This window comes from Rhinoderma darwinii, chromosome 2, assembly GCF_050947455.1.
Source record: "Rhinoderma darwinii isolate aRhiDar2 chromosome 2, aRhiDar2.hap1, whole genome shotgun sequence".
Taxonomy (NCBI): Eukaryota; Metazoa; Chordata; class Amphibia; order Anura; family Rhinodermatidae; genus Rhinoderma; species Rhinoderma darwinii.
The window spans coordinates 223542522-223614610 of record NC_134688.1 but is presented as its reverse complement, the minus strand read 5'-3'; positions in this window follow the sequence as shown (position 1 = coordinate 223614610).

The window sequence follows — 72089 nt, the reverse complement described above, 5'->3', positions numbered from 1 at the left end:
TGCTCCTTCATCCAGGCCGGCCTCCTGAGATGACGTTTCATCCCAAGTGACTGCTGCAGTCAATCCCAGCACTGCAGCAGTGAAATGGGATTAAACGTAATCCCAGAAGGCCAATCTGCAGGACGTCAGAGGGTAAGTATGTGTTTGTTTTTGTTTTTTTGATGTGTAGTTTTCCACAGTGGACATTCCGGTCAAAGAACTGCACCACTATTTGGTGCGTTTTTTTGGCCAGAATTCCCTGCGGCCGCCAGGGTTGATATGTGTATTCTTTTATGCAGCGTATCCGCCCTGTGTGAATAGAGCCTTAAAGAGACTTCCATCTAGATTGTGCAGCTTTTTTTTTCACAAACTCATATAGTGTTTTTAGTGCTTTTATCATGTACTAAACAACACATCTATAAAGTAAAAAGATAACGCGTTCTGTTTGCAGCCGTCATAAGTGGGCCCTTAAATGCAGACTTTTTTTCAGTTAGTATTGAGTTCAATAGGAGCTATATAAATCCACATGCAGTGATCGTCTGGTCACGGTGATAGAATTTAATCGCTTAACAATATAGTGGAATTTATTTGTTTGATACGCTAATTTAGAAAAAAAGAAAGTTGGAGTAAGATGAAACACATTTATTAAAAGGCTGAATGTGAACCACTATTGTGCTGCAATGACTGCGGCTGTGCGCCATCCACTCCCCCTTTACATCGGACAAATGGATAAAATAAAAAATTAATATATTCCCCTCCCCTCTCCTCTTCTCCCCTCTATGTCCCCTCAGGCTCCCTCAGCATGCTCGCTGAGTAGATATAGACACTTATACATATATATATATATATATATATATATATATATATATACACACACACACACATATATTTATATATATATATATATTTATATATTTATTTATATTGGGGGGATTAGTACCTAATAACAGGAAAAAAAAGATTCCGGAAAGCTTTTTCCACTGACACAGTATTTTGGACCTATTTATATAAGTACAACTATTGTATGGACAAACCGCAGATAATACAGTAACCATCCTAAACCGCCACGATTATTAGTTGTTTTAACGCACCCTAGATCACCAGATATATTATGTTTTAACCCCTCCACTGCTCTAGACCACTAGGGATATTACCAGGTATACTATTGCTAACCCCTAAGCCACCCTACTTAAAAATGTTTGATGTATAAAGTTAGTAAAGTAAGAATAGTTAGGTCGCATTTCTGCCATCGCGAGCACCAACAAATTCGGACCCCCCCCCCTCACCTTTACCAACCCTGCATTTGCCCTTGGTAAGGGCTTAATAAACTAAGTTATGTGCATGTACACAGATGGGGCTGTAGCATCTTAGTCCTGCAATGTGTAAAAATATGTCCTAGTCTGATACATAATAAAATGAGTAATAATTTAGCATTATCTATTTGAATCCACTGATATTTTGATCTAAGTATCTGAACCTATATAATGTACACAGGTAGATGTCTTGATGTTATATGGTTAAATCGTTTTAATAGCTTTTGAAAGCTCAGTGAAACACTGAAGTCAATAGTGGTTACAGCTTACATTATGGTTTCTTTATTACAACAAAATATGGAACATAGCCATTCACAACATTCATAAAACATTTTATGAGTTTTGTCAAATTTACTGTTCTGGAAAGAACATAAGCAGCATTTAGTTGGTGATAAAATTACATGAAGGAATTTTAAGGGACATGTGTAGACTGGATATGGTTCAGTCATGAAGGAGAACACAATACTAAAATGGAAAATCTCACAAAGTCTTGACAGTAAAATGCAATGAACACACTATTGACTAAATTACCTTGCCTTTATTTGTAGCAGAATTCTTCCATGTATATACAGCACTTACCTTGTCAATGGGACCAAATTAGATCCTGAACAATGACTTCTGTATATATGACATGATTAAATCATAGGTCCACTTATAGTGTAGTAGAACTTAGTTTGTACATGGTGATTTAAGTAGGCTTATCTACATTTCCGTGTAGGACTATATAACATATTGTGTTACCACACTAGTACATGAACAAACTCAGCTTTTCTACATCTATGGATATGATCTACACCAAGGTTTATTGTAACTGTATAAATAAATTATATCGTGTATTAACACTAAATAAGAGCATGTGTTATATCCCACAAATCACACAAAAATGGTAATATTAGCGTATGGACCCACAATACGATAAGAACCATTCACGCGGGTGGCAAATGTATGTATTTTAGACAAAATAGCAACTAATACCTCATGTTTATCATAGATATTTATCGTTTATCATGTTTATCTTTGCAGGATACAGCCAGTCCTGGTAATGTTGGGGAGAATAGTAACTACTTTGTGTGGTACACTTAGATGGTGCTTGGCAGCCAGCCTGATCTAATAGTATAGGCTAACTAATAGGCTGTAAGCTAGCATGGTGCACTACATTTAACCACTTGATGTCACACTTATCGAAGCCATATCAGTGTGCAATGATAATACTAAGCAGCCACCCACCTCATGAATAGTAGGTATAAGAGTAGATGTTCATCAGTATATTGCACCTGGGCAATGTCCCACTTTGTATCATTGTGCTTGTCTGCATCCTGTTGGGAATTGGTGTTTGTACCTGCCCTTGTATCAGTAAGTATGGACCAGAATCCCAGAATTATTTACAAGCTTTAAAGGGGTTTTTCACACTTAATACTATAATAGCATATCTCTAGGTAAAGCCATCAACATTTGATCTGTGGGGGTTCCACCATTGTGAACACCGCTCCACTAATTTTTTTGGTTTCAGATGCCACATTGTCAGCTATAGACTAAAATGAGATGGCCATGGAGCCTCCAAAAACAATGCACAGAATGGACAGGAGCCAAAAGTAGTACAGTGCTTATTGCCAGTGCCTCTTTATTCTTTCAATCGGTGGGGTTCATAGCTGTTGGACCCTCAACAATCAGACATTGATGGCTTATCCTAATGACAAGCCATCAATGTCTTAAGTGGGGAAATCCCTTTAACAGCTTGTTCAATTTCTTTCCTGAGCTTTCTATAATGATTATTGAATTATACTCTTTCCTCCAGACATTGTACAATAATTTGACATGAAAATAAAATTGCCAATAATGCAGCATACTGTAGGTAAGCATACTGTGCATGTCTGAAAGGTAAAAAAAACAAAAAACATTGAGAATGAGTATTCTGTTTCCTATATATGTATAAATGTTATTATCACCATGAAATGCTGTCCTTGGTCTAAACGGAAACACACATGAACTGTGTATGAGTATTTCTGCAGTTTTGTATATGACACTTAATCCATTTGATTTAAAGGTGTTTGCTTTTCGTGCTTTTGCCAAGGCTCAGAATCCTGTAAATTATAGAACAGTGTTTTGGACATATTAAAAAACCCTGGCGCTACTTTACATGTACCGTATTTTATTACAACCTCATGGGAGCTATTTACAATTTGTTAGATTAAAGCAATATTGTATCCTACATTTAATTTCATTGCACCTGTTCCTGTCCTCTCCCAATTAATGGGCCATTAAAAAAATCACACTTCCCTACAAATGCAGTTACAGTACTTTATTTCCCTTTCTTTGTTTATAGACCACAATGTAGACTATATTCCCTTCCTCATGAAAAGTAAATTTTCTTTGCAATTACCAATTAACTGGCTCAAATTTTTTTTAGATTTAATATAAAAAAAAGTTTCGGACTTGTGCATAATATGAAAGAAAATCGCATCTGACCTTTCTGAAAGATTGAAAAGAATGAACCAGTTAGCCAGGTATCTGTTGTAAACATAGTGCCGAAATAAGTTCCTACCTTCATATGTGGTGGTCTTGTCGTGTGGTCACCCCTTTTCTGTTCTACTATTTTGCATATCACAAACCACATGTGTAAAACTAACCTACCACTGCAGACGAAAGTGCTTTTTCTTCATCTACTCCTTCACAACAGCAAATCTGTCTCCCTAAAGTTAGCTAAACATCTCTTATCTGCTGCGAGAATCTTGCTTTATAGAAACATGCATCTTTCATGAATTCTTTAATTTCTGAGTGGCTAGCAAAAGTAGATAATATATATTGTATCAAGGAAATTGCTCACTATGAGACCAGGAACCATAAAATGTAAAAATACTACATAAAAGCTACAGAAGATTCCTCTCAAGCGACGGGTATATATAGATATATGGAGGTATGTTGTTATTCATTTGGGTCATACACCATCCTCCCCACCTCGTTTTTCTTTCTTTGTTCTTATTTGTACATACATGGTTAATTTATGCTACGGGTACCAAATACCATTGAGACTACCCATGTTTGGTATTTCCATACGGTGAGACTGAAGCAATTATGGTACCAGTTCCCAAGGCTAAATCGTTAGCCTATTACTAATTTGTTGCTTATTTAATACGTAGAGAACAATTTCTGTGATTTTCTTTGTATCTCCACTCACACTTGTAAGAGTTGATGTACTGAACATTGTTTTGTGTTTTATTTTCAAAATGAATAGAAAGAGATTTGAAAAGAAAGAAAATCGTATGTATGGAGACCCATTATCTAATTCTAAGAATGAGAAGTCCTCAATATAGTGAAAGGATTATATACTCCCAACATGTTGGGGGATCTCTGAGATCATGGAGTCCATTTTTTCACATGGTAGTCTGAGATCTTGGAGATGCTAGATTTTGAAATCCATCATGATCAAAAACCAAGTTACACAGTTCATGCTCTATGTAAAACTGATCTATACGATTGTAAATGATTTCTAGTAATGATTTGACTATATAAATGCAACACAGTTCTACTTTTACATTAAACCTGTTTTTAAAGAAACTAGCCCAAATTTACTAAGACTTGTGTTTGTAACGCCAGTCAAAGGGTGTGACCACACATAGTGTAAACACTGCGGATTTTCTGCAATGGATTTCATTGCTGTAAATCCGCAGCATAATACAGTAGCAGCAGAGGGGATGAAATTTGAACAAATCTCATTTACACTCTGCATAAAAAATCAGCTGAAAAACAGCTCATAAATTGACCTGCAGTGCAGTTTTTTAATGTGCAGCATGTCAATTGCATTTGCATAATCGCTGATTTTCTGTTGCGGGTTTACCCCATTGAATAAAATGTGGAGGTAAAACCCGCAACGTATAGCAAATGTTGCAATTTTTTTGGCAGGAAAAGCTGCGATTCCGTCGCAAAAATCGCAACTCAGAAAAAAACAGAAAGCTTATACTTTGCCCGGTCTATGTAGTCATGGCAACACAGCCCTCTGTTGTCCGTTAAGCCCGGCCTCCAGGGATGACGTTTCATACCATGTGACTGCTGCAGCCAATCAGGGGCTGCAGCTGTTGCATAGCATAAAAGGACGCATTGCCATGACTATGGAGACCAGGGTAAGTATAAGCTTTTTTTTTTAACAGCTGTTTTCCACAGTGAACATTCTGCCCAAAATGCAATTTGGTGCGGTTTTTCGGCCGGAATTCCCTGTGGGTTCTAGGGCAGATACGCTGTATGTGAACATAGCCTAGGAGAAAACATTGTTGAACTGATTGGCACCAAATGTATTAAAAGGTACAGCTCTCTTAATAAATTTGGCGCATTTTGGACTTTCCAAAAGTCAGGAAGTAAAATTGGTGCCCCATTTTTTGGCTTTCCTAATAGATCTGTCTAAAACATTGAGACCACGCCCAGTCCCTGAGAAGCAAACCCACTGTTCTCGTCATGTGCCAAGAAAAGTCACATAGTTTACACCAAAAACTGGAGCAAACTGATTAATAAATGTGGGCCAGTCTCCTCCCACCCTTCAGGCCCCATGATGTCCTGTGGACAGTAAATACAGTACATATGCGTGTGTGTATATATACATATACGTGTATATATATATATATATATATATATATAGTCAAGCCTACATTTCAGGAACTCACCGGTTGATGACCACCAATCTTCTATCCTTGTGTATTCTACTATTGTCACTGAATATCTTACAGGCTGTTTTCTGTACATAATTTAAAGGCATTGCCAACCAATCATCTCTGCACCTTCCTGCAGTGTTCTGGAGTGTACACATGCCTGTGGCATGCATACTACTGCATAGGGCACAATCTGCAGCTTCCTCTCTGTATTTCCCTGCCTTACATCTGCATCTGTTGATCTCCAGAATTCTGCTTATGGTTTGATATTTAGCTATAGTTTGCTAACTTTGTTTTATATTATCATTATTTCTTAGCGTGTGTGTCTGTATACACTGTGTGTGTATATGTATACAGTGTGTGGAGGGTATTTCAAGAGAACCTGGAAATCTGACTGTCAGAGGGAGAACATTTTAAAAGAAAAGCAGTTTATATTTAAAGGGGTTATCTATGATGTAAATGAATGGTCTATTTTTAGGATGGGCCATCATCAATATCTGATGGGTGGGGTCCGACTTTCAGTTCAGCTATTTGAGAGAGCTGCAACGCTCCATTTCAAGCTGCGGTGCTCCAACCCCTTTATTTCTTCTATGGCTCCGCACAGCTCTGAGGAACTATCAATTTTACGTCACCGGATAACCCCTTTAAAAAAATGTGCTAAGAGCGGGAGAGTAGATAAAAAAAAATAACAAAATTACTCACCTCTTCAACCCTGTGCCACTGATTACTTTAGTTACAATATATATATATATATATATATATATATATATATATATGTATATATATATATATACACAACCGTTCAAAAGTTTGGGTCACTTAGAAATTTCCTTATTTTTGCAAGAAAAGCACAGTTTTTTTCAATGAAGATAACATTAAATTAATCAGAAATACACTCTAAACATTGTTAATGTGCTAAATGACTATTCTAGCTGCAAACGTCTGTTTTTTAATTCAATATCTACATAGGTGTATAGAGGCCCATTTCCAGCAACCATCACTCCAGTGTTCTAATGGTACATTGTGTTTGCTAACTGTGTTAGAAGGCTAATGGATGATTAGAAAACACTTGAAAACCCTTGTGCAATTATGTTAGCACCGCTGTAAACAGTTTTGCTGTTTAGAGGAGCTATAAAACTGACCTTCCTTTGAGCTAGTTGAGAATCTGGAGCATTACATTTGTGGGTTCGATTAAACTCTCAAAATGGCTAGAAAAATAGAGCTTTCATGTGAAACTCGACAGTCTATTCTTGTTCTTAGAAATTAAGGCTATTCCATGCCAGAAATTGCCAAGAAACTGAAGATTTCCTACAACAGTGTGTACTACTCCCTTCAGAGGACAGCACACACAGGCTCTAACCAGAGTAGAAAGAGAAGTGGGAGGCCCCGCTGCACAACTGAGCAACAAGACAAGTACATTAGAGTCTCTAGTTTGAGAAATAGACGCCTCACAGGTCCTCAACTGGCAGCTTCATTAAATAGTACCTGCAAAACGCCAGTGTCAACGTCTACAGTGAACAGGCGACTCCGGGATGCTGGCCTTCAGGGCAGAGTGGCAAAGAAAAAGCCATATCTGACACTGGCTAATAAAAGGAAAAGATTAATATGGGCAAAAGCACACAGACATTGGACAGAGGAAGATTGGAAAAAAGTGTTATGGACAGACGAATCGAAGTTTGAGGTGTTTAGATCACACAGAAGAACATTTGTGAGACGCAGAACAACTGAAAAGATGCTGGAAGAGTGCCTGACGCCATCTGTCAAGCATGGTGGAGATAATGTGATGGTCTGGGGTTGCTTTGGTGCTGGTAAAGTGGGAGATTTGTACAAGGTAAAAGGGATTTTGAATAAGGAAGGCTATTACTCCATTTTGCAACGCCATGCCATGCCCTGTGGACAGCGCTTGATTGGAGCCAATTTCATCCTACAACAGGACAATGACCCAAATCAATCACACCTCCAAATTATGCAAGAACTATTTATTACAGATAGAATACCAGCTGCCTGCTTGTTCCCTAGAGTGGCCAGCGCAGTCACCAGATCTCAACCCCATAGAGCTGTTGTGGGAGCAGCTTGACCGTATGGTACGCAATAAGTGCCCATCAAGCCAATACAACTTGTGGGAGGGGCTTCTGGAAGCATGGGGTGAAATTTCTCCCGATTACCTCAGCAAATTAACAGCTAGAATGCCAAAGGTCTGCAATGCTGTAATTGCTGCAAATGGAGCATTCTTTGATGAAAGCAAACTTTGAAGGAGAAAATTATTATTTGAAATAAAAATAATTATTTCTAACCTTGTCAATGTCTTGACTATATTTTCTAGTTATTTTGCAACTCATTTGATAAATATAAGTGTGAGTTCTCATGGACAACACAAAATTGTCTGGGTGACCCCAAACTTTTGAACGGTAGTGTATATATATATATATATATATATATATATATATATATATATATATATATATATATATACCGTGAATGAAATAAGTATTTGATGCCTTGCTGATTTTGTAAGTTTGCCCACTGTCAAAGACATGAACAGTCTAGAATTTTTAGGCTAGGTTAATTTTACCAGTGGGAGATAGATTATATATATATAAAAAAAAAAAGAAAATCACATAGTCAAAATTATATATATTTATTTGCATTGTGCACAGAGAAATAAGTATTTGATCCCCTACCAACCATTAAGAGTTCAGCCTCCTCCAGACCAGTTACACGCTCCAAATCAACTTGGTGCCTGCATTAAAGACAGCTGTCTTAAATGGTCACCTGTATAAAAGACTCCTGTCCACAGACTCAATTAATCAGTCTGACTCTAACCTCTACAACATGGGCAAGACCAAAGAGCTTTCTAAGGATGTCAGGGACAAGATCATAGACCTGCAAAAGGCTGGAATGGGCTACAAAACCATAAGTAAGACGCAGGGTGAGAAGGAGAAAACTGTTGGTGCAATAGTAAGAAAATGGAAGACATACAAAATGACTGTGCCCGCAAGGTCCCCCTGCTCAAGAAGGCACATGTACAGGCCCGTCTGAAGTTTTCAAATGAACATCTGGATGATTCTGAGAGTGATTGGGAGAAGGTGCTGTGGTCAGATGAGACTAAAATTGAGCTCTTTGGCATTAACTCAACTCGCCATGTTTGGATGAAGAGAAATGCTGCCTATGACCCAAAGAACACTGTCCCCACTGTCAAGCATGGAGGTGGAAACATTATGTTTTGGGGGTGTTTCTCTGCTAAGGGCACAGGACTACTTCACCGCATCAATGGGAGAATGGATGGAGCCATGTACCGTCAAATCCTGAGTGACAACCTCCTTCCCTCCACCAGGACATTAAAAATGGCTCGTGGCTGGGTCTTCCAGCACGACAATGACCCGAAACATACAGCCAAGACAACAAAGGAGTGGCTCAAAAAGAAGCACATTAAGGTCATGGAGTGGCCTAGCCAGTCTCCAGACCTTAATCCCATCGAAAACTTATGGAGGGAGCTGAAGATCCGAGTTGCCAAGTGACAGCGTCGAAATCTTAATGATTTACAGATGATCTGCAAAGAGGAGTGGGCCAAAATTCCATCTAACATGTGTGCAAACCTCATCATCAACTACAAAAAAACGTCTGACTGCTGTGCTTGCCAACAAGGGTTTTGCCACCAAGTATTAAGTCGTTTGCCAAAGGGATCAAATACTTATTTCTCTGTGCACAATGCAAATAAGTATATATAATTTTGACAATGTGATTTTCAGTTTTTTTTTAAATATAATCTATCGCTCACTTGTAAAATTAACCTAGCCTAAAAATTCTAGACTGTTCATGTCTTTGATAGTGGGCAAACTTACAAAATCAGCAAGGGATCAAATACTTATTTCCTTCACTGTATATAAAATATATATATATATATATATGCTTGTTGGGGGGGAGGGATTGGGGGAGCCAATTCTTACTTGTGCTAGGACACCCTTTGATTTCTAAGTATGCCCTTGCTTGTGATAGATGTAGATATAGACACATATCTGTGCAAGGCATCATGGGACATGCAGATGCCAGAGCCTGCAGACAGTTATTTCTAAAATCGAGATGGTGGACGGAAGCTAGAATATTCTCTCCTAAAAAACAAGAAGTTGCAAGGGAGAAAATACACTGTTATAATGTGGGCTAAGTTAGACAATCTGGGTATGATTTAATGTCTGAAATTTTCAATAGTACAGTTAATGTCTGGCACCGACATCCAGCTAAACATTATTGTCATTAAAAATTGTTCTCTGTACTGTAAATTGGTTTTGAGTTCTGTTATTCTACATTATTAGACAACTCTTAAACATTAATTTTTGGACTACTCAATCATTAATTTTTTGGCCACTCTTTACTTATTTTTTTTAGTTATTTATTCATTGTATATAAAGCCAATTAATCTCAGCAAACTGTTTTGAACAATAAAAAAAACCTCTCCGTTTACGGAAATTCAAGACTGGTATGTCTGTTTAAAAGCTTGCTTTTCTTCCATCTTACAAGTTCTATCCGTTCCTTCACAATCAACAGTAAATGCACTAAAATGAGTAAGTCATACTGCTCTCCTTAATTGACTCGTTTCACCTCCATTCAACCTACACCCTTTCAAAAGACAAGGAAAAGGTAACTCCGTGAAGGCACATAATGAACAAATCCCACAGTATAATACTGCAGCGTCAAAAGGCCATCTGGAACTTCTTGGTTTCCATTGCCTGAGTGCACAGGATCTGTTTTACCTTGTTCTCAAGTTCTCGGCTGCTTTGTCCGGCTGTTCTTACCCTTTAAAATTTAATCTGTTGCACCGTTTATTTTCGCCTTCTATTTCTTACAGTTGCTATAATTAGACGATACTTTTATCTTAGTACAACCTTAAGGAATGTTAAGCTTATCTGTAGTTTTTTCACTCACTTGAAGTCTTCATATTGCCTCTCATTATTTTTACATGCAGACAATTGATTTTCCGCCAACCAATGCAAGTATTCAGTCTTAGTTTCTGATTGAAGCTCTACCGTACATATGTTTAGAATTACTGCTCAGAGCTATATTTGTATATACTTTCAGCAAGTGGATTTTGTCTGCGGATTTGATCCTGTGCATTTAAATCCCATAGAGATTATTTGAAAGTAGAGATGAGCGCTTCCTTTGTGTCTGTAATTTACTCTATTCAGGTATTGTAGCAGCTAACACTGGAGACAGACATCCTTAATTAATGAACAGAAGACGTACGGTAGTCTTTTTCTCAGAAATAGATATGGTGATAATAATGTACTGTAAAGGGCTTCATTTAACACTAGCCATTAGCAGTAACGTGATAGAATTATTGCAACAAGGCTCAGTTATCTACACTGAGGCTCATTCATTCTGCAGTCAGGTGTATAGTTGAAAATCTCAAAATCAAAGACCATTATTTCTGATATAGAAATATGTCCACCTTACTTTTTCTTGAATTGCGTTAAGTTATACAATTTGTCATGATACCGATTCATTCCAACGTTGCGCCATCCAGTAACAAAAAGTAAATGTTGAACGTATACGTTTTTTAACACGGGAGTCAATGGGCAACGGAGGGTGCCATCAGAGGCATTCATCATAGCCATCCAGTAAAAAAACTTATACGTTTAACATGGGAGTCTATGGACAAAGGATGGATGCCGGATGGCTCTGATGGATGCCATCTGTCACTCATAGACTCCCATATTAAAAAACATACGTTTAACGTATATGTTTTGTTGACTGGATGGCTGTGACGTATTCTATTTTTTAACTTGGAAGTCTATAGGCGACACATAGGTGAGGCATGGCATCCCATGGAGGTATCTGTTGATTTTACATATTTGCTAAAATCTTGCGCTATACAGTACATCTCAGGTTATGTCAGATTTAGAGTAAAAGTTAGTGAGGACACATCTGTACCATTAGAGTTATTAATTAGAATCCACAAATACCCATCACAATTAGGTTAATTTCAAATGGAAAAACCTGGAACCTCGTGGTCTAAGGAACTGAATTTAGATCACGAGAGAAACCTATGGCGATTTAAGTTCGGTTTAATAGAACTGCAGTTCAGGGTGTCGCTTTAGTAATACGAACACTAAAATGCACCCATTCTATAAATGTGTGAAACCAGCCCAACGCATTAAAGATGAATGATGCACTAATCCTAATCATCCAAATCATTAAAATAAGTTGTTCCCAAAAATATGAGGTGCTCCAAAGTAATGATTGTTATTTGTCATAGAACTGTATGAAAATACCATGATTGTAAACCATGCAATTGAGAGAAAGATCTAAAGATAAATACAGTAGATATATACAGAAAAAAAAGAATGAAGGAACGAAAGAAAGAACGAACAAACGAACAAACAAACGAACGAACGAACGAACGAACGAACGAACGAACGAACGAACGAACGAACGAACAAAAGAACTAACAAATAACTGTATTAAGACTGATGTTTCCTATGCCAGTCCTAATATAAAGAGCACTGGACAAAAATTAGCCTAATTTATTAAGAGGTGCACATCCTTAATAAGTTAGGTGCATCTCTGGCTGTCCATGCGCCAGAAAACAAAATATATGCCAGCTATTAGCTGAAGTAGATGTTTTGCTATAATTTCTGCCAGCTTCTGGCGAAAATGATAGTGAATTTTTCAGGCTTCCCTCTTCCACCAAGCCCCTCCCACTTTTTGAAAATTTCCGGAGGCAGCATAAAAATGCAAAAATTTTGCGCAAATATGAAGTTTTCTTATAAAATTATGACTTTTTATGCCAGAAGACAAGTAAAAAAAATACATAAATCACAAGACACGGCTGGCTGTGCTTATTTGCTAGCCGAGTTTTGTGACTTTCTGTGTTAGGCTCAGTTCACATAGAGTTTTTTTGGCGCTGATTTTGACGTGGAAACCACGTCGGAATCAGCGCCAAAAAACGTCTGAAAATGCCCCCCATTGATTTCAATAGGAGGCAGAGGCATTTTTTTTTCCAGGTGGCTTTTAGCCGCTCGCATCATGTCCTTTCTTGCCACGGTGGAAATCAATGGGAGGCAGAAAAAACCTGCGGTTCTCGTTTCCGAGCATTTTTCATTGCACTTTTTTCAGTCCTCAATGGCCGCAGGCGGAAAACAAAGCAGAAACCACGGCAATAAAGCGCCGGCAGGTCAAAATCTGAAGTAGTTTTGAGGCAGATTTTTTGTGCCTGCAAAAAACTCTGTGTGAACTAGGCCTTAGCTTTTTAAGGTTGGACTCCAACAGGGGTTGGCTTCTTTTTGGCAGACCTGCTTAGTCCACATTTCCCATAGAAGTCCTGTGGTCTATCTCCATTGAACGTACACCACTAGTTAAGAGCAAAATCACTTGATAATGTGGATACAAATCTTTTCTTTATCAATGAATTACTTCACTATTCAGCACTGTTATTATTCTAGTAGAAATGGCCATGAACCTCACAGTGCTTGAGCTTTAAAGTGTAAATTTGTATTGAGGAAAGGACAAGTAGGACAAGAGTTTTGGTTCCTTTGAAGAAATGTGAAAAATAAGAAAACTTTATTAGAGATTTTTAAAAATAAATAATTTTTAATATTTAAAAAAATTTAATATATTCCAATGTTGGTCTATTATGTTGTGTTGTGGATGACCCCTGTCAAACATCAAGGGCAAAATAAGCCTTAGAGTTAATTATCTATCGTATATTCCTGTAATACACTATTATAATCAGACTTGCTTGTAGTATATTACTTTATAACAAGCTTAATTGTTGCTCTATTATGAGCTAGGTCTATTATATCAAAGTTAAGTAACCATAGGGCAGTGATTTTTCAGTATGCTGTATTCACATATTCTCAATGTATCAATGCTTTGTATTTGTATACTTTGAGTGTATCAATGTTGTGCTGTATTCACATGCATTGATTGTATCAATGTTGGCTGTGAGTAGGTGTCTTGTCGTTCTCACCATGTGAAGGATGACAGGCAAAACCGCAATAGATATATTGCTGGGAAATTTGAATTCACCGTTGGTTACACTTATTGTGATGTGCCAGTTGATCAGCCTGGCAATCTAGATCGAGATGATATAGGTCAATCACCAGCGCTATATTTTTCTGCCAGTGGTGAAGTGCACTATATGAGGTACACTTGTAGTTGGATGCTAATAGTAGGTTAGACACCAGTCAAGTGTCATGTGCATCGCTAACCATCGCTAACACCTGCTTCTAGGATAAACAGTTTTAGTATAGTGCCCTGCGTTAATATGCCTTGAATTTACTATGTCAGCGGCTAGAGCGTAAGCACCGCTGGATTCGGAGAACGCAGGGCAGAATTGTCTAAAGTATTAGAACTGAGCAATTCTCTGTGTGCCGTTATGATGATACAGTGGACGCTAGCAGTGATTTCATCTGTCAGCGTTCGGCGAGATTGCCGGGTGAGCTGTCTCATGTGCCGCTGTGAGAGCTATGTGGACGCTGTCAGTGAATTAACTCGGCAGCGTTCGCCAGAAATCCTCGATCTCCCACTGGGACAGGCAAGAGAAAATAGCTGGGCTCAAAGTTAGATTGACTATTGGATTGTATTACAGATTTTGATAGATGCTAGACCTTATACATTGGTATCGTACATTCGTATGGCTAGACACCCTGTGGGAGATCGAGGATTTCTGGCGAACGCTGCCGAGTTAATTCACTGACAGCGTCCACATAGCTCTCACAGCGGCACATGAGACAGCTCACCCGGCAATCTCGCCGAACGCTGACAGATGAAATCACTGCTAGCGTCCACTGTATCATCATAACGGCACACAGAGAATTGCTCAGTTCTAATACTTTAGACAATTCTGCCCTGCGTTCTCCGAATCCAGCGGTGCTTACGCTCTAGCCGCTGACATAGTAAATTCAAGGCATATTAACGCAGGGCACTATACTAAAACTGTTTATCCTAGAAGCAGGTGTTAGCGATGGTTAGCGATGCACATGACACTTGACTGGTGTCTAACCTACTATTAGCATCCAACTACAAGTGTACCTCATATAGTGCACTTCACCACTGGCAGAAAAATATAGCGCTGGTGATTGACCTATATCATCTCGATCTAGATTGCCAGGCTGATCAACTGGCACATCACAATAAGTGTAACCAACGGTGAATTCAAATTTCCCAGCAATATATCTATTGCGGTTTTGCCTGTCATCCTTCACATGGTGAGAACGACAAGACACCTACTCACAGCCAACATTGATACAATCAATGCATGTGAATACAGCACAACATTGATACACTCAAAGTATACAAATACAAAGCATTGATACATTGAGAATATGTGAATACAGCATACTGAAAAATCACTGCCCTATGGTTACTTAACTTTGATATAATAGACCTAGCTCATAATAGAGCAACAATTAAGCTTGTTATAAAGTAATATACTACAAGCAAGTCTGATTATAATAGTGTATTACAGGAATATACGATAGATAATTAACTCTAAGGCTTATTTTGCCCTTGGTGTTTGACAGGGGTCATCCACACCACAACATAATAGACCAACATTGGAATATATTAAATTTTTTTAAATATTAAAAATTATTTATTTTTAAAAATCTCTAATAAAGTTTTCTTATTTTTCACATTTCTTCAAAGGAACCAAAACTCTTGTCCTACTTGTCCTTTCCTCAATACAAATTTATATAACACTGGTGGTATACACCATTTTGGTTCCAACACTCACTGGTATAACATAAAAAGTGAGAGTATTTGCAAAACCTTCTAATATTGAGCTTTAAAGTGTATCCTTCTCAATGAATGAATGAGTAAAAATGAATCCTCTTACTGGTTACCAAGGTATTATAAGTTATGAGCCCCTACTCTGTTTTGGAAGCAATGTATTGCCAATCATGCTTATTTCTCTTCTATTGTCATACAGATCCTCGGTTTCCTCTAGTATACCATTATATACGCTCCCGACTATAAAGCTAACTATGCTGCCTAGTGTATATCTACACAGTAGTCAAGGTGTAGAATGTCTTTATTTTCTTACTGTGGTACCATAAACCCCTTCTTTTTCCATATCATTTTTTTTTAGACCGTGCTTAAATCCATCGGAGCAGGATCTCTAATACTCTGCACATCCATTCTTTAATATATTTAAAATGAACGTTAATTTCTAACAACTTTATGAGGTGGCTGGGGAAATTAATACTAAGGACTTTACAATAACTTAATGTTCCATCACAAGAGATAAACAGACTTATATAATAAAGTTATAATATTGCTTAGTAGCCTGCATAAATTAATATTTTATCATTTGATACTAAAGGACATGTTGCATATTTGTGCAGTAGTAAATTCTGAATATTAGGAGTACATAACACACAACCTCTGATGGCTTCCATTACTTTGTGATTAAATCTAATGAATGTGATGAAAAATGTTATGACAGGGCTACATAAACCATCTAGGGTGTTAATATCTTATTGGAACATGTCCTAATAATTGTACAATCTACAGATACAGGATACTTTATTGATGTAAACTGGACAATACTTTTTCCATTCGGCAAAGAACTCAATTCTTAGCTTGTCACAATCATTTCTGTCAATCTTGAAATCATGAGAAAATATTAGGGAAATAAATTATTCTATGATTTGGAAGCTCCAATCTGGACAAAACTATCCCTGTATCCTGGAGTGTAAATGACAGACTTGAACATATTTCATTATTAGATAAAATTGCTCAAATACAAACCCTCTTTAATGTAAAACCTTTTTATTTTACATGTTGTTTATAGGCTACTACTGTGTGTATAAACGTATTTCTGCTAAAAGAAAAAAACTATAACAGGTATTTTAAATAGCAGTTTAATGCTTGAGTTACATTTTTGGAAACCTGTTTTTATCTAATTTGAATACCAATTTATATAACCAATGGTTCACATGAATATTAGAGGGAAAATGGAGAGAACAATACAAGGAGGCATTCCACTGAGGTAATATTGACTTTAGGTAAGTGTTTTGTCAGCAATGTATAGGTAGCAGGTAACCACTCACCTATTACAGTTGTGCTGACATAGGCATAATGCTACTTCAGAGAAGAATGTATTGCCGACTGCCACCCACTGCTTCCCCACTGGAAACAGATTCCACCAGAGTGAAAATAATATTAGAGGAAAGTAAAAGTTGCCATATAGGAACCGGGTGCCTGTCACATTAATCACATGAGAGTTCTTGCTTGAGTCAAACTGGTTTTATTGGTACATAGACAACGCATTTCAGGACCAAAGAGGTACCTTCATCAGGTCTGCATGACCTATTGAAGGGACCCATTCGGTCCTGAAGGGTGTTTTCTATGTACCAATAAAACAAATTTGAGTCCAGCAAGAACTCTCATTTGATTAATGTGACAGGCACCCAGTTCCTATATGGCAACTTTTACTTTCCTCTACAATTATCTTCGCTCTGGTGAAATCTGTTTCCATTGGGGAAGCAGTGGGTGGCAGTCGGCAAAATATTCTTCTCTGAAGTAGCATTATGCCTATGTCAGCACAACTGTAATAGGTGAGTGGTTACCTGCTACCTATACATTGCTGACAAAACACTTAAATACCTAAAGACAATATTACCTCAGTGAAACTTGTTCCTTCCTCTACACATATGAAAAATCATATCTATTATGCCTAGCTGATCAGACCAGCAGCCACAGATTATACCTCCCTAGATCTGTTGGACTTTATAGACCTACAAGTCTTGCTGTGTTAAGCCAATAAAACACATTATATAACTGTCTCTTCTAACTCCCTCATAAACATGCCCACTTATATCATATCACTATATGTGTCCTTCTTAAATTACATTTTTATTATATATTATTGATGCGGTCCAAATTTGCTTCTTCTGGAACTAGCACTTGCTCTCATTATATTAAGCCATTCCCCAGGGCCAGCCTCACTTTGGATATTGCCCAGTGGGGTACCTTGGCTTTCCCCCCTCCCTTTCCCGTATGGTGTTTTGTGATGCAGTGTACAAATAACCATATCAAACAGTTAGAATTATAAGTACCATGCAGTAGCATATGTTAGCCAAATAAGACTTCTTAACAGGGTTGGCTAAATAACAATCCTATACAATTCCACAACCACTATGCACTGCAAAATTAACATACTGTACACTACGTAAGCAGCAGTGCTGCACAATTCCTAAATAAATACCACCGTATCATACTCAAATAATACCAACATACAATGATCTCATAACAGCTTGACGTGAAATATAATAACAGTTCTATACAATTAATAATAAGATTTCTAATGGTTACAAATGCCCCTGAGGTGTCCCTGTAGCGCCCCCTTCAGCCAGGTTGGATGATGCGCCCTCGGTGACTGCACAAGTTGCATACCCCTAGGGCCAGCCATGCCCTAAAGTAATACAAATCCCAGTATGCTGATGTACCCCAACACTGCTGCTGTGTGGAAGTCCTAATCTCCTCCATAGTGCAAAGTGAGTCTGCAGCCAAAATATTATGAACTCCCATTTCTATTAAACCTTTTTATTTACTTTGGCTGCTGGAGCAAGTGGAGCCCCAACACCCAAGCAGATGCCTTTGCCGGCTTTTCCCCTGGCTCCATTGCATTGCATGTTAACACCATCCCAGTAGGATGGCCTCAACTTTAATCTTTCCCTACTGTAAAACAATTCAAGCAACCTCAAAACCATCGCAAAAAAAAACATTTTATTTATTGTTTATATAAATTGCACCATTTTTGTCCCCATGCGTTGTCTGTTATATCAGCACACCTGACTATCACTACTGTGTTTGTTAAAGTAGACTGTACAGTTTATTATCTTTCTTCTCCTTGTTAGCAATTACTATATTTTAAGCGGTTTGAGGCTTCTAACGGTGTTCTTCAATTAAATTACTGGACTTGAAGACTCCTGAAGAAAAATTTGCCTCAGACAATCAATATACCTTCACATTTATTGTAGTGTGCGAATCTAGATATGTGAATAAAAATTGTTCACCGTTAATGCAGCATTTCCTGTTCTTCAACATGTGTTTAAAAAAGGTCCTGATCTGTCTGCCACATCTCTGGTGAATATATTTTATTTGGGGGGAAGTGAGGGAGGAGGGGAATCAAATTCTCTTTTATTGACTGCCAAGAAAAAACTACTGGGTAACCAGGTGACAGAAAAAGCAGGCACATGAAAGCTAATAATGCTAACAATGAGCCAAGTAAATTGCTGCGAAGAGCTTAGGCTCTCTTCACTGTAACATAATAGTTCAGTTTTGAGCAATATGAAGAATCCATTAGGATTTGTTTTGTAATAGATCCTAACCGATCCTGATGGATCTTATTGATTTATAATGGTCTCAGGTTCCCATTTTTGCGTTACTGAATAGAATAGTGCAGAAGATTACGTTATTCTGGCCATCAAAGAGCCATAGAAACCTGATGAAAAAATTACTAATGGAGGCGTTAGTAAAGCCTTACTGAAGGGATGGGAGCTTTAATTTACTAGACTGGGTTCAATTAGTACCCATTAGTACATTTAGTGCCCATAAAAAATCTCATACATTTCCAGCACTCTCCCTTTGTCCATAAATTGAGATATTTGTGAAATTAGTCACAGAGGAGATGAGGAACATACGATCTAATTTTTGTGACGATCTATCAAGATCAGAAAGAACTGCTGTAAGAGAACTGAAACAAATGAAGAATGTCTTTAATCTTGTGGACAAACGGGATAACATTGTGGTGTTGTCTTTCTTTCTCCATGTATGAGAGAGAAGCTAGACGACAGTTGAGTGACATTAATATGTACATGACACTCCAACTAAATCCTACACAGATATTTAGCTTTAAGCTTGAGAAAATCTTGAAATGGGGTGTCAAGAAAGAGATTAATACAACTGAAGTTTACAAAGATCATAATGTAGAAAGAACTCTGGATCCTACACTATACTTGCTAATTAAAATTTTTAAGGATACACAATCCCCCTGGATCGCCCAATAATTTCAAGGATTGGAGGCTTCGTGAGCCAACATATCGTTTTATCGATGTCCCGGTTTGCCGCCAAGCCAGCCACCGTCCTGCTTCTACCTCTGGTTGGCATCCCCCTCTTACTCAATGCTCCAAGGTCAACTGGCCACCGCTCCCCTGCTGAGAGGTCTTCTGGGCACCGCTCCTCTGATCTTCCTCTGTGCCTGAGCAATTAGAATCTTTATTTTCTATACTGAGCTTTAGCGTATTTCTGTCCCATTACATGTTTTATAGACCTGACTAGTTCCTGACCATGTATTTTGTCTGATGCCTGCCCTGACCTCTGTGCATTTTCTGACTACAACTGTACGCTGCCTGTCCTGACCTCTGTCAGACTACCATTTACAGCCCTGACCGTTTGCCTGTTTGACAATTTGTATTCTTCCTGCAGACTTGGTCCAGCACCTCATTATCACCTACTCTGCTAATGTCAGCTGTTGGTAATGGAGGGTACCCCTGGGGTAGTTATCTGCGAATTCCCGATCCCTGTACCGGGGTTAAAGGGTGAATACCAGGAAATTCCTTAGACTCCTTAGTTTATCCCAAGCCAAGTCTGTAGCAACTTGCTACTAAAGATACTTGACAGTTTGCTCAGGCTATGGATCCCTCTGATGTGCATCTGAAGAAATTTATGAATTAGCCAATGTGCTCAAATGGCAGATAACCTGACAAGATGAAATCTTCCAGGCCTTACAAAGAACCTCAGCTCATTTGGATGCCTTATTGCGTACAGCTGATTCACAACCAGCTCCACCGCCACTCCAGCTGTTTCCATCTCAGTCGATTACTCCATATTTCCTGACCTTATTTTATTCCTAAGAACCATGATGAACCATGCAGCTACTTCTTTTCTCCGCATAAAACAAGGGGCCTCCACTGTGGGTCAGTACACCGTTCAGTTCTGCACCCTGGCATCCAAGCTTTAAGGGGGGTGGCCAGTTTCAGCAAATTACAGTTTTTGTTTTTTTTGTATAATTAAAAGTTATATAATTTTCCAATATACTTTCTATATTCATTCCTCACTATTTTCAAGATATCTGCTTGTTGTCATTCAGTAGGAACATGCATTGTTTTCTTCCTGTGGATAACAACTTGTCCATGGTTATGTGATGTATTGATGTGATGGAGCCAGTAGAAAACATCTATTCTTCTTGGCTGGTCTGTAAATTCAATCAACAGTTTCCTCACAAGCCCTAAGGAGAGAGGGGGTACTATCATGGTCTGCCACCATGCCAGCTGCCGTCTCATTCCTACCTCTAGTCGGCAACCTACACTGCCTCACTGCTCCCCTACTCTAAGGTCCGCTGGCCACCACTCCCCTGCTATGAGGTCTACTGGCTGTCACTCCTCTGGTATTTGGAGTCTGGATTTTGTAGGTTTTTGGGCGCAATTAGTATCCTACTCTCAATCCTAGTCTCATATTATATAGTTATTAAAAAATATATAGCTATCTTCTCTTATGTGTAGGTGATATTTGCCATTCTCCCTTACTTGTATATCACATTTTACCTCTATCCCTATTTTACCTGACTGTAAGGTTTTGCATTGTCATTATTAATAGGATTGTGGAGTCGTATAGTACATTATACAAGCCATCCCTCTGTTGAAGTAAGTGTTACAGAATTAATGGCCACAGCTGGACTTTTTACTGTTGCTTTATTCGAGAGCTGGAAGATTTGATTTCCTCAGACTCTTGAGTCTGGTAAAAATCCATCTGCATATCTGCCAGCAAAAATTACAGTATGACCTCAACCTGCACTTCCTGTTTTTCTGTCTTATAAGTCACCAAACCGAATATATTGTTAGTAAAGCAATAACAACCTACAGTAATTGCAGGTAATATCAGTTACAATATATTATTATGTCTATTAAACTTCTAAATGAAAGGCAATGACGGGAATTTTGAAACAAGTATCTTGGAAATTCATAAGTACAGAGTAAGTATGAACTAAACACTACATTTTAAATACAATAGGTTCTGCCTAATTCACATATTTATATAAAATAAGTATGTATTTATTAATTTGACCCAGTGGTGAAAGTGATGGAATGCATGAATTCAGAGCCCAATGAGACTGCATTAAAAGGTTTGTCTAGTTTAGAAAACCCATTTTATGTACCCCTTTAGGGAATATTAAGTTAATAGAGAGGGTCCTCTGGTCAGGATCCTCATCTTGGCCAAAGTGGAGAGTGGGTACAAAGAGCATCTCTATCTCGGGAATATCTGCCCAGTCCTGCATTACACAGACAACCCCTTAATCTGAATGGACACTGTGTAATGCTTTATTTAGCCCGTGGTGGCACTGCAGGGAAATAGAACACTTACTGTCAGGTTTCCCCACAGATTACAACTGATCGATGGGTGTCCCAGGAGGGGAAAACTTTGTGATCTGCCTATTGTCAATTTACCCTTCTTACAAGTAGGAATTGTCAAAAGCGGAGAACACCTGTAAAATAACTTGTTATTATCCTGTTATCTTTAGGACTACAAAGCAACATGTTGTCACCTAAAATTCGCAATAAACTTGCTTGTGACTTCAATGTTTCCTATGAGAAACCATGTTGGATTAATGCTGCAACACTGAATCACCCACAATTTGCAGTAAAACCACGGCACCTTTCCTATAGGGAAACACTAAAGTCAACTGCAGTAATGGCACAATTTTACAGAAAATTAAGAATGACTCCATGTTGTTGTGAAGTCCTAGCCTTACATACATGAACATCTACACTATATGTAGCAAATAGAGTCCAAAAGATTGGAAGATATTTGTGGAGTGTAAGAGTCCTTTTACACTAGCCAATTGTCAGGCAATTATCAGGCCATTTATCAGGCAAACGAGCATTCACAGAAACGATCAGCCGATGAACGAGCAAACGCTTTAAATGCTGAAAATATTATCGTTGTTGGCAGCACATCTCCCTGTGTAAACGGGAAGATGTGCTGCCAACATGATAGTAATGTATGGGGACGATAGCCGATATCATAGAAATGTAAGGGGGTGATTGAAGTAACGAGCACACATCCTGATACTAGCCCCTTGTGAGAGGACCAAACAAGCGCTGATCAACGAGCTGTCTCGTTGATCGGCGCTCGTTTACGCGACCCACAATGGACCGTGTAAGGGCATGTTCAGATGTGGCATAATTTTTCCGCTGAAAATGTTGTTGCAGATTCGGTGCGAATTTGCAGAAACATTTTCAGATTTGATAGGTAATTCAGACTTTGAGATATCACTGCGGACTTGCCACAGATTTCAGCCTTTGCATTGCAGTGAAAATACACTGCTTCTCCGCAACATAATGTGCATGCTGCGGTGGGAAAATACTGCACGGCAGCCTAAATTCTGCACTGTTATTTTCCGCAATGTCTGACCTAAGTTACCTAAAAATGTGTAGAAACCTATGAAAAAAACAGCTTCTGCAGATTTCCACTGTGGACTGTCCGCAGCGGAGTTCAACAGCAGTTCCGCCACGTATGAATGTGCCCTAAGAGTACCTTAACTGCCCAATCCCACATCAAAGGTCCATCAATCAAATAAACAAAAAACACAGGGATGCTTCCTGGTAATCCATTGCCAGGGTGAAAATGAGTCACAATCAAACAGTTGGTTTGTCTAGTAAGGCTACACAAGAACAGGACTGACCTGGCCTCAGTAATCGTTCCTTTTCATATGCAGACCCCTTTCTCAGGACACTGGCACTTTTTAAAATGACTCACTGGTCTGAAAATTGGATCAGGCTTAGGGTATGTGCACACGATGAGAGGCTTTTACACCTGAAAAGACAGACTGTTTTCAGGAGAAAACAGCTGCCTCATTTCAGACGTAATTGCTCCTCCTCGCATTTTGCGAGGCTTCTCTGACAGCCGTAAATTTTGAGCTGTGCTTCATTGAGTTCAATGAAGAACGGCTCAAATTACGTCTGAAAGAAGTGCCCTGCACTTCTTTTGACGAGGCTGTATTTTTACGCGTCGTCGTTTGACAGCTGTCAAATGACGACGCGTAAATGACAGGTCGTCTGCACAATACGTCAGCAAACCCATTCAAATGAATTGGCAGATGTTTGCCGACGTATTGTAGCCCTATTTTCAGACGTAAAACGAGGCATAATACGCCTCGTTTACGTCAGAAAATAGGTTGTGTGAACCCAGCCTTATACAGACTTGTACAGATTATACTTTCAAGGTAGAAACTATGATCGACCTTTATTCCACATATATGTGAAATGCAGAAAACCAATAAACTGTGGGACAATATTTTTGGTAGTTTCTCTTCTGCATCATGAAAATCTGTTTTTAATTCTTTTAATGAATGTTCATTTCCATTTTATCCTCCTGCTTTTCTTTCTCATACACTTGTTGCTGCTAGACTGTTTTTTTTTGTAGTCAGTGTAGTATAGAAAAAATCTTGAGCTGTTTAGCCAACAGTTGAATATGCTTGAAAAGTTACAACCTCTTTTTAGATTAAAAAATCAACTCAAAGTGTTTGTTACTTTCTTTAACTTTTCCACTTGGATGGCAAGATAAATTACATTATTAAAGGCATTGTGTTGCCAGAAAAACATGTTTTTTTTTTAAAAATTAAACATTTAGTGTGTGGGTGATTAAACATTGTTCACATTTTTTTTATTTTTTTCACGAGTCAGGAAATATTATAAATTAATTCTAATTTATAATACTACCCATTTTTGGTCACTAGATGGAGCTATTCCCAAAATTGCAGCATTGCAACATTGGGTTAAAAGCCCTCGCTCTAGTGAGCTCTCAGCATCCCCCCCTCCTTTATCCTGGCTAGTGACGGGATAAACGAGGGGTTTGAACGGTGCAACCTCCTACACTGTGTGTCGCCATTTTTTGAGCTAACACACAGTGTAGTAGGTTTACATACAGTAGTAAACACACACAAACACGAACATACATTGAAATCCCTTACCTGCTCCTGCCGCCGCGGCTCCCTCCGGCCCGTCCGCTCCGTTTGCTGCCGCTGGTCCAAGTGCACAAATCCGGAAGCCGCGACCGGAAGTAGTAATATTACTGTCCTGCCGCGACTTCCGGTCCACAGGAAAATGGCGCCGGACGGCGCCAATTTCGAATTGGACTGTGTGGGAGCGGCGCATGCGCAGTTCCCACACAGACGCCGTACACGGAAGTCAATGGGACGGGAGCCGTTCGCAGTCCCTATGGGACTGTGGCTGCCGTATTCCATGTCTGTATGTGTCGTTAATCGACACAGACAGAAATGGAACAAAAAATGGCAGCCCCCATAGGGAAGAAAAAGTGTAAAAATAAGAAAAAGTAAAACACAAACACACAAATGAATATAAACGTTTTTAATAAAGCACTAACATCTTTAACATATAAAAAAATAATTTGTGATGACACTGTTCCTTTAAGAATATAGTAAAACCAGCATGGTGAAGCATTGCCAAAAGTCAGTTAATATTTTGACTGCTGTTTTTCATGATTGGAATGACATTTAGATTAAAAAATATTTTATAACATATTTTGAAACATTTTTTTTTATTTTTTCTATGTCTTTTTCACTTAATTGTTTCATGTTGTTCTGTTTTTGGAATACTGGCTATTAGTTGCAATGATTTAAAAGATTGCAACAACTATTTTCGGGCCTTTACAACTTCAGTGGTTGCTATGTTTCCCTTCTCTTTTCCTTTTCCCTTACTATTTCCACCTACTGTATATAGAACACAAGCAGATAAATTCCTGTGCCCACAAGAGAAAACACTCCTAAGAATATTCCATATGAACATGTTGCCCAAGGAATGAATGGTACTAATAGTTCAGGAGTCATGCAGCAGAAAGATGATGTTGATCTGTCCTCCAGTAGGAAACTCCTGCCATTCTTCTTCTAAAGGGGTTCTGCCTTCAACATTTTGCTTTTATGTTGTTTTGGATAAATTTTCACACTTTTGACATACTCAAAAAACATGAAAGCAGACATTGTGAAAATGCAGCCCACACTTTACACTCATGGACTCCTTCATGCAATTTTGCATCCAAATGTTTTGTAAGGCTGGATTCACACAAGCATGTTCGGTCCGTAAAGGACGGAACGTATTTTGGCCGCAAGTCCCGGACCGAACACACTGCAGGGAGCCGGGCTGCTAGCATCATAGTTATGTACGACGCTAGGAGTCCCTGCCTCGCTGCGGGACAACTGTCCCTTACTATAATCATGTTTTCAGTATGTGACAGTAGTTCCGCAGAGAGGCAGGGACTCCTAACATAACTATGATGCTAGGAGTCAGTGGCATGACCTAACAGGTGCCTGTCAGTTTTACACTGAGAGGCAATAATACACTGCAATACCTAAGTATTGCAGTGTATTATAAAAGTGATCAAAACATCATACAGTAAAGTCCCCTAGTAGGACTAAAAAAAACTAAAAATAAGTAAAATAAAGTTTGAAATAAATAAATGTCCCAAGTAAAAAATGTTTCAAAACGCACGTTTTCGCCTTACAAAATACTTTATTATGATAAAAAGGAAAAAGTTATGCATATTTGGTATCACCACGTCCGTATCGAACCCAACTATAAAACGTAAAAAATAGAATAGAATACAATGCCGGAATTGTTGTTTTCTGTTCAATCTACCTTCAAAAAAATTTGATAAAAAGGGATCTACTCCAAAATGGTACCAATAAAAACTACAAGTCATCCCGCAAAAAAAAAAAGCCCTCATACAGCTGCATCGGTCAAAAAATAAAAAAGTTATGGCTCTTAAAATATGGCGAAACAAAAGCAAATAATTTTGAAAAAAATGTGTTTTTACTGTGTAAAAGTAGGAAAACATTTCCAGTACCCCACTAAAAAAATGTAATAAAAAGTTAATCAATAAATTATTTGTACCCCAAAATGGTGCTATTATAAAATACAACTTGTCCCGCAAAAAAAAAAAGTCCTTATACAGCTATGTCGACGGAAAAATAAAAAAAGTTATAGCTCCTTGAATGTGACAATGGAAAAACCTAAAACATTGCTCGGTCATTAAGGTTTAAAATACCTTCAGTATTAAAGGGTTAATAAAAAGGGGTATACGTGTGTTTTGTGTAACTTTGTTAATACTTTTTATTAAAAATTTGTTTCACTTTTTTAGATACAGCTGCTCTGTATTCTCTATACAGAGGCAGAGCAGCTGTATCTAGCGCTATTTATTGAATCGGTCAGGTCAGTGAGACTGATGGTTTCAGTGAATAGCGCTAGATACAGCTGCTCTGTATACAGTGCCGGTTTTAGACAAAGTGTGGCCCTGGGCAAAATTAAATGTGGGGTCCCAAATGTTGAATCAGGGCCTGTTCACATCTACGTCGGAGTTCCATTGATGGCTTCCGTCAGACCTTTCCGTCAGGGGAACCCATGAACGGAAACCATAGCTTTCCGTTTGCATTACAATTGATTTTAATTGTAATGTTTCCGTTGCAAATGGTTTCTGTTTATCTCCATTCCTTAAGGTTTATGTTTTTTTGGCGGAAACAATAGCACAGTTGGCTGCGCTATTGATTCCATCCAAAAAAGAGGAAACCTTATGGAATGGAGACAAACAGAAACCATTTGCAATAAAAGCATTACCATTGAAATCAATGGTAATGCAAACGGAAGCTATGGTTTCCATTTGCCTTTCCGTTGATGTGTTCCTCCAATGGAAAGATCTGATGGAAGCCATCAATGGAAACCAAACGCTGATGTGAACAAACCCCTACTGTATCAATAATGCAGTAAATTCAGAAGGAGGTGTGCAGAGAACTGCATCGCTGATTTCTAGCGCATCCAGGAGCGTTACAAGCCCCAAATCATATGTCTCCCCTCTCACACAAAAAATTATCTATATATATATATATATATATATATATATATATACAGTTATTATATCATACCACTGTACCAGATTAAATATTACCTGCACACTGTTACTGCAAACAACCCACTCTTAGAAGACCAATAATACCAATTATTACACAATATACTGTTACTGATTAATACTGCCACACCATGACCACATAGTGACTGAATAATACCCCATGCTGTTACTGAATAATACCACCACACCATAACCACATAGTGACTGAATAATACCCCCATACTGTTACAGAATAACATAACCACATGAATAACCACATAGTGACTGAATAATACCCCATAGTGTTACTGAATAATACCGCCACACCATAACTACATAGTTACTGAATAATACCCCATGCTGTTGCTGAATAATACCGCCACACCATAATCACATAGTGACTGAATAATACCCCCATACTGTTACTGAATAATGCAGCCATACCATAACCACATAGTGACCGAATAATACCCCCATGCTGTTACTGAATAATACCTCCACACCATAACCACAAAGTGACTGAATAATACCCTCATACAGTTATTGAATCATACCGCCACACCATAACCACATAGTGACTGAATAATACTCCCATACTGTTACTGAATAATATCGCCACAACATTACCACATAGTGACTGAATGCCCCATTCACTTACTGAATAAAACTGCTACACCATAACCACATAGTGACACATAGTAACTGAATAATACCCCCATACTGTTACTGAATAATTCCTCCACACCATAACCACATAGTGACTGAATAATACCCCCATACTGTTACTGAATAAATACCACTATACAAGGACGAAAATTACCACCATCTAGTGACCATGTAGTGCTAGATACCAGTTATACACAGGAGCTCTGCAGTTGATATATTACCTCCATACAGTGACCATATAATGGTAGATGCCAGTTATACAAAGGAGCTCTGCAGACAAGTGATTACAGAACATTTATAGTGACTCACAGGTGATGTTTTCTCTGGTTAGAGTCGTTCACTTTCTCTTTTTTTCTCCATCTGGAACAGACTACTGTGACGACTTATTCCAGCCGCGACTCATCTCTGCAGAATTTGACACACAGACATGTTGGTTTTTCGCTTTTCCAGCATCCTCCACACCTATATCCCATCCTCGAAACTCGTACCCCATATGGTAATAATGATCCCTCAGTGCTCGACACAATAAAAGTACCCCATCAGTAACTGTGCCCCCTTTAAGTACCCACAGCAGTAATGCCTCCTTATGCCCCCTGTAGATAGCACCACACACAGCCCCCTGTAGAAAGACCAACACACAGCCCCCCTATAGATAGTGCCACACACAACCCCCTGTAGATATTACCACAGTCCCCCCTTGTATATAGCCTACACAGCCCCCTAGTAGACAGTGCCATACAGCCCCCCTTAGTAGATAGTGCCTCATACAGCCCCCTAGTAGACAGTGCCACACAGCCACCCTTTAGTAGACAGAGTCACACAGCCCCCCTTGTATATAGTGCCACACAACCCCCTTGTATATAGTGCCATACAGCCCCCTCCCTTGTATATAGTACCACACAGCCCCCCTTGTATATAGAGCAACACAGCCCCCCTTTGTGTATAGTACCACAATGCCCTCCCCTTGTATATAGTGCCACACAGCCCCCCTCCCTTGTATGAAGTGCAACACAGCCACCCTTATATAAAGTGCCACACAGCCCCCACCTTGTATATAGTGCCACACAGCCCCCTTCTCTGTATATAATGCCACACAGTGCCCCTCCCTTGTATATAGTGCCACACAGCCCTCCTCCCTGGTATATAGTGCCACACAGCAACCCTCCCTTGTATGTAGTGCCACACAGCGCCCCTCCCTTGTATATAGTGCTACACAGCAATCCCCCCTGTATATTGCCACACAGCCCCCCACCTATATATATTGTACTTACCTAGCCCGTTTTCATGACGGGCGGTGCAGAGACCACCGTGAAACTGTGATGTCATCATGCCAGCCTGCACAGGGAGTCTTCCCAGTTTCTTTTAGGCTGCAGGCCTAACGTGGCCGGCAGCCTATAGTATTCATTTGTATCTGCATCCTGAAGATGAGGGCATGAGGGGGCCCGTGTCGCCCGGACCATAAATGCTATGGGCAGGGTGGCACGGACCCCCTTGGGCCCCATAGCAGCCGTGGGCATGGAGTCATAAGAGGATAGGGGCCATGGGCAATTGCCCAGTTTTGCCTCCCCCTTACGCCTGCCCTGTCTAAATAGAGAATACAGAGCAGCTGTATCTAAAAAAGTAATACCATTTTTTAATAAAAAGTATTTACAAAGTTACACAAAACACATGCATACACCTTTTTATATAAAAAAAATTGCCTTTTTATGTAAAAAAAAATTGCCTTTCAAAGGTTTACATAATCAGTAACTAAACGTCGTCGCAGGAGGTTACTACCCGCACGAGGACGTATAGTTACTGAGTCGTCTCCGACAGCTGACACTCCACTCTTGCCAGCCAGCGGTCCTTTGTCGCTGATTTTGGCAATTAACCCCTTAAATGCATTTTAGGGGTTTTTAGCACATGGGCAGACCCCAGTCTGAAATTGCGGGGTTTGCTGATGGCTAGAATGCCAAACGGAGGCCAAACAATGGCCACCATGTCTGCCATGGATGGAAGCCTATCAGGACCAGCCTCACACTGACACGAAGTCACTGTGTCGTTCCCGATTGCACAATGTCGGCGACAGTGTGCATCGGGAACCGGGAGGTCAGCTGTCCCCGACAGCTGATATTCTAGTGTTGCCGATCAGCGGCTCATTGCAGCTGATTAAGGCAATTAACCCCTTAAATGCGGCGATCACAATCTTTGGGGGCTTTGTAGCACTTCGGCAGTCCCCATGCAATCGAGGGCAGACAACGACCAGACATGGACCTCTGGCTGGTCCTCATAGGCTTGCTGTCAGAGTGACTGTGGTGTCACACTGACAGTTGGAATACATTACACTACCTAGGTGGTGTATTGTATTCTAGCAGTGATCAGTGTTGCAAGCAAAAGAAGAAAGTGTAAAAAGTAAAAAAAAGGAAAATGTTAAAAAAAGTACACATATTTGGTATCACCGCGTTTGTAACGACCCAAGCTATAAAACTATAATGAGTATAAAAGAAAGTATCCGGCACACAAATTTGAAAAAAAGTAATTTCTTTATTTTTCGTTTTTAATGCCAGTGGCAGAGTGCAACGTTTCGGTCAATATGACCTTCTTCAGGAACTGAGCTGTGCTGGGAATACTGCATAGACGAGCGCTTGTTGTGTTAATAGCGGCTTGCCGCTTTGTAATGGCCCCTAGCCGTGCAAAAACCACTTCCACCCAGTATCTGGTGCTATCTGAACCTATACACTATAAAACTATAATGTTATACAGTGAACACAGCAAAAAAAAAATCTGAAAAACGATGCCAGCATCGCTATTTTTTGGTCACCTCCCCTCACAAGATATAGGATAAAAAGTATTCAAAAAGTTGCATGTACCCCAAAATAGTACCAATAAAAACTAACACCCGTCCCACAAAAAACAAGCCCTTACACAGCTTTTTTTGACTGAAAAATAAAGACGCTATGGCTCCCAGAAATGGTGACACAAAAAATAAATAATTTTATAAAAATGTGACTTTATTGTGCAAACGCTGCAAAACTATATACATATGGTATCGCCGTAATCGTATTGACTTGCAGAATAAAGTAAAATGTAATTTATTGTGCACGGTGAACGCCGTAAGAAATAAATAATTTAAAACGCCAAAATCGCAGTTTTTTGGTCACCTTAGCTCTAAAAATTTTTTAATAAATAGTGATCAAGAAGTTGTATGTGCCATAAAATGGTACCAATAAAACGACAGCTCGTCCCGCCAAAAATAAGCCCTAACACCACTAAATCAACCCAAAAAATAAAAAAGGCTAATGCATCTCAGAATGTGATGATAGAAAACAATTTTTTTTAACAAATAATTTTTTCTTTGTAAAGATAGTAAAATATAAAAAAACGATATAAATTTGGTATCACCGTAATCGTATTGAGACGCAGAATAAAATAAACATTTTATTTTTACCACACGGTGAAAAACGTAAAAACAAAACCCCAAAAACAATGGAAAACAAAAAAGAATCACAGTTTTTTCCAATTTTAGTCCGCAAATATTTTTTTTCAGTTTCCCAGTACATTATATGACACTTTAAATGGTGTCAATAGAAACTACAACTCCTCCCACAAAAAACACCACTCTATTGACGGAAAATAAAAAAAGTTATGGCTCTTGGAAGGCGGGGAATGAAAAACTAAAATGAAAAAGTAAAAAGGGATCAGCCCTGAAAGGGTTAATTAATTTCTAATAAAAAAACATGTATGACCCCATGTCAAATGTTTGTGTGCTTTTTCTCTTTTATCCCTTGTGAAAATTAAAAAATTCAAAGTTTTAGTGGACAAAAATGTTGATATTAATTTTCACGGCCTAATTCCATTAAATTCTACAAAAAATCGGTGTGGTCAAAATGCTAACAATACCCCTAGAAAAATTCCTTGAGGGGTGTAATTTCCAAAATGGGGTCACTTTTGGGGGGTTTCCACTGTTTTTGTCCCTCCAGGGCGTTGCAAACACGACATGTGGCACCGAAAACCATTCCAGCAAAATCTGCGCTCCAAAATCCAAAAGGTGCTCATTCCCTTCTGGAGATAGGGAGATAAAAAATGGAATATCCGAGGGCGCAGCTGTACTGGAAATTGCTTTTATTTGTACAACAACAACAATGTGTTTCAAGGCCGTACCGGCCTCTTCGTCAGGTTAGGTACAAGTCCATTCCCTTCTGAGCACTGATTTGGGTCCAAACATCAGTTTATGAGCACATATGGGGTGTTGCCATAATCGGGAGAAATTGCTTTACAAATGTTGTGGTGCTTTTTCTCCTTTATTCCTTGTAAAAATGAAAAAATTCTATGTTTTAGCAGAAACAAAAGTACATTTTCATCCTCACAAAATAATTCCACTAAATTCTGCAAAAAAACTGTGGGGTCCAAATGCCAACTATAACCCTAGAAAAACGCCTTGAGAGGTTTAGTTTCCAAAATGGGCTCACGTTTACACAGCGCCACATGGTGCAAGATAAACCTGATAGGTGGGGTAATTCAAATATAGGTATGTGATTGTACTCACCTAGAGTAGTTGTACTGGCAGGTACAACTAGTGCAGTAAGCATGAATCAGTAAAAATGGTTGCAGCTTTCAAAATCCAACGACCGGCATCATGGGAGTGGTGCCGCAGAACAATGGCAAATTAAAAATTATTTCAAAATAGGATATAAATAGAAAGCGCTACACATAAAGGATAGATGTGCTGGAAAATAATAACATGAGCATTTATTTGCAAAAAACAGGCAACGCGTTTCAACGCAGAACCTGCGTCTTCATCAGGCCAAAATATATAATGGGTTAGTGGGAGGAGAAGAGCTCCACTTCTGCTCTTCTCCTCCCACTAACCCATATGTGTATAAAGCTGGCTGCTTTTGATATTCTATTATATATTTTGGCCTGATGAAGATGCAGGTTCTGCGTTGAAACGCGTAGCCTATTTTTTGCAAATAAATGCTCATGTTATTATTATCCTGGACTTGCAGCGTCAAAACAATTTCCCAGAACACAGCCTGATTTGCGACGTTCCAACACGCTGGAATTCCACCCTGCACATGTTGGACCGTCTGTACGAACAGCGGAAAGCCGTGAATGATTTCCTGATGCAGCAGACGGGCAGCTTTTGGAGCCAGTGTAATTTTGAGCTCAGGCACTGGCAGCTGGTTAGAGACGCATGTCGCGTTTTGAGGCCCTTTGAAGAGGCCACACGATTTGTGAGCCGTGACGCTAGCGGAATGAACGATGTTATGCCGCTGATATTCATTATGGAGCAAACGCTCACAGCGATGATTCAGCAAAGGATGGAGGAAGGATCACATCTGGCTATGGATGTTGAGGAGGAGGAGGAAGATGAGGATGAGGAAACAGGACCTGAAGAGGAGCTGGATTTGGAGATGGAATCACAGGAAGGGATAGGGGACGAGGCAGCCGCACAACATGACAGTGATGGTGATGACGAGTCTGACGATGACCTTGATGATGGACAACCATGGCAGTATGGGGCAGAGATGGAACTAACCGGGCCCTCTGAAACGCTGGCCAGGATGGCGAGCTATATGCTTCGTTACTTGTGCGCTGACTGTCGTATTGTTAGCATGAAGCAAAGAGATGAGTACTGGATAGCAACACTTTTAGACCCTCGGTATAAAGCCAGAATGGGGGAGTTTTTTGCGCCTTCCGAGAGGGAGGCAAAATTGGCTTATTATCGAGAGAAGCTATGCAGCCAGCTTGTCACGGCTTTCAAACGGCAAACACCTGCTGCAAGCATGTCTGACCGGGGGGCCACTCTCTGCTCCCCACTGTCTCATCGTTCCACCGCCTCTGGCAGAGCTACCTAGGTAGCGGCAGCGGCAGCAGCAACAGCCAATTCAGTTTGGAAAATATGATGACAACATTTATACATCCAATACCCCGACCTGACACACATCGTAGTCACCAAAGGGATGTTCACCATCACCAGGTGCAGCACCTAAACAACCAGGTTCACTCGTACCTGGACTGTGCCCTTTCTCCGTCAGAAATGCTGATCCCAGACCCCATGGACTTCTGGGTCAGCAGATTGGATCATTGGCAAAAACTGGCCCAGTTTGCCATGGGTGTACTGTCTTGTCCACCCTCCAGTGTAGCGTCAGAGAGGGTATTCAGCGCGGCAGGAGGCTTCGTCACCCCTAAGCGAACAAGATTGTCCGCCAACAGCTTGGAAAATTTCACGTTTCTGAAAATGAATCAAGCGTGGATCAGTGAGGATTCTAAAACCCCTGTGCCTGATGCCACTGATTAGATCTGACATTGCTGCTGCTGCCGCTGCCGCCTGCTACTGCCGCCTGCTACTACAGGATTCTGTCCTGTCCACTCTTTTTTTAATGTGCCGCTGTCGGTGCTGCTACTACTTCTACCACCAATCCACCTCCACTGCCGTCTGCTACAAGCAGGCCTGCCCCACCACAGGGCTTTGTCCTGTGACTGTCCAGTCTCTTTTAATGTGCTGCTACTACTACTACCACCCTTGCTGTCCGTTGGCTACCTCTACTACCAACAATACACCTCCACTGCCGTCTGCTACAAGCAGGCCTAAGGCTTGCCCCACCACAGGGCTTTGTCCTGTGACTGTCCAGTCTCTTTTAATGTGCTGCTACTACTACTACCACCATTGCTGTCCGTTGGCTACCTCTACTACCACCAATACACCTCCACTGCCGTCTGCTACAAGCAGGCCTGAGGCCTGCCCCACCACAGGGCTTTGTCCTGTGACTGTCCAGTCTCTTTTAATGTGCTGCTACTACTACTACCACCCTTGCTGTCCGTTGGCTACCTCTACTATCACCAATACACCTCCACTGCCGTCTGCTACAAGCAGGCCTGCCCCACCACAGGGCTTTGTCCTGTGACTGTCCAGTCTCTTTTAATGTGCTGCTACTACTACTACCACCACACTTGCTGTCCCTTGGCTACCTCTACTACCACCAATACACCTCCACTGCCATCTGCTACAAGCAGGCCTGAGGCCTGCCCCACCACAGGGATTTGTCCTGTGACTGTCCAGTCTCTTTTAATGTGCTGCTACTACTACTACCACCACACTTGCTGTCTGTTGGCTACCTGTACTACCACCAATACACCTCCACTGCCGTCTGCTACAAGCAGGCCTGAGGCTTGCCCCACCACAGGGCTTTGTCCTGTGACTGTCCAGTCTCTTTTAATGTGCTGCTACTACTACTACCACCCTTGCTGTCTGTTGGCTACCTCTACTACCACCAATACACCTCCACTGCCGTCTGCTACAAGCAGGCCTGCCCCACCACAGGGCTTTGTCCTGTGACTGTCCAGTCTCTTTTAATGTGCTGCTACTACTACTACTACTACCACCCTTGCTGTCCGTTGGCTACCTCTACTACCACCAATACACCTCCACTGCCGTCTGCTACAAGCAGGCCTGCCCCACCACAGGGCTTTGTCCTGTGACTGTCCAGTCTCTTTTAATGTGCTGCTACTACTACTACTACCACCCTTGCTGTCCGTTGGCTACCTCTACTACCACCAATACACCTCCACTGCCGTCTGCTACAAGCAGGCCTGCCCCACCACAGGGCTTTGTCCTGTGACTGTCCAGTCTCTTTTAATGTGCTGCTACTACTACTACCACCCTTGCTGTCCGTTGGCTACCTCTACTACCAACAATACACCTCCACTGCCGTCTGCTACAAGCAGGCCTGAGGCTTGCCCCACCACAGGGCTTTGTCCTGTGACTGTCAAGTCTCTTTTAATGTGCTGCTACTACTACTACCACCATTGCTGTCCGTTGGCTACCTCTACTACCACCAATACACCTCCACTGCCGTCTGCTACAAGCAGGCCTGAGTCCTGCCCCACCACAGGGCTTTGTCCTGTGACTGTCCAGTCTCTTTTAATGTGCTGCTACTACTACTACCACCCTTGCTGTCCGTTGGCTACCTCTACTATCACCAATACACCTCCACTGCCGTCTGCTACAAGCAGGCCTGCCCCACCACAGGGCTTTGTCCTGTGACTGTCCAGTCTCTTTTAATGTGCTGCTACTACTACTACCACCCTTGCTGTCCCTTGGCTACCTCTACTACCACCAATACACCTCCACTGCCATCTGCTACAAGCAGGCCTGAGGCCTGCCCCACCACAGGGATTTGTCCTGTGACTGTCCAGTCTCTTTTAATGTGCTGCTACTACTACTACCACCACCACACTTGCTGTCTGTTGGCTACCTGTACTACCACCAATACACCTCCACTGCCGTCTGCTACAAGCAGGCCTGAGGCTTGCCCCACCACAGGGCTTTGTCCTGTGACTGTCCAGTCTCTTTTAATGTGCTGCTACTACTACTACCACCCTTGCTGTCTGTTGGCTACCTCTACTACCACCAATACACCTCCACTGCCGTCTGCTACAAGCAGGCCTGCCCCACCACAGGGCTTTGTCCTGTGACTATCCAGTGTCTTTTAATGTGCTGCTACTACTACTACTACTACCACCCTTGCTGTCCGTTGGCTACCTCTACTACCACCAATACACCTCCACTGCCGTCTGCTACAAGCAGGCCTGGAGGGCTTGTCAAAAGCCATTGCTTGTTGCTTTTACATCAATGTATGGATGAACCCTGGCAGGCATCTGCCAATAAAAAGGGTACATTTTTGGAGGGCTTGTAAAAAGCCATTGCTTGTTGCTTTTACATCCATGTATGGATGAACCCCAGCAGGCATCTGCCAATAAAAAGGGTAAATTTTTGGAGGGCTTGTGAAAAGCCATTGCTTGTTGCTTTTACATCCATGTATGGATGAACCCCGGCAGGCATCTGCCAATAAAAAGGGTCAATTTTTTGAGGGCTTGTGAAAAGCTATTGCTTGTTGCTTTTACATCCATGTATGGATGAACCCCGGCAGGCATCTGCCACCATAAAGGGTAAATTTTTTGAGGGCTTGTCAAAAGCCATTGCTTCTTCTTTTACCACCTTATATGTATGAACCCTGGCAGGCATCTGCCGCCAAAAATGGTTAATTTTTGTACCTTTTTTAACAATGCTTTAAGCATACAACATGCACAAGTGCAGTGGTTTCTGTTAGTTATCACCGATTCTCATCCGTTTTCCTATAGCCATACATGTTGGCGTAACTTTGACACTAACTTTGCCTTAAAGAAAGCTCAAAAGTACTTGGATACACTCATGGGTGACCTAAGAGTGTTATACAGAGCTTCTAGGGCTTTTAAACAGTGTTATACACGATTTTTAGGGGCTTTCTTGTATTACAGGTTCGGTCAGAACTAGTTCGGTCCAAATCGAACTTTTTCATGAAATTCGGCGAACCAGCCGAACCGAACTTTTCATAAGTTCGCTCATCTCTAATAAGAACCTCAAAGCCACTTCACAACTGAACTGGTCCTTGAAAAATAGCCTTTTGAAATTTTCTTGAAAATGTGAGAAATTGCTGCTAAAGTTCTAAGCCTTGTAACGTCCTAGAAAAATGAAAGGACGTTAAAAAAACAATGCAAACATAAAGTAGACATATGGGAAATGTTAACTAGTAACTATTTTGTGTGGTTTTACTATATGTTTTACAAGTAGATACATTTAAATTAAAAAAATTCACATTTTTGCAAATTTTATCTGAAATTTGACATTTTTCACAAATAAATATTGAATTTATTTACCAAATTTTTTCACTTACATAAAGTTCAATATGTCGCCAGAAAATAATCTCAGAATCTCTTGTATAGGTTAAAGCATTCCAAAGTTATTACCACATAAAGCGACACAGGTTTGAAAAAATCTTCTGTGTCCACAAGGACAAAACAGGCTGCGTCCTAAGGGGGTTTTCCCATCCGAGACATTTATGACATATCCACAGGATATATCATAAATGTCAGATAAATCCGGGTCCCACCTCTATCACCCACACCTATCTCTAGAATGAAGCTCCCTAAAACCCATTCTACCACTCTGGGTTGTGCTGACGCGTGTGATTCTCGACCATGAATTACAGAAACAGCGTAGCTCGCTGAGCTATTCTGTTTCTGTAAGTCCTATAGAACTGAATGGTAGTTACAGAAACATTGTAGCTCGCATGCTATGCTGCTTCCGTAACTGCCATTCTCTACTATGCGAATTATGGAAACAGCATAGCTCAGCTCAGCGAGCTAAGCTGTTTCCGTAATTCATGGTTGGAAATCACAAGTTTCAGCCACAACACAGAGTGGTAGAATGGGGTTTAGGGGGCCCCATTTTAGAGATAGGTGCGGGTCCCAGAGGTGGTTTCTGACATTTATGACATATCCTGTGGATATGGTAAACTGGTTATCCAGAGCACTCACTTGGTTGGAATATCTCCACTCGATTACGGCAGGATGCAAATTCCAAGTCCAGAGAGCCCTTCTGGACAATCAATTGATGCAAAAAACTTGAGGACAGCATTCGTATTTCAAAGGTGTAAAAGTGTTTTATTAACACATCCCAATAACAAAGTGCTACGTTTCGACTCCGCAGGAGTCTTTATCAATCATGCTTTGTTGTTGGGATGTGTTAATAAAACACCGTTACACCTTTGCCATACGGATGCTGTCCTCAAGTTTTTTGCATCAATATCCTGTGAATATGTTATAAATGTCTCATGGGAAAACCCCTTTAATGTTAAAATATGTTGACTCCCGGAAAGACCTAAACACTAGTGAAAAGACAAGAAGAGCATAATAAAAGAGTGGGTGGAAAATAAAATTCCAACAGAAAAAATGTTTTACGAAGTAGATTGGATTGAATAAATATAGTGTGTGCCTTGTAATTACCGTGTCTAATTATTATGAATAATAACTTATTTAGAATTTATTTCAGGAAATATAGTTATTGCTATTTCAGAAAGCAAAATTGCAGGATACTGCACCCCAAAATTATAATGCACGAAAATTCCTAAAGATACATTTTTGTTGCAAATATGCCCAATGCAAAACAGCTTTCTTAACCCCTTCCCGCACCTTGGCGTAAATGCACGTCCAGGTGAGTAGTAACTTCGCGCACCTGGGCGTGCAGTTACGTCCGCGCTTTAACAGTTAACCGCCGTGTGGCGCTACACCGCAGCGGCGGTTAACTGTGCAGGGTGTCAACCCTGCTCTCCCCGTTGCCGATCAGCGGCCCGTCACCGCTGAAATCGGAAATTAACCCCTTCGATGCGTTGGTCGATTGCGATCACCACATCGAAGAGGTTTACAGAGGATCGGCAGCCCCCCACATGCATTTGCGGGGGCTGGCGATCCTTATCATGGCAACCAGAGGCCAGACAATGACCTCCGGGTTGCCATGTACGGAAGCCTCGGAGGATCAGCCTCCGGCCGGTCCTCCGATGCTTCCTGTCAGTGTGACAGTTACGTCACAATGACAGTTAGAACACATTACACTACGTGTGTAATGTAATGTGTTCCAGCAGCGATCAAAGCTGCAAGTCTAAGTGTCCCCTAGTGGGACAAGTAAAAAAAGTAAAAAAAAGATAATAAAAATGTTTTTAAAAAGTGTAAAAATAAAAGTTAGAAGTTACATAAATAAAGAATGCTTTTTTCCCTATAATAAGTGTTTTATTATAGGAAAAAAATTAACACGTTAAAAAAAGTACACATATTTGGTATCGCCGCGTTCGTAACGACCCCAACTATAAAACTATAATATTATTTTTCCCGCACGGTGAATACATCGAAAAAATAAACGAAAAACAGTGCCCGAATCACAATTTTTGGGTTACCAACCCTCGCAAAATGTACAATAAAAAGTGATCAAAAAGTCGCATGTACGGCAAAATAGTACCGATACAAACTACATCCCGTACCGCAAAAAACAAGCCCTTACACCGCTTTTTTGACTGAAAAATTTAAAACTTATGGCTCTCAGAATATGGTGACACAGAAAATTATTTATTTTATAAATAAGTTATTTTATTGCGCAAACGCTGCAAAACATAAAAAAATTATATACATCTGGTATCGCCGTAATTGTATCGACCCGCAGAATAAAGTAAAATGGTAATTTATAGCCCAGGGTGAAGGCCATAAAAAAAGGAATAAAAAACATTGTCAGAATTGATGGTTTTTGGTCACCTGGCTTGCCAAAAAATGGAATAAAACGTGATCAAAAATTTTTCTGGTACCCCAAAATGGTACCAATGAAAACCTACAGATTGTCCCGCAACGAATAAACCCTCACGCAGCTCCGGTGGTGAAAAAATAAAAAAGTTCTGGCTCTCAGAATATGGCGATGCAAAATGTGCAGAGTGTCCAAAAGCGGATAAGATCGGGCAACATTTATAAGTGCGACACCGGCCACATATCTGTGGATTATTATTTATTTACTGCATTATTATACCCTCTTATTATACCCTGATGTACCCCGCACAGATAACATATGCCCCCACATTATAAACTGAAACACCAGTAAAACCCCAAACAGAACAACTACCAAGCTACATCTGCGCCCCAAAAGCCAAATGACGCTCCCTCCCTTCTGAGCCCTGCAGCGTGCCTAAACACCAATTTACGTCCACAGGTATTGCATCGCCATACCCGGGAGAACCCGGTTAATATTTTATGAGGTATTTGTCTTGAGTGGCACAAACTGGGCATAACATATAGTGCACTAAAATGGCATATGAGTGGAAAATTTTAATTTTCACTCCGCACCATGCGCTGCGCATTAACCCCTTCGCGCACCACTACATAGCATGTCTTAGTGTGGGGGGTGATGTATTTAAAACGGCAAAATCGCTGTTTTTTTGGTCACCTTGGCTCTACCTAAAAATGTAATATAAAGGGCTCAAAAAGTTGCATGTACCAAAAAATGGTACCAATAAAAACAAACGCTCGTCCCTCAATAAATAAGCCCTCATACCGCTCTATTGACTGAAAAATAAAAAAGTTGTGGCTCTTGGAACGCGGGGAGGAAAAAACTAAAAAGGAAAATAAAAAAATGGATCAGTCCAGAAAGGGTTAATTACTTTCTAATGAAAAACCATTTATGGCCACACGTGGGGTACAGCCGTACTCGGGAGAAATTGCTTTACAAATGTTGGGCAGCTTTTTCCCCCTTTATCCTTTGTGAAATTGAAAAAAATGCAAGAAAATAGTAATATTAGCAAGAAAAAAGTAGGTCCCACTAGTTTCATGCCACCATTTATCACTCATTAAAAATATCTAAAAAGGTTGTCACAGAAAGAAACAGAACTTATTTATTTGTTGGACACAATGCCACCAAGGGGTTTAAATATAGAATAGGATCTTATTTCTTGCAGTCGGAAGTAGTATTGTTTTCTATGTTTTGAACTTTGTGCATCACATAACCCTTTGACCTAGAAATGAACATGGAGGGTGTATTTTTACCTGTGAGGTGGAGTCGAGACTTCAACCCTTAATGAACCAGAAGGTGAAATTAGTCAGATATAGCCGTGATTTCCATGACTTTATCCTTGATGTACTTTTAATTAAGGAAGGAATTGTAAGGGTAACATTAAAAGAGAAATTTTTCCCCTATTCTGGTTACATAAAGCGTTCTTCCCTTATTGTTTCAACACTTACTGAACAAATTTATATTGATATCAGCTGTGAGCCAAGATCCCTGCCATTTCCTACCGTTTTGGCTTGTACAGGCATCTGTAGGGTCGTCAGTGGGAAAATCAACACTTGTCAAATTGCACAGGGAAAAGGTCAACAAGGAGCATATATCTTGAAATCATCCGCTTAGAACATTGGATTGTTCATACTGTGCGTGTTTTAGCTCCGGGTCTCTTATATATGTTTTTATTGCACTTTTTACTAGCCTGCAGCATATTAGTTGCCCCATAGTTGCTTATAAGTACTTTTAGAAGCTAATTGATTTTGCACTCTTCTATTCTTTTATTTGAGGATTGGAACTGTAGAATGCTTTTATGCAGACCTGTGTTGTAACTGAAGGCACATGCACAATTGTCATGTGGAGGCTGTACTGGCTGCCAGTAGTGTTGTGTCTTTATGTATATGTTCTTCTGTGTATATGATTGGTTAATTTAAACACTTCGTGATCAGATAGATTTCCCACAGGAGGCACGCACATATGGATAGGGTTGCCACCGACCACACTGCCCGGTAGTTAATACAAGGAGGCAGGTGCCAGTATTAGGCCTCATTTACACGAGCGTATTATACGCGCGTGCGACGCGCGTGCTTTTCACGCGTGTCGTACGCACCTATAATAGTCTATGGGGCTGTTTAGACGATGCGTGAATTTTGCGCAGCGTGAGTGCGTTGCGTAAAACTCACGACATGTTCTATATTCTTGCGTTTTTCACGCAACACGCACCCATTGACTTCAATGGGTGCGTGAAAACAACGCATGCCACACTGACGGTCCTGCGTTGCATGCGCGAAAATCACGCAAGAGCTGTCAAACTCCTGAATGTAAACAGAAAAGCACCACGTGCTTTTCTGGTTACAAACATCCAAACGGAGTGTCAAATTAGAGATGAGCGCACCGAACTTCACCGGGTTCGGCCGAACTCGTTTTAACCGAACCCGGCAAAAAATGTTCGGGTACGCGACGTCAGGAGACAGTCACTGCCCACGGTGCTGAAAGACTTAAACTGTTTCAGCACCATGGACAGTGACTTTCGATCACAATATACATATACGTGTAAAAAAAAAAAAGAAGTTCTGACTTACCGATAACTCCCGGCTTCTTCCTCCAGTCCGACCTCCCGGGATGACAATTCAGGCCAAGTGACAGCTGCAGCCAATCACAGGCCAAGCACAGGCTGCAGCCAATCACAGGCTGCAGCGGTCTCATGGCCTGCCGCGTCATCCTGGGAGGTGGGGCTGGATGACAAGAGAGGGACGCGTCACCAAGGCAACGGCCGGGAGACCGGACTGGAGGAAGCAGGCAGTTCATGGTAAGTGTGAACGTCTTTTTTTATTCACAGGTTGGTGTAGATTGTGATCGGCATTCACTGTCGAGGGTGCTGAAAGAGTTACTGCCGATCAGTTAGCTCTTTCAGCACCTTGGACAGTGACGGGCGTCGACTACCTCATCTCTATGATGGCGGCTGCGCGAAAATCACGCAGCCGCGCATCATACACGGATGACACACGGAGCTGTCAATTGCCTTTTGCGCACGCAAAACGCAGCGTTTTTTTGCGTGCGCAAAACGCACACGCTCGTGTAAATGAGGCCTTAAATTGTCTTCCCATATTGTGATAAGGCGAAACAATTTACCTGAGAGAGAACCCTGTCCAATCATGGCACATTACATTTAGATTACTGTAAGAGGAGCCGTCGCTGGATCCTTGGGTGGGTAAGTAATCTACTAGACACCAGGTATAATTAACCACCAGAGATGATTACATTAACCTCTTGCCTGCCCAAGACCACCAGGGGTAATTACATGGACACTTTACTGCCTTAGATAACCAGGGATGCTAATATCAACCCCGTACTGCCATAGAACAAGGATGCTGATAATAATCTGTAGGGATATTAGATAATAAAAGATTGTCGTGTTCAGCCACGTCCCCCAAAATCACACCCTCTTTTTATCTGACTGGTATTTTTTGGTGATAAAGATGGCCACCCGAGATATAAATCAACCCACCTATATTATATATCTATGTGTATATATGATGTGTAACAAATGAGACTCTCTTCTTTCTCCATGGCTGCAGCCGAACGTTATATAACTGGCAGCACAGAAGAAAGTGAACGGAGAGGTGGGTGAGCATGCAGAGTACTGTTCCATTCACATAGGGTACTCAGAGACCCACGTTCAGTGATTGGACCTGCACTGATCATTCATTTATCACCTATCCTTTGGTAAGTGATAAATGATGATTTTGAAAAAAAAACGTCTGAATTTAGGTGTTTACAGACATTCAGCACAGAGGGCAATCACATCATTTGTCACACAAAATCCTTGTCAGTACATACATATATATAATGATACTTCAAAAGAAAAACGAGTACAAAAAACATGTGACAGATTCACTTTAAATAAGATCTAGGTGTTGGAAAATTCCTACTCAACAGTAGTGAAATTCCATAGTTTCAGTTACTTGACATTTGGAGATTATGTAAGATTTTGTAGTAAACCCTGCTTCATAATCCACACTCCCATTTATCATTCTTATTGCAGACCTTTTGTCTATATCACTGGATATATTATTATATAGCATATCTTGATTTTCAGTGGTTAATTTAAAGAGGCTCTGCCACTAGTTTAGTAATGCCCAATCTCCTAGCTAATCTAATAGGCGCTGTCACACTGATAATGCTAGAGAAAATTGTGTCCCAAAACTTTTATTATTTTAAAAGTTATGAGCTTTTTTTCTAAATATGTAAATGAGCCAAGTGGGAGGTTCTGAGGTGGAGCGGCCTCACAGCCTCTGACACTGTCCTATCAGCATGAAGCTGCTTCACACAGTGTGAGAGACGGAGGCTGGAGGGAAGGGGGATCACTTCAAACAGTCATATCTCCGGCTTTGGACCACATAGAACAGTGCTTCTGGTGTCATATGAAAGATGGGATTCTAATCAATCATACGGCACCAGGATCACAGATCTGTGACACAACTGTAGATATTACCAGTTGAAAACACAGTCAGGAATGGACACTGTATACTATATGATCACACCGTGTTTCTGGGCAGGGAAGGGGGAAAAGCTGTATGCTGATTGGACAGCCTCATACAGAAAACATTACACTGCCCAGAGTAAAAAAAAGAGTCACCTCCTATTTGGCAAGTATAGCCAAATTAGCATATTTAGAACAATGCACATAACTTTGCAAATAATAAACATTTTTGAAAAATTACACTGTAGTTATCACCATGACAGTGCCTTTTAGATTAGTTAGGAGATAGGGCATTAATAAACTAGTGACAGATCCTCTTTAAAAATATAAGTGGAATTTCAAATTGTCTGGGTGGTACGCATTAATTCACCCAGTCTTAAAATCACTTACATCTGTTTTCAGATACTTATATTTTATTTTTAAAGAATACCTTTTTCCTGATAAAACTATTATAATAAGTGAATCCCATTAAAACATTTCTAAGATACACAGTATAGAAGATGGGAATAAAGTTAAAGCTGTTGGCATGTGAAGAAGTTCTTATGTGTTATTCTTTTGCTTTGCTTAGTTTATTGAACAGCAGCAATATAAATTCAAATTATTTGGCTCAGATGGAAAACTTTTTTATTTTTAGCAAATGTTCAAGTCCATTAATAAATTGGCACAAATTAATTCCATTTTCCACACAATTCAAGTATGTTTCTAATAACAGAATGCAATCTAAGGCAAATCTATTTTATGGTAAAAATAATATTTTTAAGGTTTTAAGGTATATACACAGTTATGTGACTCCCATGTATACCAAAATACATTATATAATGTGACAATAAATGTGTACATTCCAATTAATGGATTTGCCATGCAGTGTAGTCTGATATGGTTATCTAGATGTAGTTTGCACTATTCTGATGCAATGAAGGCAAATTGTTTTATTATTTATGGGAAATAGTGAGACAAAAGAACAAGGAGGCGGCGTTCCATAAAGGTAATATTGCCTTTTAGATGTTGCGATATCAAAGAAGTTGCATAAAAGGTAATAGGTTACATCACCAATTAGAATTGTGCTATGATAGACATAATGCTACTGCATAGTGTATCGGAGAGGGAATTAGGCCAGCTGTCTTCCCTTCCACACTGGCACAATGTATAGGGGCAATATATAGTGTACTACTAGACTACTATATATACAATTTATGTTCAGTTTGTAGGCGGAGATGACTGGATCCAATGAAAGGTTATTAGCTTACTTGCAGTATACAATAAACAATGTATAGCTGTTGTGCCATGTGTGTCTGTTATCATTTCTTATATGCAGCATGAGGCATACCTTGTATGCCTTATTAGTATGCCTTAATATTTACTCCTAGGACCCTGTTCCAATGCACATTTAGGTGAGGACAAGTCTATAGCCTATGGATGAGGTCAGTGGGCATTGAGTATCAGGTCTAATCCCTATGCGGTTAAAAAAAAGAGTAGTCCCATAAACTCTATATAAAATGTAGAGCTGCGAGAGTCCACTACTCTCTCCAAGAGAAACACTAGGGACAGACCATTATTGATCCGTAACATGTGCAACGTCCCTTTCCCACTTACACATACCTCATTAAAGGATACTTAATTATTATTTGCAAAGAAATAATTGATACAAAGTGGAGATGAGATCTTATGCACACTGACCCGAGGCTAAAGTTATAAACAGGGCATCAGCCTGTATCTCTAGCGCAGGGGTTCACAACCTTCAGCACTCCATCTATTGTGAAACTACAATTTTCAGCTGCCCTAAAAGCCTTTGGATGGAATTCTAAAGCCTTTGGCTGTCAGAGTCTCCCTTTAATTTTCCATGGCAAATTCGTAGGTACTGGTGAACACAATAGTGTAGGAAAGAATGTTGTCCTGTAGCTGGAAATTTTGGAAATTATTGTTTTTTTCCATATAAGAGTTTACGCAGTACAACCATGAACACCTCTCAGTTGTTTGATCTTACTATGAAACATTTCTTGAGCATGTCATATCAACTCTCTTCGTAGACCATTTCCTATCTGCTCTGCACTATCTACACTAAATCATCGTCAATAGTGTCTTTAAGTATATTACATGGCATACATTAGGAATGCCCAGTCACCGTGCTAATTATTTCTTATTCTTGAGCTACTTCTACATACACTATATATCTCAGACAGACCCTTAATTTTGAGGCTTCAAACAAAATGTAATTTAATATGTACATTACCTCCTATTCTACACATCTCACCTACAGATATAGCCATCATTATCTTGACTATTAATGCATTAAATACGCAGTGACAAGAAACGTAGACATGGCTTTTTCAATGGCTTTTGTTGTATGATATCACGCTGCAACAAGTTATCAGAGTCAAGATAAACTTGGCTGAGTCTGTACCTTGTTTACCAAAAAATGTGGTAAATACATAATGCTTTCTAACTATAAGATGAAGTTATTAAGACATCTTTTCTACTTTCCCCTTCCAAACGATTGAGCAAGTGTTAGGAATCACCCTTTTAACCCCTTCCCGACATCCGCCGTATATATACGGCGCTGTCGGGAGGTGCTTCCCGCAAAGCGCCGTATATATACGGCGCAGTGATGGTGCGGGCTCAGAAGCAGAGCCGGCACTATCACTGCGGGGGGACAGCTGTATTATACAGCTGGCACCCTCCTGTAACTGCCAGGACCGGAGCTACTCTCCGATCCGGCAGATTAACCCCTCAGATGCTGCGCTCAATAGAGCGCAGCATCTGATAGGTTTTCACCCGATCGGCAACACAGTGATACAATCACTGGGTTGCTGTGGCAATCGGACGCCAGAAAATGGCGTCCGAGTCTGCCTTGTACGGGAGCCGATGAGGACCCGCCTGCGGCGTGTCCTCATAGGCTTGCTGTCAGTGAATAACTGACAGCGCTAATACACTGCACTACGTATGTAGTGCAGTGTATTAGAGTAGCGATCGGGGCATCAGGCCTCATGTCCCCTAGTGGGACAAGTAAAAAAAGTAAAAAAAAGTAAATAAAAATGTGGTAAAACAATAAAAACACACACATTTCAAATAAAAATAAAGCTAAACTGACTTATTTCCCATAGTAAGTCTTTTATTATGGGAAAAACCGTAAAAATAAAAAAAACTATACATAATTGGTATCGCCGCGACCGTAACGACCAAAACGACAAAACTATTATGTAATTTATCCCGCACGGTGAACGCGGTAAAAAAAAAACATGAAAAACAGCGCCAGAATCTTTGTTTTTAGGTCACATCTCCTTCCAAAAAATGCTAGAAAAAGTGATCAAAAAGTCACATTTACTCCAAAATAGTACTAATAAAAAACGACAATCCGTGCCGCAAAAAATAATCCCTGACACCGCTTTGTGCACGCAAAAATAATAAAGTTATGGGTCTTAGAATATGTCGACACAGAAAACAAATGATTTTATAAAAAAAGTGATTTTATTGTGCAAAAGCCGCAATACATAAAAAAAACTATATAAATTTGGTATCGCCGTAATCGTATCGACCCGCAGAATAAAGCTAACATGTCATTTAGGGCGCACTGTGGATGCCGATAAAAAAACCAATAAAAAACTATTCTAGAATTGCTTGTTTTTGGTAACTTCCTTTACCAAAAAATGAAATAAAAAGTGATCAAAAAGTCGTATGTGTTCTAAAATGGTACCAATAAAATCTACAGCCCGTCTCGCAAAAAACAAGCCCGCACACCGCTCAATCAACTGAAAAATAAAAAAGTTACGGCACTAGTAATGCGGTGATGAAAAAACATCTCAATGCGCAGGCCGGAGGGGAACATTCCTTCAGTTTCAGGGCCCTAGTATTTAGGAACTAGGAAAGGGCAGGGACATCACACATCCGCTGGAAGCGAGGGTGCCCGTATTATACCAGCGCAAAACGTTCCCAGTAATATTTCCCAAACTACGAAGGAGAAAAAGTCCCCAAAAGGTGCAGAACGTTACAGAAGGGGGATAAGAAAGAAAACCGTTTATCAGTGTGACACCGGCCTGTGCATAACGGATCGCTTCACAGCGTAACACACATCTATGGATAATTGTATTATTTACCCCATTATTATACCCTCTTATTATGCCCTGATGTACTCCGCACAGATTACATATACCCTGATGTACTACTCACAGATTACATATACCCTAATGTACTCCGCACAGATTACATATGCCACCACATTATAAACTGAAATACCAGCAAAACCCCAAACAGAACTATTACCAAGCAAAATCCATGCTCAAAATGGCGGTCTTTCCCTTCTTAGCCCTACAGTGTGCCCAAACAGCAATTCATGGCCCCAAGTAAGGCATTACCATGCCCGGGAGAACCCGCTTAACAATTTATGGGGTAAGCTTCTCTAGGGGCACAACATCATGTGCGGTGAATGGGCAGATCAGTGGAGAAATTGCAATTTTCACTTTGCACAATCCACTGCGTATTCATTTCTGAAAAACACCTGTGGAGTCTAAATTGTCACTACATCCCTTGATAAATGCCTTTAGGGGTGTAGTTTCTAAAACGGGGTCACTTTTGTTTGGTACATCAGGGGTTTTGCAAATGCAACATGGCGTCCGCAAACCATTCCAGCAAAATCTACGCTCCAAAAGATAAATACCGCTCCTTTTCTTCTGAATGCTCCCATATATGTAAACAGCTGATTATAACCACATATGGGGCGTTACCGTACTCGGGAGAAATTACTTTACAAATGTTGGGGTGCTTTTTCTTCTCTATTCCTTGTAAAAATGAAAAATGTGTATCTAAAACTACATCTTGTTGGAAAAAAAAAATATTTTTCATTTTCATGGCTTAATTCTAATTAATTCAGCAAAAAACCTTTGGGATCAAAATTTTACTATACCCCTAGATGATTCCTCAGGGGGTGCAGTTTCCCAAATGGTGTCACTTTTGGGGTGTTTCCACTGTACTAGTACTACAGGGGCTCAGCAAATATGACATGACACCCAGAAACCATTCCAAAATCCAAATGGTGCTCCTTCCATTCTGAGCCCTACCGTGTGTCCAAACAGATGTTTGTGACCACATGTGGGGTATTATTTTACTCGGGAGAAGTTGCTTTACAAATGTTGCGGTGCTTTTTCTCCTTCAGTCCTTGTGGAAATGAAAAAAAAATACCTAAACCTACATTTTCTTTGAAAAAATGTAGATTTTCATTTTTACGGCCTAGTTACAATAAGTTCTGTAAAAAACCTGTGGGGTCAAACTGCTCACTCTACCCCTAGATAATTCCCTCATGGGGTGTAGTTTCCAAAATGGGGTCACTTGTTGGGGGTTTCCACTGTTTTGTCCCCTCAGGAGCTTTGCAAATGTGACATGGCCTCCGCAAACCATTCCTGCTAAATTTGAGTTCCAAAAGCCAAATGGCGCACTTTCCCTTCTCAGCCCTGCCGTGTGTCCAAACAGCCGTTTATTACCACATGTGGGGTATTGTTTTACTCGGGAGAAATTTCTTTACAAATTTTATGGTGCTTTTTCTCCTTTAGTCCTTGTGGAAATGAAAAAAAATTAGCTAAACCTACATTTTATTTGAAAAAATGTAGATTTTCATTTTCACAGCCTACTTGCAAAAATTTCTGCAAAAAACCTGTGGGGTCAAAATGCTCACTATACCCTAGATAATTTCCTCAAAGGGTATAGTTTCCAAAATGTGGTCACTTGTTGGGGGTTTCCACTGTTTTGTCACCTCTGGGGCTTTGCAAATGTGACATGGCCTCCGCAAACCATTCCTGCTAAATTTGAGCTCCAAGAGCCAAATGGCGCTCTTTCCCTTCTAAGCCCTGCCGTGTGTCCAAACAACTGTTTATTACCACATGTGGGGTATTGTTTTACTCGGGAGAAATTGCTCTACAAATGTTGTGGTGCTTTTTCTACTTTAGTTCTCTTGGAAATGAAAAAAAATTAGCTAAACCTACATTTTATTTGAAAAAATGTAGATTATCATTTTCATGACCTAGTTCCAAAAATTTTTGCAAAAAAACTGGCCGGTCAAAATGCTTGCTACACCCCTAGATAAATTCCTCGAGGGGTATAGTTTCCAAAATGGGGTCACTTGTTGGGGGTTTCCACTGTTTTGTCACCTCTGGGGCTTTGTAAGTGTGACATGGCCTCCGCAAACCATTTCTGCTAAATTTGAGCTCCAAGAGCCAAATGGCGCACTTTCCATTCTAAGCCCTGCCGTGTGTCCAAACAACCGTTTATTACCACATGTGGGGTATTGTTTTACTCGGGAGAAATTGCTCTACAAATGCTGTGGTGCTTTATCTACTTTAGTTCTTTTGGAAATGAAAAAAAATTAGCTAAACCTACATTTTATTTTAAAAAATGTAGATTTTCATTTTGATGGCCTAGTTCCAAAAATTTTTGCAAAAAAACTAGCCGGTCAAAATGCTTGCTACACCCCTAGATAAATTCTTCGAGGGGTGTAGTTTCCCAAATGGGGTCAGTTTTGGGGGGTTTCCACTGTTTTAGTTCCACTAGACCTGTTCAAAGCTGACATGGTGCCTAAAATATATTCTAATAAAAAGGAGGCCCAAAATCCACTAGGTGCTCCTTTGCTTCTGAGGCCGGTGCTTCAGTCCAGTAGCACGCTACGGCCACATGTGGGATATTTCCTAAAACTGCAGAACCTGGGCAATAAATATTGAGTTGCATTTCTCTGGTAAAACCTTCTGTGGTACAAAAAAAATGGATTCAAAATGAATTTCTGGAAAAAAATTATGAACTTTGTAAATTTCACCTCTACTTTGCCTTAATTCCTGCGCAATGTCTAAAGGGTTAAGAAACTTTCTAAATGCTGTTTTGAATACTTTGAGGGGTGCAGTTTTTAAAATGGGGTGACTTATTGGGGGTTTCTAATATCTAAGGACCTCAAAGCCACTTCACAACTTAACTGGCCCCTGTAAAAATAGCATTTTGAAATTTTCTTGAAAATGTGAGAAATTGCTGCTAAAGTTCTAAGCCTTGTAACGTCCTAGAAAAATAAAATGATGATCAAAAAACGATGCCAATCTAAAGTAGACATATGGGGGATGTTAGTTAGCAACATTTTTGTGTGGTATAACTGCCTGTCTTACAAGCAGATGCATTTAAATTGAGAAAAATGCTAAATTTTTGCAATTTTTCGCTAAATTTTGGTGTTTTTCACAATAAATACTGAATGTATCGGGCAAATTTTGCCAGTAACATAAAGTCCAATGTGTCACGAGAAAACAATCTCAGAATGGCTTGGATAGGTAAAAGCATTCCGGAGTTATTACCACATAAAGTGAAACATGTCAGATTTTAAAAATGAGGCTCTGTCAGGAAGGTCAAAAGTGGCCAAAGAGGGAAGGGGTTAAAGGGGTTGTCCCAAGTTGACTCAAATTTTTTTTTTTTATAGATTCTAAGCAGGAAATGAATTTTAAAACATTTGGTGTTAAAAAAATTAAAAAATTCATTTCCTAAGTGCCTTTTTTTTACACTTGATAACTCAGCAAGTGCTGGTTATCTTTTCTAAAAAGGGGCGTGAGCGGCTCGATGTCAATCAAGCCGCTCCGCTCTGCAGTGTGCGCGCTCCCGATGTTGCTAGATACTGTAGTTCTAGCAACATCGAGAGAATGTTCGTCTCAAGCGGGCATGGTAAGCCCGATTGAGACGAACTTACCGTGAATGTACTGTACACTACACTACACTACGCTACACTACATTCACCCAGTTTCGGCAAGCCACTTTTCCCTCCCCCACCCTGTCACTACATTTTTGTACCCGCCGCATCGGTGCTGCATCAGCACCCGGCGAACAACTAAAAATATATCAAAAAAATAAACTCACCTAAGACGTTCTAACGGCGCTCTGAACGGTCCCATCACTTGCCATCTTCCTTCTTCTTGGCGCCACTCGCATTCATAGTAACAATGCGTTGTGGCGCAGATGACGTAATCATATCAGGCACACGTGATTACGTCATCTGCGCCCACCGCTCTGTTATTGTGAATGGGAGAAGAAAAGTGACGGGACCGTTCAGCTCTTCGTGGGAACGTCTTAGGTGAGTTTATTTTTGTATGTATGTTGTCATGTATGTATGTATGTATGTTGTCATGTTTGTATGTGTATATATGCATGTATGTGTATATGTGCATGTATGTTTTCATGTATGTATGTTTGCATGTATGTATGTTTGCTTGTATGTATGTTTGCTTGTATGTATGTTTTCATGTATGTATGTTGTCATGTTTGTATGTGTATATGTGCATGTATGTTTGCATGTATGTATGTATGTTTTCTTGTATGTATGTTGTCATGTTTGTATGTGTGTATGTTTTCATGTATGTGTTTTCATGTATGTATGTATGTATGTTGTCATGTTTTTATGTGTATATGTGCATGTATGTTTGCATGTATGTATGTTTTCATGTATGTATGTATGTTTTCATGTATGTATGTATGTTTGCATGTATGTATGTTTTCTTGTATGTATGTTGTCATGTTTGTATGTGTGTATGTTTTCATGTATGTGTTTTCATGTAGGTATGTTTGTATGTATGTTTGTATGTATGTTTTCATGTATGTATGTTGTCATGTTTGTATGTGTATATGTGCATGCATGTGTATATGTGCATGTATGTTTTCATGTATGTATGTTTGCATGTATGTATGCATGTATGTTTGCATTTATGTATGTTTGTATGTATGTTTGCATGTATGTATGTTTGCATGTATGTATGTTTGCATGTATGTATGTTTGCTTGTACAGGGTGGGCCATTTATATGGATACACCTAAATAAAATGGGAATGGTTGGTGATATTAACTTCCTGTTTGTGGCACATTAGTATATGGGAGGGGGGAAACTTTTCAAGCTGGGTGTTGACCATGGCGGCCATTTTGAAGTCGGCCATTTTGTATCCAACTTTCGTTTTTTCAATGGGAAGAGGGTAATGTGACACATTATGTGACAACTTATCGAGAATTTCACAAGAAAAACAATGGTGTGCTTGGTTTTAACGTTACTTTATTCTTTCATGAGTTATTTACAAGTTTCTGAGCACTTATAAAATGTGTTCAAAGTGCTGCCCATTGTGTTGGATTGTCAATGCAACCCTCTTCTCCCACTCTTCACACACTGATAGCATAATCACAACAAATGGTCGGGTACTGGATCGTACCAAGCTCTTCCCGGCACCCCTGGTGGTGGTGGGTACCGGGGTAATAATGGGTGGTTAGTGCTACTCTAATAAAGTTTGAAAAAAACACAAAGACAATTTTTTTTTATTGAAATAAGAAACAAACCCCAACAAAACCCTCGTTAACCATTTTATTAAAATTTAAAAAAAACGTAGATCTACGCAGTAGTCCAACGAATCGAAGATGTAGTCCAATCGGTACATCAAAATCTGCAACAACATAAAAAAAAAGTTAGCAATGTGAACAATACTGATAGTTATACTCACCTACACACACACAAACAACCACACACAAACATATACACAAACACATATAAACACACACCCATATATGACACAAACACACATAAACACACAAACATATACACACAAACATATAAACAAACACACACATATACACACAAACACACACATATACACACAAACATATACACAAACACACCCATATATACACAAACACACCCATATATACACAAACACACACACATATACACAGACATATACAAAAACACACACAAACATATACACACAAACCTATACACATATGCACAAACACACCAATATATACACAAACACACACATATACACACACACACATATACAAAAACACACAAACATATACACACAAACATATACACATATGCACAAACACACCCATATATACACAAACACACACACACACATATACACACACACATATACACACAAACATATACACAAACACATGTACACAAACACACCCATATATACACAAACACACATACACAAACATATACACAAACACACCCATATATACACAAACACACCCATATATACACAAACACACACACATATATACACAAACACACACACATATACAAAAACACACACGTATACAAAAACACACACAAACATATACACACAAACCTATACACATATGCAAAAACACACCCATATATACACAAACACACACATATACACACACACACACACACATATACACACATACAAAAACACACAAACATATACACAAACACACACACATATACACACAAACATATACACAAACACATGTACACAAACAAACCCATATATACACAAACATACACATATACAAACACACACACACAAACATATACACAAACACACCCATATATACACAAACACACCCATATATACACAAACACACCCACATATACACAAACACAACCATATATACACAAACATACACACATAAACACACCAAAAAAACACACACACATATACACACAAACATATACACATATACACACAAACATATGTACACAAACACACCCATATATACACAAACACATACACAAACCCACACATATACAAAAACACACACACACAAACATATACACACAAACACGTACACAAACACACCCATATATACACACACACATATACACAAACACAAAAATATACACAAACATATACACACACCAATACACCCATATATACACTCACACATAAACACACACACACATATACACAAACATATACACAAACACATATACACAAACACACCCATATATACACAAACACAGACACACACACACTTACCTTTAGCGGAGCGCAGACTTCTCGCGACGGGTGCCTTCCACTGCATCTCCTTGCATCTCCTTGCATCTCCTGCGCATGCGCCGAGATGCGCGTTCATGAGTAAATTACATCCTCTGCTCAGGACGCAGAGGATGTCATTACGCATGCGCGGCCACCGCTAAAGGTAAATAGCGGTGGCCGGGAACCTAGGCAACGAGCAGGATACAAAGAGGGACCGACCGCAACTTCAATCAACGATATCAAGAAAACGACATCGCTGGACGACGGACAGGTAATTAGAATTCTTCTTATTTTTACATGGGGGAGCTTTATAGCTCCATTTATCAACTTGGGACAACCCCTTTAACTCTTTTGGATTGTCACACGCGGCAAAAGGCATACTACATCGTACAATGGAACCAATGAGAAAAATCTTATAGCGGTTCTTCTGAAGAGCATTGATTTTTCAATGACCATCTAATTCTGGTCATGGACAGTCCCATTTCCTCCAGAGAGGTGAGGATACAGTTCATCCTTGAGAAACAGGACATTTTTCTAAAAATTTCAATGGTCTAATTAAGGAGACACTACCTACTTTCCTAGGGGTGTAGCTGGAAGAGGGCTGTGTCTGGGTGTTGGGTGCCAGGCAGATCAACAAGCCATCCTGTCTTGGCAAGGATATTTATAGAAGGAGCAAGGGCAATGGACTGAATCTTTGACCCAGGAGAAGGAAGGCCTTGCTACAACTCTGTACTTTCCTGCAATTTCACTATTTCCCTCTTTTACCCCAAGTATTAATGTACAGAGGAATAAAAGACCTATGCCTTGGGAAGACCAATCATACACTTATATCATGTATTGTCATGTATTGTCTCTTGAGTTTTTTACTACTTTATTTAAATGCCCTAGTGGGAAAGATACTTATCCTCGCAGGTATTTTATATAAAGTCCATGGATAAAATGATGTTGTATTACATAATGATTTTATTTCATAAAAGATGTAGTTACAAAGGTAAATAATCAGCGTGTAAACAAGAAGACACACTAAGAGAAACACATTAACCCTGTTACCACTTCATTTCCTCTCTGTTTAATTGACTGCTCAGCTAATATATACTGATTTGTTCCCTTTCTCTGCAGGAAGATAGAACTTTCTGTGAAACCAATAATTTTGTAGAAACGAACCTTTTCTTGGAGTGTCAGAAGTTTTTTTTCTAGTTCTAAATTTGTAAGTTTTCATGAATATTTACAAATGACATCAATGCCAAATGCTCATCTTCTAGTATCTATCGTCTGATGATTTTCTCTCTCTCTATTCATGCATTATATTGTACATATTGGGCGTTTATGGACTCTTAATTACTTTATGCTTTTAAACTATAAGCCCCAACTTTTTTACTAACCCGAGCTGCCCTTTTACAGCTGAACATTTCTACCACTTTCCATTTAAGAAATGTGGTCAGTGATGTGTCAAAAATTGTTGTCATTTCCATTAGAGTGCTCAATATGGGAACATGAATAATAACAGCAGGAATGCCTGTATCTGGAACTTATATACTATATGTTTAATATTACCCATTTTTGATATTACATAGGTCACAATAATGGATTTAACAATAATAGGGGGATATCTAAGACTGGTTGGAATTTTCCATGTAGTGGGAGTCACATCCTCTATATGGCAATATGGAGTATGCTACTGAACAATTGTCAGGGTTTACCTGGTGCTGTTCTGTTCACTGACAGTTTTCTATTCAGATGCCGCCAAGACAATATTACAAATGTTGTTTGTGTTGGTAAAAGTGGCAGTAGGCTTCATAAAGTGTGGTCTTAACAACTAATACAATTTTTATGCCATATCATGGGAAAATTGATATTATTGTGTTAACAATACTCCTTCGGGATTTGTAGAGCAATTTACAGCAGTGATAGTAATATCCTGGAAAAAGTCCAAAGAATAAAGACTTAATATAATACATTATAAGAAGTTATTCAACTAAAAGTAGGAGGTACAATGTGTAATAAAGCTGGCCTATCAGGAGAAAAAGGCTGCTCTATCTGAAACAGCATGTTTAGAAGTAAAGCTGTGAAGGATAGGCTATTTTTATGTTAAAACAGATTTAACCTAAGTCTGTATTAAGATCTATTCAGGGGTGAACCCAGAATTAAATTGTAGGGAGGGGGCATAAAAATGCAAAACAACTTTTCTGTATTCGCCAGCACAGCTCTGTTACAATGTTTAATTGTATCCGATGCCTATAGAGGTGGATACAATGAGATTCAGTGAGGGGAACCGGGTAAAGATCCCAATGTTCCCCAGGTCCCCTGAATTTTAGGAAGGATAATTGCCTCCCTTGCCCCTCACCCTACATCTGACCCTGGAGATATTTGGTGTCTCAAGTCTGGCTCATAAATTAAATGGAGGCCACTAACCAATGAGTAAATGACAGCGTAAACTTTAACAGAGTGAATAAAAAGATGGCTGTTATTGACAGTAAATGATGGTGCATGTATTGGGAGCTTTCCTTGTGCATAGTATTAAAATAAAAAAGACACACTTTTGCCCATTTTTCTTTACCTTAGAATGTGCTTCCCAAAAATAGGCCAGCTCTACATATTGTATTGCAGATTTTTGTGTGTACGTGTGTGTGTGCGCGCGCTCGCACGTGCGTGTGTATGTGTGTTCATGTATGTGTGTGCTTCAGCTCGTATAATACGGATAAACTAATAAAAAAAAAAAAGATGTGCATGACTAAAACATAATACAAAAATATAACAGTTCTCGTTGCCTAGGAAATTATATTTTCCCACTTTAGATATCCAGAAAATCAACATTTAGATGGTGTTCATTGCATCTGGAGCAAAAAGTGTCTGCTTAAATTATGCAGGCAATACTCCATATTTGCTAATAAGAAAAATATAGTGGAACCCGTACTTAAAAACACCTTTCATAAAAGGGCGCATGGGTAATAATTACACAAATTCGCTGTTAATAGGAAATTTACGTGCTCAAGCCATCTATCCAAATAGCTTAGTAATTTGACTAACAGAAATACTTACTGACCTGCAACGTGCTAATAAATTCATAACTAACTCTGCCACATAAACTGATTTCCCGATGTACGAAGCAGAACATCTCAATAACTGTTACAGCCATCTGCTCATATTTCTTAATGTAGGCAAAGGCTCTTTACTATTGGGTGCATATCAGGTTATAGATGTTTTGCCATTAATAAAATGATTTATGTCATCATTTCAGAAAGTTCCACATCTACTAAAAATAATTACATCTATAGGCAACCAAGACATTGAAATATATTGTATCCTAGAAGGTATTATTCCCCAACTACCCTACTATGGTATCTTCAGCTTACTGCATTTGACTCCTATTTGGAAATTTAATTTTTTTACTCTTGGTTGAGTTGTCTACTTTTTGTAGAGTACTGAAGATAAATGATCACACTTTATCTGTAGAGCTTTATAAACTTATTTAGTTAAAAAAACTACAACATACTGATAATTTGTGGAGGTGAAATATATAATATATAGATGTATTTTATTGAATTTTCTGTATATATTTTCTCTAAGTTTTGTAAATCACATGAAACAATACAGTTTTTAACAGAAAGCATTTGTCTTTACTGACATACCTCAATGTAGCTATTAAAAAGTAAAAATATATATTTACCCACCACAATAGCCATTCTCTAGTGCTGGGAACAAGAACCACCAGAGAGAGATGAGCAAATCGAATTTGGTCCAATTTTCCCAAAAGTTTTGAATTCAACAAAAAAAACTTTTGTGGTTTGCAGTACACAAATCGCAGCAAAATGGTGGAGCCGGAAAGTCCCACCTGCGATTTTACAGATTAGAGAAAAAGTCATAAGACCTTGGGCGGGCATCCCCATAATGCTTTGCAGGCAAAATATACTGCGGTTATCCCTCCCTCTAGCACAGCTAATCATAAGGGGTATAGGTGGATGATTTTGCTAATGCTTAAAAATGTCAGGTACAGTTCTAGAATTTATCAGTGACTCAGACACAAGTTTTCAGGGCAATCGGGACACTTGTGATTCACGGTTTACTATATTTCTACTGTTTTAGACCTTACAAGTCAATGAAGACCTCACATGTGTGTATTTCTACCCTTTGTTTACATATTTATTTCAGCAAAAATACAAATAAAGCAAAAAAAATATGGATAATCTTTTAACATAAAACGGAACAAATACGGATGAAAAAGAAAAGCAATACGGAATAAAAACGGAATAAATTGTAATGTTATGTATTTCATCCATATTTTCATACGTAAGTGTGAAGAAGCCCTCAGTAAGTAAATAGGAAAGTGAAGCAGTGATCAATTATACTCAGCTTTGAAAGGTTATTTCACGGAAAGGCTGGGATAACAAAATGCGTTTTTTTTTGCTCTATAAGGTCTTGTTCACACGGTGCACATATGATGCAGATTTTGCACACATTTTTTAAGCAAGAACCAGAATTGGATCCAGAAGAGGAGACACTTGCTTTATATATTTCTTCTATTTAGGTTCCATTTCTCATTTTGATTTTAAAAATGCATGCAAAATCTGCATCAAATCTGCACTGTATGAACAAGGCCTAAGGACACTTTCACACAGCAGTATTTTGGTCAGTATTTTCCTTCAGTATTTGGAAGTTAAAACTAGGAGTTGGTCCAAACACGGAAGAGATGCAAATCTTTCCTTTACATGTTTTCTCTGTGTAGGTTCCACTCCTGGTTTTGTCTTACAAACTAATGACCACAATTCGGACTTAAATACTGCTGTGCGAAAGTGGCCTTACTAATCTAAACTGACTAAAAAACTGATCACAGGGGGCGTGGCCTGGAGGTGAATGGAGGAAGACGCATAGTCGCTGAGCTCCAGGACAAGAAAGCCTAAAACGGCACAAATAAACCATAATTGCTGAATGGAGTGAGGCAACTGAGGTATTCTAAAACTCCTGAAGTAAATATCCGACCTAGCCTGTGTTGGGGGAGTAAAAGACAGCAGCGGAGGAGAGAGGAACTTGCTTTTCTCGGACACGGCAGCGACGAAGTCTTCCCGGCAAGACTCAGTGACATCGGAGGTGAAGAGGAGCGTACTAATCCGTGACAACAGAGAAGACGGTACAAGGTGCTGAGGATCTCGGGGATACTTACCGAAGGCAACGGGGACCTGGTGAGTCGAGCAGGGGAAAGGTATTCTCTGGCACCGCCCCTCTTCCTCAGTCAGCCATCTTCTGCTGGGCGCCATCGGGCTGCACACGTGGTGGGGGCATACAGTGGAGGAAATAAGTATTTGATCCCTTGCTGATTTTGTAAGTTTGCCCACTGTCAAAGTCATGAACAGTCTAGAATTTTTAGGCCAGGTTAATTTTACCAGTGAGAGATAGATTATATTAAAAAAAAATAAGAAAATCACATTGTCAAAATTATATATATTTATTTGCATTGTGCACAGAGAAATAAGTATTTGATCCCCTACCAACCATTAAGATTTGAGCCTCCTCCAGACCAGTTACACGCTCCAAATCAACTTGGTGCCTGCATTAAAGACAGCTGTCTTACATGGTCACCTGTATAAAAGACTCCTGTCCACAGATTCAATTAATCAGTCTGACTCTAACCTCTACAACATGGGCAAGACCAAAGAGCTTTCTAAGCATGTCAGGGACAAGATCATAGACCTGCACAAGGCTGGAATGGGCTACAAAACCATAAGTAAGACGCTGGGTGAGAAGGAGACAACTGTTGGTGCAATAGTAAGAAAATGGAAGACATACAAAATGACTGTCAATCGACATCGATCTGGGGCTCCATGCAAAATCTCACCTCGTGGGGTATCCTTGATCCTGAGGAAGGTGAGAGCTCAGCCGAAAACTACACGGGGGGAACTTGTTAATGATCTCAAGGCAGCTGGGACCACAGTCACCAAGAAAACCATTGGTAACACATTACGCCGTAATGGATTAAAATCCTGCAGTGCCCGCAAGGTCCCCCTGCTCAAGAAGGCACATGTACAGGCCCGTCTGAAGTTTGCAAATAAACATCTGGATGATTCTGAGAGTGATTGGGAGAAGGTGCTGTGTTCAGATGAGACTAAAATTGAGCTCTTTGGCATTAACTCAACTCGCCGTTTTTGGAGGAAGAGAAATGCTGCCTATGACCCAAAGAACACCGTACCCACTGTCAAGCATGGAGGTGGAAACATTATGTTTTGGGGGTGTTTCTCTGCTAAGGGCACAGGACTACTTCACCGCATCAATGGGAGAATGGATGGGGCCATGTACTGTCAAATCCAGAGTGACAACCTCCTTCCCTCCACCAGGACATTAAAAATGGCTCGTGGCTGGGTCTTCCAGCACGACAATTACCCGAAACATACAGCCAAGGCAACAAAGGAGTGGCTCAAAAATAAGCACATTAAGGTCATGGAGTTGGCTAGCCTGTCTCCAGACCTTAATCCCATCGAAAACTTATGGAGGGAGCTGAAGATGCGAGTTGCCAGGCGACAGCCTCGAAATCTTAATGATTTACAGATGATCTGCAAAGAGGAGTGGGCCAAAATTCCATCTAACGTGTGCAAACCTCATCATCAACTACAAAAAATGTCTGACTGCTGTGCTTGCCAACAAGGGTTTTGCCACCAAGTATTAAGTCTTGTTTGCCAAAGGGATCAAATACTTATTTCTCTGTGCACAATGCAAATAAATATATATAATTTTGACAATGTGATTTATTTTATTTTTTTAATGTAATCTATCTCTCACTGGTAAAATTAACCTAGCCTAAAAATTCTAGACTGTTCATGTCTTTGACAGTGGGCAAACTTACAAAATCAGCAAGGGATCAAATACTTATTTCCTCCACTGTATAAACCTATAGTGCAGTCCCGCAATATGAATAGTGGAGTAATGCGGCGGTAAAGTGATAGAGTACCTGCCAGCAGCTACACAAAGTGGAAAATCTCTGGAGGATTGTAACATTCAATTTACACAAAGTGGAAAATCTCTGGAGGATTGTAACATTCAATTTTCTCCGATTTGGAGTGAGTCTGGTGGCCATCTTCTGGGGAGGCCTGCCCTGAGTGAGCACGAAGTAACAAAAAAAAAACAAAAAAAAAACAGCCACTGGATTGAATTTCTATCTCAAAAGGGGACTGCAATTCTAGTTTTTCTTTTGGAACACCACTACATGCCTCAGGTGGCAGTCTGAGGAAACCTTTTAGATCAGTGTACAGGGCTTATACCTGTATTGAGTGAAAGCTCAAAATCCTAAGGCACGCTTATCACAATTGTGTATGGACATACTGTTTGATTGCTCTATTTAACAGTACACGGTACACGTTATTCATCTGTCTATATTTCATCTAATCTTCCGCGATACAATGGGAGGCACATCCAAAAGGAACCCTAAAACCAAACCTGCTAAACTTACTGAATTTTTCAACCCTTCCTCCTCTCAACAATCTGGTGTGAACAAACGCATGCCTTTTTCTCCATCCTCACCTGCTCCGTCATCCAGAGCGGAATCTGTAGATAATGATATACATGATGAGGTGGATTCTCAACCAGTCTCGGAGCCCACCATTAAAAGGTTGTTAGAGTCATTGAGAGAATCAATCCAAACAGACATACGACAAGTTATTGGAGATCTGAGAACAGATATTCAAGCTATAGCCTCCAGAACAGATCATATGGAACATAAGATGGAGGAGGTTGTTAAATCCCACAATATGCTCATTGATGCTAACTCAAGTTTGGAGGAAGAGGTGATGAGGCTCTCCAGCAAAGTTTTGGATCTAGAAGATAGATCTCGCAGAAATAATGTCCGCATCAGGGGCATACCGGAATCGGTCACTCCGGACCTTTTGCCTCAATACATAACCGACATGATGGCCATTGTATTACCGCAAAAAAACACCCAAGAGCTTCTAATAGACAGAATTCACTGTATACCTAAACCCAAACATATTGCTGCATATCTATCTCGCGACACGATAGCACGCATTCACTTCTTTCATGTGAAAGATGAATTTTTAAGATGTCTGAAGGCCTCTCCTGAGCTTCCAGAAAGGTTTAAAGATATTGTCCTATATCCGGATCTTTCGGCAGCAACCATGCTACGACGCAAAGAATTTGCTTCCTCGACAAAAATCCTAAGAGATAACGCTATTCTATACAAATGGGGATTTCCAGTGAAGATCATTATTAGAGATGAGCGAACCGGGACAACCGAACCCGGTTTCGGTCCGAACTTCCGGTAAAGTTCGGTTCGCAGCGAATCCGAACTTCACCGGGTTCGGCCGAACCCGTTTTGACCGAACCCGGTCAAAAACATTATACAAATCGGCAGCCACTTATCTCTATCAATCACTGATAGAGAAAAGAGGCTGCTGATTAAAAATAAAATAAAAAGCATTTCATACGTACCCGGTCGTTGTCTTGTTGACGAGTCCCTCTTCTTCCTCCAGTCCGACCTTTTCTGACGCGGCAGCCTGTGATTGGCTGCAGAGGCCTCTGCAGCCTGTGATTGGCTGCAGAGGCCGCGGCAGCCTGTGATTGGCTGCAGCGCTCACAAGGCTGCATCGTCATCAAGGAATGTCGGGCCGGATGTCGAGAGGGACGCGTCACCAAGGCAACGGCCAGGAGACCGGACTGGAGGAAGCAGAAAGTTCTCGGTAAGTATGAACGTCTTTTTTTTTACAGGTACTGTGATCGGTAGTCACTGTCCATGGTACTGAAACAGTTACTGCCGATCAGTTAACTCTTTCAGCACCCTGAACAGTGACTATTTAGTGTATGTGCACACACACTAATTACGTCCGTAAATGACGGACGTATTTCGGCCGCAAGTACCGGACCGAACACAGTGCAGGGAGCCGGGCTCCTAGCATCATACTTATGTACGATGCTAGGAGTCCCTGCCTCTCTGCAGGACAACTGTCCCGTACTGTAATCATGTTTTCAGTACAGGACAGTAGTTCCACGGAGAGGCAGGGACTCCTAGCATCGTACATAAGTATGATGCTAGGAGCCCGGCTCCCTGCAGGGTGTTCGGTCCGGTACTTGCGGCCGAAATACGTCCGTCAATTACGGACGTAATTAGTGTGTGTGCACATACCCTTACTGACGTCGCCTAGCAACGCTGCCGTAATGACGGGTGCACACATGTAGCCACCCGTCATTACGGGGCCTCATGCACACGACCATAAAAACACCCGTTATCACGGGTCGTAATTACGACCCGAAATAGCGGGCCCATAGACTTCTGTTAGCCACGGGTACCTTCCCGTTTTCTCACGGGAAGGTGCCCGTGCCGTTAAAAAGATAGAACATGTTCTATTTTTTTATTTTACGGGCCGTGCTCGTAATTACGACTCGTAAGTACGAGCACGGCCGGCCGGCCACGGGCAGCCGGCCGCTTTTGCGAACCGTGCTGTCATTATAATTATAGCAGCACGGCCCGTAAAATAGAAAAATAGAACATGTTCTATTTTTTTAACGGCACGGGCACCTTCCCGTGAGAATACGGAAAGGTACCCGTGGGTAACAGAAGTCTATGAGCCCGTTATTGCGGGTCGTAATTACGACCCGCAATAACGGGTGTTTTTACGGTCGTGTGCATGATGGGAGCACGGCTCGGAAAAACGAACGGCTGCCCGTGCTCATCTCCTGAAATAATCTGTGCTGCCTTAAACTCTGTGGACAGGTCAGGATCCTGTTTCTTTTAAATGCTGCTAGGGAACCCGCTCGATCCACTATATAAGGCTACGCTACAGTGCAGCATTTAAAAGAAACAGGATCCTGACCTGTCCACAGAGTTTAAGGCAGCACAGAGTATTTCAGGAGATGAGCGTGCAGATTCAGTGCTGTTGTGAACTCTGCTCTTACCATTACGTAGCTCTCAGTCTGTTATCTCTCCTCCACTCCTGTCCTCAAGAACACCTTCACATGATTGGCAAGTCACCACGTAATGGTAAGAGCAGAGTTCACAGCAGCACAGAGTATTTCAGGAGATGAGCGTGCGGATCTTGTGCGTGGTGGTGACTTGCCAATCATGTGAACGTGTTATAGAGGACAGGAGTGGAGGAGATGTAACAGACTGAGCTACGTAATGGTAAGAACAGAGTTCACAGCAGCACAGAGTATTTCAGGAGAGGAGCGTGCAGATTCAGTGCTGCTGTGAACTCTGCTCTTACCATTACGTAGCTCAGTCTGTTACCTCTCCTCCACTCCTGTCCTCAATAACACCTTCACGTGATTGGCAAGTCACCACCCCGCACAAGATCCGCACGCTCATCTCCTGAAATACTCTGTGCTGCTGTGAACTCTGCTCTTACCATTACGTGGTGACTTGCCAATCATGTGAAGGTGTTCTGGAGGACAGGAGTGGAGGAGAGGTAACAGACTGAGAGCTACGTAATGGTAAGAGCAGAGTTCGCAGCAGCACTGAATCTGCACGCTCATCTCCTGAAATACTCTGTGCTGCCTTAAACTCTATGGACAGGTCAGGATCCTGTTTCTTTTAAATGCTGCACTGTAGCGCAGCCGTATATAGTGGATCGAGCGGGTTCCCCAGCAGCATTTAAAAGAAACCGTGTTTGTGTATGTGTGTGTTTGTGTATATATGTGTGTTTGGGTATGTGACTTTGTCTGTTTTTGTTTTTATATGTGTGTGTGTGTATATATGGGTGTGTTTGTGTATATGTGTTTTGTGTATATGTTTGTGTATATATGGGTGTATTTGTGTATATGTTTGTGTGTAGATGTTTGTGTGTGTTTTTGTATGTGTATATGGGTGTGTGTTTGTGTGTATATATGGGTGTGTTTGTGTATATGTGTTTGTGTATATGTGTTCGTGTATGTGTGTATAACTGTGTGTGTGTGTGTTTGGATATGTGTGTTTTTGTTTGTATATGTGTGAGTTTGTGTATATGTGCGTGTTTGTCTGTTTATGTGTGTGTGTATATCTTGTTGTGTTTGTGTATATATGTGTGTGTCTGTGTATGGTTGTTTGTTTGTGTGTGCGTGTATATATGTGTGTAGGTGAGTAGAAGTATTGGTATTGTTCACATTGATAACTGTTTTTTTATGTTGTTGCAGATTTTGATGTACCGATTGGACTACATCTACGATTCGTTGGACTACTGCGTAGATCTGCGTTTTTTCAAATTTTAATAAAATGGTTAACGAGGGTTTTGTTGGGGATTTCTTATTTCAATAAAAAAGAATTGTCTTTGTGTTTTTTTTTTCAAACTTTATTAGTGCCTAGATAATGGCAGTTGGCTGATTGACAGCGTCCATTATTAAGGCGGTACTTAGTGTTAGCCGGTGCAGAGGCTAGCACTAACCACCCATTATTACCCCGGTACCCACCACCACCAGGGGTGCCGGGAAGAGCTTGGTACGATCCAGTACCCGACCATCTGTTGTGATGGTCGGGTACTGGGGCGGCCGTAGGCTGGTATTATGAGGCTGGGAAGGGCCAAAATCAGTGGACCTTCCCACCCTTGTAATGCTAGGCTGCTGCTGCTGTGTTGTATCGGGCTGGTTATAAAAATGGGGGGGACCCCCACGTCGTTTTTTTTTTGGAATTTAACAAATTTAGCAATAGACGGGTCCCCCACATTTTTAATAACCAGCCATATACAAGGCTGCAGCAGTCTGGCATTACATGGGTGGGAAGGGCCACTGGTTTTGTCCATTCCCAGGCTAATAACACTGTGTTGTATGTGGCTGGTTATGATAAATTGGGTGGAACCCCATGTCTTTTTTAAAAAAAAAATGTAAATAAATAAATAATTTAAAAAAATGACGTGGGGTCCCCCCCACTTTTATAACCAGCCAGATACAACACAGCAGCAGCAGCCTAGCATTACAAGGGTGGGAAGGTCCACTGTTTTTGGCCCTTCCCAGCCTCATAATACCAGCCTGCGGCCGCCCCAGGGCCCGACCATCACAACAGATGGTCGGGTACTGGATCGTACCTGGCTCTTCCCGGCACCCCTGGTGGTTTTGGGTACCGGGGTAATAATGGTGGTTAGTGTTAGCCTCTGCACCGGCTAACACTAAGCCTCGCATTAGTAATGGATGTTGTCACTCAGACAGCGGCCATTACTAAAGTGGTAATAATAAAATTTGAAAAGAAAAAGACAAAGATATAGATAAAATATTTTATTGAAATAAAGCACCCCCAACACAACCCTCATTAACCATTTTATTGTAGAAAAAAAACCGTCATCGAAGTAGTCCTCGAAACCGACGTAGTCCAAACACCAAACCTGTAAAAAAATAAAATAATGAAATAAAACATGTCGTAGGCTTAGATTCAGTTTAATGTGTGATACTGACTGTTATACCATGTATAGAAGCCTGCCGCAAAGTTGACTTAGATACAGGGCGCCAGCAGACAGTATCATACATGGCCATACATACATATATACAAATATACATACATATATACAAACATACATACATACAAGCATGCACATATATACATGCAAATATACATACATGCAAACATACACACATATATACATGCAAACTATCATACATACATGCATACATACACACATGAAAACATACATACATACAAACAAACATGCAAAGATACATACATACATATATACAAGCATGCACAAATATACATGCAAACATAAATACATGCAAACATAATTACATACATGCACATATATATAAACATACATGCAAACATACATGCAAAAATAAAAACATGCAAACATACATACATGCACATATATACATACATACATGACAACATACATACAAACATACATGACAACATACATACATGCAAACATACATACATGCAAACATACATACACACATGCAAACATATATACATGCAAATATACATACAAACATGCACATGTATACATACATGCCAACATACATGCAAACATACATGCACATATATACATACATACATGACAACATACATACATGCAAATATACATACATACACACATGCACATATATACATACATGCCAACATACATGCACATATATACATACATGACAACATACATGCACATATATACATACATGACAACATACATACATATATATATATACACACATGCAAATATACATACATTCATGCAAACATACATGCAAACATACATACATACATACAAATATACATACACACATGCACATATATACATACATGACAACATACATACATACATACATACATGACAACATACATGCAAAAATACATACATGCAAACATACATACATGCAAATATATACATGCAAATATACATACAAACATGCACATATATACATACATGCCAACATACATGCAAACATACATGCACAGATATACATACATACATACATGCCAACATACATACATGCCAAAAAATAATAATAATACGTTCATACTTACTTTCCTCCTGTCCGGCCTCCAGCGATGACGTTTCATTCATGTCGCCGCTGCAGCCTGTGATTGGCTGCAGAGGCGGTCACGTGGGATGAAGCGTCATCCTGACGTGCGTGACCGCCACTACAGCCTGTGATTGGCTGCATCGGCGAAAGGGATGAAACGTCATCGCTGGAGGCCGGACAGGAGGAAAGTAAGTACGAACGTATAATTTTTATTTTTTTATTACATTTAAATGGTATTTTCCGCGCGCCGAGCATGTACTGTGAAGGTTGCTGAAAGAGTTAGTGCAGCCCATTAACTCTATCAGCACCCTGGACAGTAGCATGCTCGGCGCACGTAAGTGACAGGTTCGGTCAGAACTAGTTCGGTCCGAACCGAACTTTTTTGTGAAATTCGGCGAACTAGCCGAACCGAACTTTTGATAAGTTCGCTCATCTCTAATCATTATCACAAATAAAGGAAAACAACATGTCTGTTTCACCCCAGCAGCAGTGAAAGAGCTCCTCCAGTCCTGCTCGTCCTCCTAACATTAGACCGGAGAATGTTGCCCCCTTATGGTCCGATAATGGAAGGAGATCCAATCGTCGGTTGCCCGTCTAACGGTATTAATAGCAGAGATATAACTTTCTCGTCAAGGCTTTCGTGAAGAGTCAGGGACGCTCTCCATACCTTCTCCTGTTCCGGTAACTTTTACTTTACAGGAAAGCTGAACTTGTGTCCCTTTGCCCTTTTCCCTGAAAGAGGGAATGTCCTGTTTGGTAATCTTGAAGTATTACCTGTGGTTTTTGTTAATATGTTTTGATTTTTTCTTTTGTTTGGGTGCTGTATCATATCTAATGGTGTATCTCATAACTCCTGATGGGTCTTAAGCTATTGTCGATTAATGCTCACGGGCTGAATTCTCCCTTCCGACGCTCCATGGTGTGGAAAGAAGCCCTCCTTGTGACATTTTATGTGTACAGGAATCGCATTTACTTACAAAGGATTGTAAATTATTTAAAGAGGCTCTGTCACCAGATTTTGCAACCCCTATCTGCTATTGCAGCAGATAGGCGCTGCAATGTAGATTACAGTAACGTTTTTATTTTTAAAAAACGAGCATTTTTGGCCAAGTTATGACCATTTTTGTATTTATGCAAATGAGGTTTGCAAAAGTACAACTGGGCGTGTTTAAAAGTAAAAGTACAACTGGGCGTGTATTATGTGCGTACATCGGGGCGTTTTTACTACTTTTACTAGCTGGGCGTTCTGACGAGAAGTATCATCCACTTCTCTTCAGAACGCCCAGCTTCTGGCAGTGCAGACACAGCCGTGTTCTCGAGAGATCACGCTGTGTCGTCACTCACAGGTCCTGCATCGTGTCGGCCACATCGGCACCAGAGGCTACAGTTGATTCTGCAGCAGCATCAGCGTTTGCAGGTAAGTAGCTACATCGACTTACCTGCAAATGCCGATGCTGCTGCAGAATCAAATGTAGCCTCTGGTGCCGATGTGTCCTCGCTCGTCTGACACGATGCAGGACCTGTGAGTGACGACACAGCGTGATCTCTCGAGAACACGGCTGTGTCTGCACTGCCAGAAGCTGGGCGTTCTGAAGAGAAGTGGATGATACTTCTCGTCAGAACGCCCAGCTAGTAAAAGTAGTAAAAACGCCCCGATGTACGCACATAATACACGCCCAGTTGTACTTTTACTTTTAAACACGCCCAGTTGTACTTTTGCAAACCTCATTTGCATAAATACAAAAATGGTCATAACTTGGCCAAAAATGCTCGTTTTTTAAAAATAAAAACGTTACTGTAATCTACATTGCAGCGCCTATCTGCTGCAATAGCAGATAGGGGTTGCAAAATCTGGTGACAGAGCCTCTTTAAACACAAAAAGTTCCCTCATATGTATTATGCCTCTAATGAGGTAAAAAAAGCTGGGGTGATTATTGCTGTAAAAGACACCATTGCATTTAAGTGTCTTCAATCGTATTCTGATCCACAGGGCAGATTTATAATCTTGGTGTGCGAACTGGTTAATATTGTGTATACCTTAGTTTCATTGTACGCTCCTAACGTTAGACAACTAGTTTTTATTAAGAAAGTGTTCTCAAAAGCCAAAAAATATCAAAAAGGGGGGTTAATAATATGTGGAGACTTCAATGTAGTGGCAAACAAGGATATAGACCGTTCTGACGGGGGTAATAGATTGACTCAGGAGTTAAATGTATTGATATGGGAAGAAGAACTTCATGACGTTTGGCGGTATCAACACGCGGCAGAAAGGGATTACACCTTTTATTCTTCACCGCACAAAGTGTATTCAAGGATTTACTTATTTTTAGTGGATCGGCAAGTTCTTTTGAACTCGCGTTCTTCTAACATTGGTATAATTACTTGGTCAGATCACGCCCCAATTGAGCTCATAATCTCAGATCAATATAATGCAATACCTAAATCTCCTTGGCGTTTAAATATGTTTCTATTAAATTCACCGACACTCTTGTCATCAATAGGTCAAGCTTTGGAAGAATTCTTTGAAATGAATGCCCCATCTGCTTCATCCCCTGAACTTCTTTGGTGCACTCATAAAGCTTTTGTTAGGGGGTTGTTCCTTCAGGCCGCAGCTGGAGCTAAAAGAGAGAGAACTAAAGATTTTGATACTCTTATAGGCAATATACAATCCTTGGAAGCTCAGTTGAAAATGAACCCTTCAGAGGTAATTAGAGAAGAATTAAGAACTACTCGAGAAAAATTGCGTGTGCATCAGTATTTTATGTATGAAAAAACACTGAAAAAGTTAAAATGGAACTTTTATGTTCAGGGAGAT